This window comes from Solanum stenotomum, chromosome 5 (genome assembly GCF_019186545.1).
Source record: "Solanum stenotomum isolate F172 chromosome 5, ASM1918654v1, whole genome shotgun sequence".
Taxonomy (NCBI): Eukaryota; Viridiplantae; Streptophyta; class Magnoliopsida; order Solanales; family Solanaceae; genus Solanum; species Solanum stenotomum.
Genome location: NC_064286.1, coordinates 44813159 through 44885247, shown reverse-complemented (window position 1 = coordinate 44885247; position 72089 = coordinate 44813159). Strand labels below are relative to the sequence as shown.

Sequence of the window (72089 nt, the reverse complement as noted above, 5' to 3'; positions counted from 1 at the left end):
GAAAAGTCTGTATTATTCATTTATTTTATTAAATATTTTAAAGACTTAAGTTGCCTATTTTATGAAAAGTTGAATATATTATTTTTATTCTAAGTTGTTCATTTGATTTAAAGTTTCAAAAAGTTGAGTTTATTGAATTTTATTCAGTTTTAAGCTTTTGCATGCTTAAGTTAGTCTTCCGCATGTAGTCAGCCAGTATGAGGGTTCGCTTGGGGACCAACAATGGTTCTTGAGTGCAGGCCACGTCTAGGGTATAGACTCGGGTGGTGACAAGCTTGGTATCAGAGCCCAGAGTTTAAGTGTCCTAGGGTGTCTATGATACCGTGTCAGTAGGTTTTCGTTTATGGTTATGAGGGCCCTACTTCTATAAATGAGGGACTATAGACATTTAAGAAAAGTTTCCCTTCTTTCATACTCTTAATCGTGCAATAGAGCTATGTCATAGAGACTTATTCAAATTCGTGTGTTCTTCTATTCCTTCGACTACCCATCATATTAGATGTGGTTGAAAAACAGAGTCAGTTCTTTGTCGATGAGTTGTTCTTAGCAAGAGTCTTGAGAAAGTCAAGAGACTTCATAGGGTCTTGAGAGGAGCCCACGAGTGCGTTAAGTGTTGAGTTTCAGAGTAATGCCCTCATATTTATATGAATCGTGCATTTGAGCTAAAAGCGAGATGTACTCTCTTCCCTAAGCCTTGTTTCAGCTGAGATCCTTTTAAAAGGTATGTTTAGAGCTTGAGTAGTATTTTCACCCGAAAAGGTAGCATGCGTTATGAGATCATGAGCAGTAGTAGTGAAAGAGCTAGAGCTAGAGGAAAGTATGTAGATGTTTAGTAATCTAAGTAAGGGAGATGGTGTTTTGACAAGCTATGTTATTATAGCCAAGTACCTAGTAAGTTAGTTATGAGGAGTTTTCCCTTATGGGTAGACTAAGAAATGATGAGTTGTGAAAATTCCATCATAAGAGGTAGAGTGTGTTGTAGCTAGAAAGGAGTTTGTGATGAAGTGTCATTGTGTAGGTAATGACCAGGTGTAAGTGTTGAATAGAAGAGCAGAAGTATTCATGAGGTGATGGATCTAAGCTAGGCTTATGATTTTGAGGGAGGGCTCATAATATTCAAAGTGTTATCGAACAAATTAGGCATTGATGTATAGTGAATGAGTGAATAGTACTCAAGTTGTGATGGGAAATGTGATAGTAAATTGTAAGAATGAATTCTAAGAGGTGAGGATTAACTACTTGTCATAAGGTCCTAGTGGACGAGTGTTTCTAATATTGGCGTATAGTAGTAGTGAATTTGTGTAGTAGGCGAGCAATCATATTGATTTTCGGGTTTAGTAATGAACATTAAGCTTGAATTTGAGATGAGTGTCATGATCAAAATAATGACAACATGGGGGTGATGATGTTAGTCTTAAGATTTGATTTAGAAGACTTGAAGAAATCGAGGTGATTAGCTGCACTAGATATGAGTGGTACAAGTGAGAGACCCTAACGTTTAGATAAGGGCAGTGAAGTGTGGCTAAGTCACAAGAGTAATAAGAGCGTTAAGAGGTGTATCGAGAGGATATGTAACCAGAAGATGTTAAGGGAAACACCTTAGAAAGATGTCTTAGTACCGCTTATAGAGAGTTTGGTCGACATGAGATAAACTTCTCCCAAGTGTTAGATTAAAAGAAGATGTAGACCATTTAGAGATGATGGAATATGTCCATAGCTTTCAAGTGTTAGCTTTAAGACCTAAGGGGGAGATGACAAGATGGGAAATTGAGTCAAGTGTTTGAGATTAAGATGGTAATGAATTCAAAGAGTTTGGGGGATATCTCTTTAGAGGTCCTTTTTGTAATGGAGTGATGTTAAAAAGAGGAGGTTGATGTTCTTATCGTGTTAGTGATGGTGTGATAATTCCATCTAAGGTTATTAACAATGAGGAGAAGAGGATTAGGTTTTACTAAGAGAAATAGGTAAATGAGAGCCCTTAGTTGGATTTAAAGGAGTTGGTTAGTAGGAGTTCATGGAGTTGTTCGACTACTAAGCTTGAATGTGGTGGTAAAGAGTAACAGTTTTGGGATGATATTCCTTATAGAAAGGTGTAGAACCCGAACCTAAGGATTTGGGTTAAGCTTGAATATAGTAAGAGCAGACCATTAGACTTAGACCTTAGTACGACTAACCCATTCCATACCTAGTCCAGTCGTCATTCGAGGACGAATGATCCCAAGGGGGAGATATTGTAACACCCCAGAAAATTTTTGAACTAAGACTCGAACCATTTTTCGTAGTGAGTGAGATTTTTGTAAGGAATTTAAAATTTCTTGAGTATTAAGGTAACTAGATGTAGCACCTTGAGTTCCAAAAAGAATCGAATTAGAAATAACAAAAATCTGAAATTTTATAAGTTAGGCTAAGTGTGAGTTTTGGGTTAACTTCAAATGACCATAACTCATAGATCAGGATGATTTAGGTGTTCTGTTAGATACCATAGGAAAAATCTTTGAATTATCTTTCTAACGCCACCGAGTTTGCTTAGTTTCGATATCGTATGAGGGAGATATGTCCATTCAAAGTTGAGTTGTCTAGATAAGGAAAGTCAAAACCGGATTTTAGAGGGGTATTTTGGTCTTTTCCTTATCCAATCAGATTTAATTCGTTTTTAGTAATATTTTAGAGGTCTAATATTATTAGGTTCAGTTTTATAATCCTAGTTTACGCCTAGGGTTTTAGTTGAGAGTTCAAGAAGAGAAAAGAGAAAGGATCGAAGCGTTCGTCGAAATTCGTGAGAGTTGTTGCGGGTTGTCACCATGGGTTTGATTCCTAAGAGGTATGTAAGCATCCATAGTGTTGGGTTTGTTCACCCACACGCCAAACATATTATTTTCAGCGAAATTTCATTCTCAGAAAGTTGAAGGATTTAAGTTCTTGATAGGTGTTCTTGAGTTCTTTCTAAATCTTGTTGTGTTGGGTTTTTGATGATTTCTTGAGATCAAAGTGAGTGTTTTAAGGGCTGTATTGAGTAGATTGGAGTGCACTTATGTTAAGTAATTTATTCTAAGTGATTGGGGAAGAAACCATTTATTTCTAGGTGAGTTAGGGTGAGAAAACGAGCAAAGAAATTCGTTGCGTCTTCTGGGTTGCAGTTTGGCGCGTCGCGCAAGCCAGAGCACCCCAAAGTAGGCTTTGAATCTTAGGGGCTGGCTCTCCGCGCCACCCATAGCCCCAGGGTCTCCCTACCCCATCCAATTTGCAATCGGTTGCTCCGTTTGAGTTCTTTCGAAGGGTACCTTCACTGTTTTCCGATTCTAACTACTCTAAGCTACTTCTAAACACCTAAAATCATTCCTAACATGATCATAACCTTGAATTCATAATTCAACTTCAAGGTAGAGTTGAGAGTTAAGTTTTGAGAATTCTTTCAAACATTCTAAGAAAGTCCCTTTAAGTCCTTTTGTGAAGTCTTCTACAACTTCTAGTAACTTGTTTCAAGACTCGAGAAAGTGAGTATAAGAATGAGGAGAATGTATTCATGAGTCTACTTTTTCATCATGAGATCTTTCATATCATGAACTATAACTCTTGAATTCATAATTCACATTCAAGAGAGAGTTAAGAGTTGAGTTCAAGAAAGCCTTTGAGTTCAATTGTGAATCCTTTGATATCCATAATCGATTTGAACTAAGTTTTGAGAGGTAAGTATGAGAATGAGAAGAGTCGTATACCTGAGTTCCTTATTGATATTTTGACCCTTGAGTCAAATCTTTCATGCCCATAACTTCCGCATGAACTCCATTAGTTTAGTATCTTTGAAAGAAATAGCATCTTCAAGTTCTAAGTCTTGAGTATCGAGTTCCTAACCCTTCCATGATAATAATCCTAAGCATGGGACTATTACCTATTACCCATGATGTCCATGAGTTGAGTTGTTCATACCCATAATTCCACATGAACATTATAAGTCGAACAATCTTGAGATGAGAAGTATCTTTGAGTCCTTGAGTTAAGTAGTCCATGCTCATAATTCCGCATGAACCCTCTGAGTTGAGCATTCTTGAAATTAGTAGAATCATTGAAGTTCTTGATTTCCAAGTATTTGAGTCTATCTATGGTTATTGAAAACCTTGCATTGAGTAGTTCAAGTCCATAATTCGGCGTGAACCATATTTTTAGAAGTCTTTTACAAATGCATAAACTTTGTTTTAAGACTTAAGTTTTGAAGTTGATTAAAGAGTAAGAGTAAAGTTCATTTTCTTTAAAATGATTTATGGGAACTAAGTATTCCCAAGAGTAAATGTTTTCACATTTAAGATGAGAGGAAACTAAGATTTCCGAAAGAGTTTTGAGCAAGAAAGGGAACATCGATTCCAAGAGAGCTTTTAAGCTATGTTTTGAGTAATTATCTCAAACCAAAGAAAGAAGTTGTTTTAAAAACATATGAGCTAAGTATATTTTTGGGAGTAGTATTGAGCACCGATATGGGGATGTGAGTTCATATTAACTCAAGTCTCTATAAACCATGTAGCCATCATGGATATTAATGGGTCATACTTTTTAGATGATCACATAAGTTAAGCTAGTGGATCAACTAGGTTATGTAGTTCTATATAACGGCAAAATATAGGACAGTCTGGCAGCGTGATGGTAAGAACGATGTATCACCACTTAGGCACATAGTGGTGGTTGTCTGTTAGAGAATCTCCCACAGAAACTATATTACTTTATTAAATAAGTAAAGTTGAGTTTGTTATTGCATTTTCTTTAACGAACTAAGTTGTTTTTACTGTTTTATAAAGCTTTCCATATATTGCATGTGTATTGTTGCTTTATATTGAGTTGAGTATCTAATCTCTGAGTTGAGTATCTTTTCCTTGAGTACTTCTAAGTTGAGTAAGTTTGAGTAGTTTTGAGTATCATTGAGTATTCCTTGAGTTGAGTAAGTTTGAGAATAGGTAAGTATGTCTCCTTTTTATCAAGTTTCAAGCTTATGTTTATGCTTTAGAATTCCTGTTACATGCTCGTACATTCCACATACTGATCCATTTGGCCTGCATCTTTATATGATGCAAACACAGGTATTCTAGATCATCAACAAGAGCTTTGTTGATACATCTGAGAGTTCGTGTTAGCTTTGGTGAGCCTAATTGATTCCAGAGGATTTCATTTACCTTTAAGTTATATCAGTTGTTAGGATGTCGTGGGTCTTGTCTTGACTTCCATCTTTATCAGTTAGAGGCTTCATAGATAGTCAGTATAGTTGAGAAGTCTGTATTATTCATTTATTTTATTAAATGTTTTAAAGTCTTAAGTTACCTATTTTATGGCAAGTTGAATCTATTATTTTTATTCTAAGTTGTTCATTTGAGTTAAAGTTTCGAAAAGTTGAGTTTATTGAATTTTATTCATTTTTATGTCTTTGCATGTTTACGTTAGTCTTCCGCTTGTAGTCATCTAGTATGAGGGTTCGCTTGGGGACCAACAATGGTTCTTGAGTGCTGGCCACATTCAGGGTGTAGACTCGGTAACAAATATCGAAGGGGTTTTTGTATTCAATTAGCAACTAAAATAGCAAATAACAAGAAAATACGAATATGGAGACGGGGTTCTTGGGATTTGATTAGATTATGGGCTAAGGTAAACAACCGGGTAATTGTAATTAATAGTAAATAGCTGCAAATCGGTGAATAAGCTAGACTTTAGTGGGGGTAAACTTTCTCTCGAACAATTTACACCGAATCGAATTGATTTCTCTCAAATACCAATAAGCAACAATTAAGCACAACCTTCGCTATATTCCATTCACTCTCTTGCGTTGAATGTGTGGAAAAGAGTTTGGGATTCACTCTCTCAAGTTGAACCATGACAACCCAATACCCACAGACCATCGATTCAGTAATTTTGGTTTTAAAACCTCTCTCTCGAGCAAGCCAAAAACACGAAGTTAAGATTGTATTTGCAACTACAACCCATTAAATTCAACCACAAGTACTGAACGAAATTACTTTTAAGCAATAAATAAACTATCAATTAACAATACCCAGCAGTTAAATCAACCCATCATCACATAATCACACCCCAAGAATTGGGGTTTTAGCTAGACATAGTAAAAAGGTAAAAATCATTACCAAGTTATGTTTCCATCAACAAGGTAGGATTGATATAGTCTTTGCAAAGGTTTAAGATGAAGAATCTTCAACACCCACTTCCAATTTATGAGAAATGGAAATCTTCAAATCTAAGAAAATATTGTCTCTCTATACAATTCTAAGCTCTCAAACTTGAAAACTGAACAATATTAAAAACTACCGAATGTTAGATACGAAACTAAGAATTAAAAACGTATTTATAGTTGTCAAAAAGTGTGTTGCGAAGGTCCAGTCGGCGCAGTTAGTCGGGATTGCCGATCCCATCAGCGAGATCGAAGATCCGTCCTTTGGTCATTTTCATCGCCGTTTTGCTTTTGCCTTCAGCATCTTCAGATTCTATAACTTTGGATATGGCACTACATCGTGAAACCGTTCAGCGACTTGTCGACTGCTTCTTTCTCTCGCCGACTAGATTTTCTCCTTTAGGGCTTGGCACTCTGGAACATTAGGTGAGACCCTAGCCGTTTAGCGACTCGCCTAATGGGTTAGGCGATCCTCAGGCCTTTTTTCCTTCGTTCTTTCAGCTGCCTTGTTCTTTTTTGCTCAATAGTATCCATGTTTTGTTTCTCAATCCAAATACCTGAAATTCAAGGATTTACATCAGTTATTGGAACAAAATATGCATTTGAGGACACTAAATATGCATGATGAAATTATTTTCTGCATTTAAACACTTTTCTGCTACTTAAAATCAATTCATTCTGCATGAATGCTTGTTCTGCCACTTGAATTAATTTTTTGCATCTGCCACTTGCTGCCCCGGTTAAAATCTTGCTCGGATTAATTAATTTCTGCATCTAATAAATTGTTTTATACTTAAAATAAAAATTGGCATTAATAATCTGATCAACTATTGCTCTAAAAAATTATGTCATGCATCTGTGATAATTTTTTTCTGCCACTTTTAAAATTAGTTAATAACTGCAATTAATTACTTTCTTATGTGTAATAATTTTTTGCCGTCTAAATTCAATAAATATTGTTATGCTGCTTATTTTGTATGCACACACTTAAGCATGAGACCTTTCACAATTATGTGTGTTTGCAAACATGTTTAATTAAAATCTAGTGGCCAATATGAGATTTACGTGCTAAATGTTCGTCCTATTTGTTTGACTTGGTGTCTAGGAGGCCTATTTAGAAGCATATATTTTATTTTAGTCTAAATTCACCCTAATAGTAGTCCAATGCCTCTTGGACCTTAAGCAGGGACGCTAGGCACCTCTTAGGACGAAATTCATGTGGAAGGTGGGGTAAGGGTAGTTTAGACCCTACGGAGATGATGGTATTGCCTCGAGCCGTAAACTACAAACATTTGTTTTGTTTGTCCCTATACAGAAGCTGAGCGTTGATCCGTAAAGTGTGTCATTTTTCATGGTCTTCCCTTTCTTTTCCCTTTTTATTTGTTATATATAATATTTATTTGGGGTACTTTAATAAATAATTAAAAAGTGTATGCCTATCTAATTGTGCGATTTCTGTCTCCTCGCTCCTCTCTTTATTAATTATTTAATGTTTGTTTGATGCTTATTTATTATTTATTACATCACCTAGTTTTGCATGCTTAATTAATTAAATAACAAATAACTGAAGTAACCTTAATTATTGAATGTCATTTATCACTTAGTGAGCATGTTTAAGTTAAATAACCTAAATAATGGAGTGACATTAATTGCTACTTGTAACCCCCACATAGATTGCATGAGGTACGGCCGGGACCCACATTTGTGGACCTCGAGGGATGCCTAACACCTCCCCATCGAGGTAATTTGAACCCTTACCCAATCTCTAGTTTGTTAACCTTTAGTTAGATTAGTTAGGTTAGATAGGTGCCCTAACACACCTTAATTCGTTAGGTGGTGACTCTTCAAATCACTAACCCAAAACCCAAAAAAGTTGTTAGGTCGCGCACCGAAAACTTGTTTTGAAAAATGGGGCGCGACACCAGCCAAACTAAACAACATGCAAGCACAACCCCACAAAATTTAATTCATTTTAAAGCACAAGAATACGAGATTTCAACACTCAAAATATTACGGGTAAGATTATCAAATTAGAACAGGAAATTAAACATTCTAATCCTATCAGAGAGGCCCAGCACACTTCAACAAGATAATATCATTTGCAAATGAGTACAAATTCTATAAAATAAACTCGGGGTTCGAAAAATCAACCTTTGATTGCCGAATAATAAAGACTGAAATGCTAGGCGGCAAAGTAATCCCCAATCCGAGCACAAATCAATGACTAAAATACTTTAAAAATACAAAAATATAGAAACTAAAGTGCGGGTGTGAGTTTGTGAAGTTCGAAAGTGAGGGAACGTGAAGAGTTTGAAAGTTTAAACCTTTGGCCTTTTAAAAATCGTCCAGTTCTTGCCCATTCGACGATGTTAGTCGTGTTCCCAGACCCACTCACTTATCTCGCCGAGTTTTACAGGACCTCTAGTTAATGTGGGGGTCCAAATGGAGGACTAGATCGCGATCGCCGACCCGGTCGGTGAATCGCCAAGTCGCTCATAGACTCGCCGAGTTTTATAGACTCCAATTTAAAATTGTCTTGAGTCCAACAATGGTCCAAGTCGGGCTCGCCGACCTCTCCGACGATGTGTGACTGGACTATTGGCTCGTCAACCTGCAATTTTCAAACACCTTCCACACTTTTACCTGCACAATCAATACACCCTTATTTACCAAAAACAAAATGAAAGCAATAAAGGGTCTTGGGTTGCCTCCCAAGCAACGCCTTAGTTGACGTCGTGGCACGACGCAAGTCCGCGCTCAAACCTCATTCTTGGGGTTAGTCATAGTATCGCTAGGCAACCCCTCTTGTTATGTAGGGTAGAGATGAGGCAATACATGATCCATGAGGGTTTCAATTAGCTAGATAGATCTGGAGTGAGAGCCTATCATCTGATTTAACACTTTAACATTCTATTTCATCTCTTTTAGCACTCTATCTTGCTCATTGATCTTTTAGAGAATGATTAACAGTGTATCCTCGACACGTCTACTCTCATTGTCCTTAGACTTTCTCCGCTCATGAGGGGGTATGTATATGTCCTCTTTTTTGGACAACACCTCCAATTCCTTGACCTTTTGGGCCAAGGTATCCAGCTAACCCAACAAAGTGACCAAGTGTTGGTCCTTCTCAGTCTCCTTGTTGGTGTTGGCCACACGATCAATGAGTTTGGCTGCGGTCTCATAGGAGTGTCGCATAAGACCACCCGGGATAAGTTGATCAATTAATCCTTTGCTCCCAGAAGTAAGACTCCTATAGAAGCATTCCAGTAGAACTAAATTGGGAATCTCATGAGTTGGGCATTATATCAACAGTACTTTAAACCTCAGCCACGACCCATGAAAAACTCCCCTTCTAATTGATTGAAGGTCAGGATGTTATCCCTGAGCCTCAGCACTTCTATCGGAAGGTGATCCATTTGTTCACAATCACCTGTTACACTCATTCTTCCTGTTGTAACACACAAACAAGCAAAAAAAAACTAAAAATTAAGTAAGTATCACTATAACTAACAAGAACAAAATTCAACTTAACTAAAAATTCTCAAGTAACACCACTCCCCGGTAGCGGCGCCATTTTGATTTCACGTATCAGGACACTTCATCCAATACTAAGTGCCAACGCTCGTAAGTAGTAATATAACCCAACTAAGTGAGTTGGGATCGTTCCTTGAGAATCAAGAGTCAAGCATGAATATGCTCAAGCCAATCATATCTAAAAACATTTACGAATAAAAGCATGGTTCAAGTTTGGGGTGACACAAATGTCAAATATCGAAGGGGTTTTTGTATTCATTTATCAACTAAAACAGCAAATAACAAGAAAATATGAATTTGGAAACGGGATTCTTGGGATGTGATTGGACTATGGGCTAAGGTAAACAACCAGGTAATTGTAATTAATAGTAAACAGATGCAAATCGGTGAATAAGCTAGACTTTAGTGGGGTAAACTTTCTGTCGAACAATTTACCCCGAATCGAATTGGTTTCTCTCGAACACCAATAAGCAGCAATGAAGCACAACCTTTGTTGTAGTCCATTCACTCTCTCTAGCTAAATGTGTGGAAAAAAGTTTAGGATTCACTCTCTCGAGTTGAACCCATGACAACCCAATACCCACAGACCATCGATTCAGTAATTTTGGTTTTAAAACCTCTCTCTCGAGCAAGCCAAAAACACGAAGTTAAGATTGTATTTGCAACTACAACCCATTAAATTCAGCCACAATTACTGAACGAAATCACTTTTAAGCAGTAAATAAACTATCAATTAACAATACCCAGCAGTTAAATCAACCCATCATCACACCCCAAGAATTGGAGTTTTAGCTAGACATAGTAAAAAGGTAAAAATCGTTACCAAGTTGTGTTTCCATCAACTAGGTAGGATTGATATAGTCTTTGCAAAGGTCTAAGATGAAGAATCTTCAACACCCACTTCCAATTTATGAGAAATGGTAATATTCAAATCTAAGAAAATATCTCTCTGTACAGTTCTAAGCTCTCAAACTTGAAAACTAAACAATATTAAAAATTACTAAGTGTTCGATACGAAACTAAGAATTTAAAAACGTATTTATAGTTGTCAAAAAGTGTGTTGCGAAGGTCCAGTCGGCGCAGTTAGTCGGGATCACCGATCCCATCGACGAGATCGGCGATCCGCCCTTTGGTCATTTTCATCGCCGTTTTGCTTTTGCCTTCAGCATCTTCAAGTTCTGTAACTTTGGGCGATATGGCACTGCATCGCGGAACCGTTCGGTGACTCGTCGACTGCTTCTTTCTCTCGTCAACTAGATTTTCTCCTTCAGGGCTTGGCACTCTGGAACATTAGGCGAGATCCTGGCCGTTCGGTGACTCGCCTAATGGGTTAGGCGATCCTCAGGCCTTCTTTCCTTCGTTCTTTTAGCTGCTTTGTTCCTTTTTGCTCAATAGTGTCCATGCTTTGTTCCTCAATCCAAATACCTGGAATTCAAGGATTTACATCAGTTATTGGAACAAAATATGCATTTGAGGACACTAAATCTATTAAAATAAATCCCTAAATGAGTCCAAATCATAGACTCATCAAGGATCAACGACATCTATCTAAATGGAAAGTTGAACTTCGACACTACTATTTCCTTCCCTATCCATGAGGAGCTCCAAAACATCATCCTGAGCTACTCAATTTCTCATAAAAGTCCCAAGTAGGATACACTCATCTCATGGCTAACTACTAATGGCCTTTTCTCAGCGGGAAACGTCTACCACCGCATCGAAAAGAACACCTTTGTCTACCAAGAGATCCAGTTTGCCTTTCGAATGGATCTGGTCTACGAGGATTCCAAAAAAATCAAATCTTTTCTCTGGTTATTCCACCATAGTAAACTTCCCACAAATCACTCTCTCCACCCAAAAGGACTCAACATTACTCCTCATTGCGTCTTCTACAACTCCCCAAAGAAGGACACCAATCATATGTTCTTTGTTTGTCCCAACTCAACCAGATTCTGGGTGAGCACTCTTAGGAACACCTCCACGGTCCAGAACCGCGACCCTAGTACAACCAACACTAAAAATTGGTTGAATCTTTAGATTATCAAGAGACTTAAACCTTTCAATAATAGAATTACTTGGAGAACTCTCCTTTCTTTCTACTTGTGGAACATCGGGATGATTAAAAATAACAACCAATTCAACAACAAAAGAGACCCAATCAATTGCGATTATGTGATTAATCAAGCGATGGAATATCACTTAATGATTGACCAAAATGGCACAATCATAAAAGGAAAAATCATCAACCATGTTAAATGAGAGCTTTCTGAAAGGGGAACCTATATAATAAATATTGACGGTAAAGTTAAGAACAACACAAGCCAACAGAAATTGGGGGAATTTTTAAGATCACACAGATTGATAAATTCTAAGCTTCATTAATCACATTCCCCACACCAACCATGTTATGAAAGAGCTCCAAGCTCTAAAAATAGGTCTGCCATTAGCGGTAGATTACAATCTTACATCTTTAGTGATCAACACTGATTCATCTGACGTCATTCACATGATTGAACATGTCACTAATGCATGTGCTAGGAACTCTGAGGATGTCTCACACATACATGAAGCAAAATAAGATTGCAGATTGGTTGACAGAAAAGAAAGGAGCAAAAAAAAAGATGTTTTTGATGCACCTACCATCTGACCAACTCCCCCAATGTATGCTTACAAATAATGAGAAGAAGACAACCTAGGAACTACCTATGCTAGACTAATATCTTTTGATGATACTATTATCCAGGGCCAGTATGTGGACATTTAACTTCTAATGTGTACCTCCTGACAAGGGAGCGCACTCACTCAATCTTACAATCTTTTTTTCCCTTTAGCTCATTTTAATTCAATTAACATTTAAGCGTTAGTTATTAACTCTAGGGTGACAATTGAGCGGGTTGGGTTAAATTTGGGTGGGTCAAAATGGGTCAAGACACAATCCAATCCAAATTTGTTTGGGCCAAAATGGGTTGGGTCAAAAAGCGGGTTAGGCAACGGGTCATAACCCAATCTGCTCAATTTTTACTAAGTTTTAATAGCTTTATTTGTTATTTTATAAGCTTTTAGTACCTAATAATTTTTTTTCTTTATTATAACTATATATAACACATAAAATCAAAAAATAAAATAAAAATATTTTGACAAAATTTCTTAAAAATCAATGTAATTACTTATCAACCCAATATTTAATAGGTTGAAATGAGTTAAACTAAAAAATGGGCGAGTCAATAATCAATCCAAATCTAAATGAATTGAATCGTATTGGTAGGATAGAGTTTGGTTTTGCCATCCCTAATTAACCATCAATTTTAACATTATCAAATTTAGCTAAACCGTTTATTTGACCGCCTTGATCATAAGGCTGCGTATCGGTCGGTTCAGTTCGATTTTGAAGTTTATCGGTTTGACTTATTGGTTATCGGTTTGTAGAGATGCTAAACCTTTATAGAACCATTAAGATCTTGGCTTATCAGTTATTGGTTTATCGGTTATTAATCGTTATCGGTTCGGTTATCGGTTTAACCATTAAGATTTAACACAAAAAAACACATTGAAAATCACTTAGAAACAAGGTGACAAACCAAATGAACCATGTACATGAGTTCAGAAGTTCCATCTTGCTCAAAAGCGAACACTTTTACATTGTAAAATAACCAAGAGTTTGAGAAAATCACAAATAAAAGTAGGAAATCAAACGCTAAGTGAAGGACTTTATATTCAAAATGATATAAATATAATTATTTAATTTACTATCGGGTTATCGGTTAACCCGTTAAGAAAAAACCTCAAACCATTAAGAACCGATAATCCGATAACAAAAAAATCAAAATAGTTATCAAAATCGCTAAACCGTTAACCCATTACTGACAAACCGACAAACCAATAACTTAAAATTACAGAAATCCTACATTTTAGTTTACTTATTACCATTATCCCCTATAAGTATCCCCTATAAGTTTTACAAATCTCCAAAATCCCTCATTTTCGTGCATCAGATTAATATATCAGCGCTTATATTATTGTATCTCGCGCATCATATTAATGTATCAACACTTATATTATTGTATCTCGCACATCAAATTAATGTATCAGAGCTATATAAGTGCTGATACATGAGCGAGATACAATAATATAAGCGCTGATACATTAATCTGATGCGCGAGATACAATAATATAAGCGGTGATACACTAATCTGATGCGCGAAAATGAGGAATTTCTGTAATTATAAACTTTTAAGGAAAAAATTGTAATTTTTCCTTAAAAGTATGTGATTTTTGTAATTTGCCCATAACTTTTTTTCGATTTGAGTTATCGATTTCGGTTGGGTTTTAAACAATCCTACTTATACCCACTTTTAAACTTATTACTTTTCCATCCAAAATACTAGGCTGAGTTAAATTGTGTCGACTTAGTGAGTCGAACGCCGACCTCAAAATCCTCCGTTAAAACTTATTATTGTTTTCCCCAATTCTTTACTGGAGAAGTGATAACTGCGCGAGGATTGATTGAATTGTTTCAACTCTGGCTACACAGATTCAGTTGTATAAACTAGACTAGATGGATCCTGAGGTTTTTATTCCTTTTTACACTTTTCTTATGCATCTATTTTATCCTTGAGTTTTTTATTTCTGTATTGACATAGATAGTTTTTTATTTATTTGGGATCTTCAATATCTGTTGATTTTTTTCTTCTTCTTTCAATTTGTTATGGAAATATGAATTTGTAATGAATTTGTTTTTGGGATACCCACATGTCTAATTCTACTAGTTTTGGATTGAGGTGTTGATTGGTATTATGAAGAATTTGAGAGTGGATTCTCTAGTGTTGATATAGTAAACAGTGGTGAAATAAAGATTCCTTTAAGATTTGATAATAACTCAGATGACCAAAAGAAGCCTTTTTTTTTTAATGATGACCATGGTGTTAAGATTTGATAATAACTCAGATGACCAAAAGCAGCCTTTTTTTTAATGATGACCATGGTGTCCGGGCCAACTTTCCCTTGCCTCGATTTATTCCACATGATATTTGTCACCTCCTACTAGTAACATGTACAAGGCAACTATGTTCACCAATGGTAGGATAGATGAGAAGGAATGACTTAGTGTTTTGTCTCCGGTGGGATTTGAACTTGAGATCTCATGGCTCTTTAATGACTTCATTGACCACTAGATCACACCCTTTGGGTGCCCAAAAGCAGCCTTAGGAATGGACATGTTTCAAGTGTTGGACCAAAAGCAGACTCCTTTATTCTATTCTTTGTTCATTAGCTTTTTTTATTTGGGATGGTTAAGGAAACACACTTGATACTTATTTTATAACATGTCCGAGGAATTTGTATCGAAGTGTGTTTTCTAAAATCATTGTAACATCATCTTTCTGTCTAAACTGTTGGTGCATATTTTTGTGCTTGTTGCATTCTAATCTTTGGCATCTCTTGGCACTTCATTGATTGAATTGTGAATTAGTTCTCTAAGTTAATGATGGTTTATTTTACTGGAATCTACACTCTATTCTTGTGGTGATTTGGCTTTGACAAGCATATGTGTGCCTTCTTTGTCGCTGACTATTCAAATTGCTGAGTCTTGTCACTTATTACCTATTGCTGCTCTTATTGTTTCAGCAAAAGAAATTGAAGTTTTTTTTTTCGTGCATCTTTTCTCCTGTTATCTTTAGAACGTATCAACCATATGAATGTGAATTCCATTCAATGCAGTTTGGATTGAGACTACTTTTTTCTCCACTGGCTTCTAATATTGTTGTGCGGACAGCATGGTGAGCTGTTATTTAATTTTGTTTACTGGAACTATCGTTTACGATCATATGAAAACTTGTTTATCAATTAAAAGTATGATTCTTAATTGGGGAAGGTAAGAAAAGATTGCTTATGTAATTGTTGATTTGCTGTTATTATGGGACATTTACAGCTGTTCTGTGGGGGTTGTTTTACCTGTTTATTCCACATTTAAGGCAATTGAGGGAAGAGATGAAAACGAGCAGAGAAAGTGGCTACTGTATTGGGCAGGTTTGTACTGTTGTTTATTTTCTTTGCTTTCTTAATGTTTTTCTTCTTTGAGTATACAACAACAACCGTACGCTATTTACTTTTGCTTAAGATGCAGTCTCTTATCTTTTTTTTTCCCTTTAGTATTTCAAGTTTCTGTGTAAAACAACTACAAATATCCCCTGGTTAGTTAATATATACTTCTTGTTTAGAAGTTGTTGAATTTAGTTACAGGGTGAAAAGAACAAACAATTCAACAAAGAACTGTTTTTAACCAAAAATACAACATAGAACTGTTTATATGTTTTCTGGAGGGATTATGGAGAAGATATATTTAGGCATCTAAATATACTAGAACATTAGAATTTTGTATTTCAAGTCATGGATGATTTTTTTTTTTTTTGATAACCGAGAAATCCGTCTGTGACCCGCCCTTTGGACCAATCACAGCCTTCTAAACTCGGTGGATAATGGGCCCGCTCCTCTACCCTTCTCCACTTAAATACCGGGCAATTCATGGATGATTACTATTACTATTTTAAAGCAACTATTGAATTTTACCTACAAAGAACCTAAAAAACGATAATGATTGCAATGATTCTAACAAACAACATATGTTTGAATTTTGCAATAAGTTGAGAGACTAGAATTTTCATACATGTTAGGTATATATGCTTTCTGTGGGCATTTGTTGAGATTCACTTAGCATACCTGCTCAGATTGTATGTTTGCATTATAATGTTCAGTCTAACTCCTTGATAGTTTCTCTTCATGTACCATTGGGTTACCGAAAAATTCGGTTGCATTTTCTTGGACATTCTTCTTAGAACTGAAAGAATTTCTTTTGCTTGCAGCTTATGGGTCTTTCAGTGTTGTTGAGTTATTCACCGATAAGTTTCTCCATTGGTATAGCTTCTTGCTTAACTCATTGTACTTTTAAACCGTTCTAGTGTTACTGCTAGTTTAATCCTGTTGATGTTTTTTTCCCTTCTAATTTTATCAGGTTTCCACTTTATTACCACATGAAGTTTGCATTTCTTGTTTGGCTTCAACTCCCTACCACTGATGTAAGCTAAAGCAAATTCTCTTTTCCTTGCTTTGCCCCTGCTGTTCTCTATTCATCCTTCTTTGTTATAATTTTGTTTTCTTAAATTCTCCCGTGTAAGGGATTGCACATAATCATACTTTGTTCATTGATTGAATTTCTCACTACTTATAATTTTTATTGGCAAATATCAATGTTTAACACATCGGGGAATGACTCTGCATATGGTAGGACGACTAAAATAGGAGCAGCGGGGTGAATGTCACGACCCGAGACTACTCCCTAGTCGTGACATGATGCTTAAAGCCACAAGTGACCCCAAGCTAACCTTATGGTTTGGTATGACTCCAAGATTAACATAAGAGGAATAAGTGAAGATAATTGAAATACTGAGCGGAAGCTAAAACTGAATAGTCCATTAAGTCGATTAGACAAACATCTATTAAAAACATAGCTGAATCTAAACTAAATGTCTGAAAGCCTCCACTAATATGAGTTGCTAGGACAACCCCTAGCTAACTCCAACTGTCTGAAAACTAAAAGAAACATAACTGAAATGAATTAAGGTAAGGGTCATCCTCAAAGGATGAGGACTCACCAAATACTGCTGCTACGTTGACTGGAATCCATACTAACTGCGACCTGAATGCTGAACGTCTGTGCCTATATTATCAAACAATATAGGCAAAACATATGTGGTCTCTTTGAATGTACTAAGTATGTAGGATAACATGCTGAACTGAAGAGACACACTGATGCATTGACCAAGAAGATAACATAAAATCTGATAATATGTTGTACTGAAATAACTGAATGCTTGGTCATGCAATAACTGATAGATTGACTGTGGGAGGTAATACTAACTGAATATAACCATGTGAATTACCACTTGGAGTTTGATGTATAATCCATATCAAAAGGGCTCAATACACTTTGCCAAGGTATAAAGGTTGATCTGAGCTAAGCTAATGTCTATAAAGACTAAGGAGCCCCCTCAACTGATGGGACACTCCTTAAATCCTCCTACGGTGACATGTAATTTTGGGACTTAATGATTTCTACTAAATTATCCAACGGACGCTGATCGTGAGCATTCATCCCTAACTCCGCTTGGTGCTAAGACTCCCAACGACAAACATGCAATTAACTGATACAGTAATAGTTTGGTAATACTGAAATAATACTGGTTTTTGATGACAACTGAGTAGCTCATGAATCATGATTTAATTATTGATAATACTGAAAGACACTTTATCTGAAAGTATCTAAAATCACGAAACCTGATAATATGCATTCTGAAATTACATAATTCTGAGTCATGAAAATACTTGTATATTGAGGGTTCATGAAATAACATTGAAAACATGGATTTATAGGTAAAATCGTGTAATTTAAAGGCTAATCATGAAGAGGAATGGAATTGCATTGAAAAACCATGAAAATTCTAGAAAAAACCAGGTTGTAGAGAAATCATAAACTTGAAAATGTGAGGTTTCTTTGGAACTCAATGGGTGAAATGAACTCCATTGATCAAATTCCACATACCTGGAATGGACACCTTGACTTGAATTCTTGAATGGAGACTTGAAGCTTTGAAACTCTAGTTCTTGCTTGAGAGGAAACTTGAGAGAGGAAATCTGATTTGGAGAGTTGTGCGTGAAAGAGGAGGGTTTAGATCACTAAATTCCCCTTCATCCCATTTAGAATAGGCTAAAACGACATAGCATAGGGATTAATAGAGGTGGAAAAAACCAAAACGACCCTGACTGAAATTGACTTAGCCAGGGTTCTACGAGGCCATCTATGGTCTGTGGCTCCATCTATGGACTGAGAACCCTGTTCGTAGAAATTAGAGAAAATTTGAGTTTCTAAAGTTTGATTTTAGGAGACCAATCTACGGTCCATAAAACGTTCTACAACCCGTAAACCAGGCTCGTCCTGTTCAGGCTGAATTGCCAAGTTTCTGAACTTGATCTACGATCTGTAAAACAGTTTACGAACCGTAAACTTAACTCGTAGATCTCAGACCACTTTTCCCTGTTTCTGAAGTTGATCTACGACTGCCATCGATGGTACGTAGTACCTTTTAAAGCCTGTAGATGGCGCTCCTAAAACACAGAATTTCTGCAGACTTTGGAATGATTCTGAGTTTCTCCTGATCTGATCTGTGCTAGGAACTTTTGGGGTGTTACAAGGAAGTAATGACATTGGTAGCATTGAGAGTAATTTCGAACTATGTTGCCCGGACTCTTCAAATATATCAATTGGTGCGTGGGGCATCCTCCAAAAGTAGTGCATTTTTGGAGAATCCTGACATGGTTGCGGCAATATTTTTGAGAGCCCGATCAACATAGATTTTGGAATCGCTGTTGGTTGCTAGAGTTACGTAGATTGTTTGAATAACAATGGTATTTGGTTGCATTGGGCATCGGCAATAGTTTAGGAAGCAGTTTTGTTTGTCATAGTTTCTTGGATTTTTGGGGGAACAAATTATTTAGGGTGGGGTTAGACATTATTTCTAAACTTAGAGAATGCCAAACATATATTTACCACTTCTCTATTAATATTAATTACTTAATTATAGGCATATACGCTCTCCGGTCCATTTTAATTGTCGTGCTTACTAATAATAAGTGGTCCAAAATAGTTGTCACGTTAGAAAATAAAGATATAATTGCCCCCAAGGCCTAGCTCAAGTGGCAAAAGGTGGAGGATTTGTGGCTTAGGTCGCAGGTTCAAGCCCCACACCATGCAAAGCGAAGCCCGGTATTTAAGTGGAGAAGGGTAGAGGGGCGGGCCCATTATCCACCGAGTTTAGAAGGCTGTGATTGGTCCAAAGGGCGGGTCACAGACGGATTTCTCGGTTATCAAAAAAAATAAAAAATAAAAAATCAAGATATAATTATTTATTAATTTTCACTTCTACCCTTAATAAAGATGGAGAGAGATTAATATGCTGAAACAGAGTAGTATAAACTGTAGACTACAAGTTTATGCACTCACTTGTAGATTCGTTAATTACGTACTTTATTAAGTAGACCATGTGTAAAGATTTTGTTGATGGATTATGGTGAGTTCAACTAATGGAGCAATATAGGTCTTGATACTCGCTCATGTTTTGAGCCAAATTTTCTTAAAAAGTCTGAGAATTTTTTCATTTGGATACATGTTTGCCCTCTTAAAGCACTAATCATATGTTGCGAATGTTCCAAATCAGTTTTATTGGTTGTTTCCTAATTCTTTCACCACTTTAAATATTTTAACGCAAGGTTTTAGGAAACTTGGTGAGCTTTAAGCAGACACAATGAAATCATGTTTCATCATGGTAGGTCTAAGACAAAAAAAAAAAGGATACAAAATATACATTAAGAAATGTTGATTTTACACAAACGTACATTAAGAAACATATTATTGTATGTCAGAACTTAGTGTCTCTTTTCTTGTTTTACCATTTTGATTTTGATTGTCAATGTTGATTTTGCACAATTTTTGGATGTCTTTCATCAATTGCTGCCTAAATGTATTGCTTTATACTTTCTGCCTATAGATGTATACTGGACTAAATGAATAGTGAAAAGATTTCATGACTACCAGATGTGACAGAACAATTTAAATGGTGAAACATTGAGACTATCTGAATGATATATATTTAAATTTGCTGTTGACAGGGGGCAAGGCAAATGTATATGACTCACCTTCGTCCTTTCCTCTTGAAGCATCAAGCCAGGCTGGACCAAGTAGTTGGATTTTTGTATGGTCAAATGGTAATCATTAAACTTGATCTTCCTATTTCCCCCCTTTTTTTCCTTTCTTTCTTACTTTTTGGCTCTTGTTGGTTTCTTTCCTCTTCTTGTGGGGGCAAGGGGTTGGGAGCTTGTGTCTTCGAGTTAGACGTTAGAGGAAGGAATTACGCTCTTAACTGATTCATGTTTGGTTGATCATGAGCTGTGATGGCATCAGATCTGCACCCTGGTCTGGAGAAGTTTGATATAAAACTTTGGTTTTAGATCTTATAATCAGTATCGATTACCTGGTAGAGTCTTTAATTTTCTTAAGCTAATCACCTGTGCAAGCAGCTATTTTTGCAATGTCATTTGACCTGCACTATTCCTGGCCTTGCAGTCCAAGTTTGTTAGCGTTCATCAAGCTGAAATCAAGTTCGTGAGAGCACTTCTGATGAGGACCTTCGTATCAGGTAGCCAAATAAGTACACGTGGGACTTGCTACTATTTCGGGTGTTAGATATGCATCGTTCCTTTCATGTATCACCTGTTGCTTAATTAATTACTATATACTTCAATCACTAATGTCCTTTAGGTTAAGTATACAAAAAAATAAGTTTGTGGTGTTCATTTACATATTTATGTGCTTACCAGTTTTCTTTTTCTTCTTATCAGCAAACCAGTTTGCTTCAGGTTTTATTCACCCTGAGCGAAGGCACGTGAGTGGTGCAATTGAAGGACGAAGACAGCAATTTGACACTTCTGATTCTGACGATGAAGAGTGATCCTTAACACAAGAACCACTTGATCATTGCAATGGTTTCCTTAGATAATAGATCTATTCTGCATAGCGAGTCTCACAGTATGAATTTTTAGGGTTCTTGCGATTTCCCAAATTAATTTTCCGGTGATTTTGTACATAGTTGTTTCCCCTTTGTTCAAGATCCATTAGATTAGTTGTTCATTTGCTGCTAGGATTTTTTCACCCTTCATTCTCTAGGTTGAAATAATTACTACCAAGTAGTATACTAGCAAGTAGCAAACGGTTTTATTTGTACATGTTACTGTGTAGATATTTGCTTCTAATTCTTCTTTTTTTATTGTCACTAAATACTATAAGAAATATGACACAATGATCATAAACTTTATGTTGATAAAAGGTTTAGAACTGCTACAGCTACTTATGTCATCAAAATTGATTTGGACGTTTTATTTGACAATTTTTCTCATACCGAATACTTTTGCTTTTTATTGTCTTATCATAGAGGGGTAATACCTAAATGTCTTTTAATTTGTCTTTAGTTCAAATATATGATCTTTAACTTTGAGTGTGTAAAGTAAACATTTACACTCGTATAAAGTTGAACAAATAGACAAATGTGTTCTACGTGTCATTCTACATGACAATTAGAGTCCTTCATGGTGTTTTATATGTATTATGTCACGTAAGATTCATGTGTTTACTTATTCAACTTTATACAAGTTCAAGTGTTTATTTGTTTACATCCAAAGTTGAAGCGACATAAATGTAAACTGAGGCCAAGTTAAACACATATTTATGTATTATACTTATCATAGAAGGTTTTTTTTTTTTTTTTTGAGAAATAAGAACAAAAATATCTTTATTCACCATTTAGGTCCTTTATTGTTCGATTATATCAAAGCTTTGAGAGGGGGCCATTCGAAAATACTCTGCGTTTTTATGGTGGTATGTCCACTTGCATTTTTAATATGTTCACGTGAACCCAAAAGTCAGATATTATTGAGAAGATTTTTAAAAAAATAAATAAATTGCAAGATTGCATTTTAAAATATTTTGATTTAATAAATGATCATCAAAACTTATATGCCTATTTAAATAGCGGAAAAGGGCCTAAAATACCCTTAAACTATTGGAAATGGTACAAAACTACCCTCCATCCACCTATTGGCTCCCAAATACCCCTAACATCCACATATTGACTCCCAAATACCCCTACATCCACCTATTGGCTCCCAAATATCCTTTCATCAACCTTTGGGTCTAATATTGACCACTTTTGTAGCGGATTATCATTTAAATAATTTTTTTAAATACATGGCGACTATTTATTGACTACAATTTAATTACTTAAATTAATTTACAAACTCATCCATTATACTCGATCCAAATTGAGTACACTTGACTCAAGTTAATTATACCTGACTCAAATTACATTTACTCCACCGATTAAAACAAATACACCCTTTATTCCCAACATTTCACTTCCTCTTTCAACCTTACTTCCCCAATATATTCGCTTGCAATCTCAAAAAACACTACCTAAATACACTCATGTATCACCATAAAAAAATATGAGTGTTTTGGTAATTTCTTATGGTGATACATGTGTGTATTTAAGTATTATTTTTCGAGATTGTAGACGAATATATTGGGGAAGAAGGTTGATAGATGAAGTGAAATGTTGAAAATGAAGGGTGTATTTATTTTAATCGGTGAATAAATATAATTTGGGACGCATGTAATTAATTAATTTGGGCCAGGTGTGATTAATTTGGGTCATGTTTAATTAATAATGAGTGATTTTGTAAATTAATTTAAGTAATTAAATTGTACATCTCCAATATTTGGTCGCCACGTATTTCAAAAAAATATTTAAATGATAATCCATATAAAAGTGGTCAATATTGGACCCAAAGATAGATGACAGGGGTATTTGGGAGCCAATAGGTGTATGACAGGGGTATTTGGAAGTCAATAGGTGGATGGAGGGTAATTTTGTACCATTTCTAATAGTTTAAGGGTATTTTAGGCCCTTTTCCGTTTAAATTGTGATAATATTTTTCTTTGTCTAAGATCGAGAGGTATCAGTTTTCTTATATGCTCGCAAAAGAAGCCACTAGCACCATTATTCCTTTATTTTGATGGAGTATTTATAAAACTTATCAAATTTGGTTGTATGATAATATGTGTCTAATAACTTTTCATACAATTTCGATGATAAAAATTAGCTTCACATTTTGAAAGACTATTTGAAGAATGAATAACGTTATACAATTTTACCACAATAATAGTAATTATTAGTATTAATATACTATTTTTTTCTTTCCATACTCTTATTTATACATTTAACCACTTCTATCTTTTCCGACATACAGTAAAACCTCTCTAAATTAATATAGGCAGGACCATAAAATATTATTATTTTGTAGAGGTATTATTTAGTCGAATTTAAAGAGTGTTTCAACACCGGAAAAATTGTTTAGAGATGAAATCTCAAAGAATTTGAAAGAACCCACTTGTGAAAGCGTCATTCATGAACTTGAGGTCATGATTCCTGATCTCGGTTACCGCAATAAAATGGACGTTAATAACCTATTAGATGAGTGAAAATGATACATGTTTAGAGTTCCAAAGCTTAGAACAAATTGTAGATATTATTGGAAAAATAATGTTGATGATAAAGTTGAAGATGATACAATACCTTTGAAAACAATTACGCGTAAGGAAACACTTATCACATCTAGAACTCTTCACAATTTTATGGTGCAATTAGAAAAGACAACATCGAAACTTTTGAATGCAATAAGAAAAGTTAGAGATTAGCTTCAACTAGATTTAAATTTTAACAAAAAATAAAACATAATAAAATCATGATTCACTAAATTGTTTAGATATATCTATACTTTTAAAGAATTATTAATTTATAATATTAATGGAACCATATATTTATAGAGGGGTCTTCTGAAAATATATTATCTTATTATCTTATCGAAATGAGTGATTTTTTCCATTGGCCCAAGTCAGAACATGAGAAAATTATTACCTAGAGAGATTATTAATTAATTGAGTATTAATTTAATGAGGTTTTACTGTAGTATGCGCTATTACAGAATAGGGTAGATTTCATGACTTTTCATCCAAAATCTGTTATTTTACCTTAGTCATAATTTCTACTATATTAGAAGTGCCAGTTTAAGCAGTAGGATCGACATGTCTGCTTCCCGTAATTTAATTTATTTTTAGGGCAATTATGTCAATTTAGCTACTTGTAATTTAATGACAGATTTAGGTGTCATTAAAAGCAACCCTTTCTATTCTTACTTTGGGACACGTGTTAAAATGGCTTCAATTTCCATTCTAGACTAGATTCATTACTCAATGCTCTGTTATTTCTTCCCTATCCTCTCACACTAGCATATTCCAGTATTCTCTATAGCAATTTTTAAGTACTTTTTCTATTACCCTTTTATGTTTCTCTCCAATTTTTTTATTTTCTCTTCATTGTTTTTTCTTACGTTTGATTGTGTGGTTTTGATAGAAGGTGGATTCAGATGCGTGATGTTTAAACTAGATGAGATATGGGTACATCTAATCCTTTCATAGCCATTCTCTCTAATATTCCTCAAATTTTGAAGTCTAAATTTATTTTGAAAGTTTATATTCTATTCCATTCTTTGCATGTAATTCGTAGGAAGATAAATTATGTACTATTTGCTGCATAAGGCTCTAAATCCTTTGTTTACGGCTTCCCAACAAGATAGCACTTGTACGATCTCCCTTCTATAAAATAGGAGGTTCTCACCGACAAAGCACAATTAAACCATAACTGGAAGAGAAGGACTTCTAATGGTATATTAGGTACAGGTCTTTCTGCCTTTATTATGGTTAGTTTATTTTTTTGATTAAAATTTATATGATTGTCTAAGCCAATTTGCTAATTCTCAGTGCTCTGTTTCAGGTTTCAGTTTGGATTGTTACGACTACATATTCTTCTTGCTTACAGACTTTCTATAAGTGTTTTTGTTCTACTTGCTTGGATTATTGTGTCTTAGCTTCTTGGATTTGTTTCTTTCTTTATTGACTGATTTTTCTAATAAAAATTCGTTAATTTTTCCTTGATGGTTTATGATAATAATTTGTGTTAAGATAAAGTTTATTCAAGGACAATTAGTGTAATTAGTGTGATGAACTAAGTCGGTTAAGTTTGTTATTCATTTTATTCCTTGCTAATGAGTTAGTTATTTTTGTTGTTAGTTAGTTAGATTCTAGAACTTTCTTATTGTTGAGTCTGTATAAATACACTACATCTTCATGAAATGAAGTTCAGTTTTCATTTTCCCAAATCACAGTATTCTTCATTTCTCTTCAAAGCTTCAGATCAACATCAATGGAGAATCAATATTCTCCATCAGTTTTCGTTTAACTCAATATGATATCAGAGCTGTGACAGTTCTCTTTCACTCTCCGCAGTTCAAATTCCTTTTTAGTTTAATCTCCTTTCGTTCAATAATTCAACTTCACATAAAATGGAACAGAGCAGTCATCAGGAAGGAATTTCAAATGGCAATCAACCACCAGTCCTTGTTTCTCTGGATCTAACCAGTGTATTCTATGTTCATCCTTCCGAGAATGCTGGATCTACACTCGTCCCTGTCCTGTTCGATGGATCTGGATATCACTCATGGAGACGAGCTATTCTTCGAGGCTTATCAATAAAGAATAAAACAGGTTTCATCAATGGGAAAGTGCAAAGACCATCTACAGATTCAGTCGAATTTTCTCAGTGGGAGAGATGTAATGATATGGTCACATCCTGGATTTTGAATTCTCTGTCCAAAGATCTTAGAGATAGCTTGCAATACGTAGACAATGCAAGAGAACTTTGGATCGAATTAGAGGACATGTATGATCAAACTAATCGAGCTAAATTGTATCAACTTCAGCGAGAAATCAATGACCTCAGTCAGGGGAACTTGGACATTACTGGGTACTACACTAGAATTAAGAAGCTATGGGAGGAGCTTAACACATTAGACACAAATTCACAGTGCACATGTACTGGTAAATCCAAAATACATAGAGCTGAATTGGATAGGAGACTTATTCAATTACTGTGAAGTTTACACCATTGTGAGAGGCAACATCTTGACGATAAATTCATTACCTACTATGGCTCAAACTTTTTCTATTCTTGTCCAGGAGGAGAAACAAAGAGAGGTGAAGCCTCAGAACAGGTTCAATTTGGACTCCACTTCTTTTCATATGATTGCTGCTAGTACTAGCACAAATTTCAGGACTAACTATGCTCCTAATAGAAACAATGGGGGCAACAACATGGCTCTTAACATGTCTAATCTCTTTTGTGATCATTGTAAAAAGACTGGTCATATCAAAGAAAAATGTTACAATTGGCTTTCCTCCTAATTTCAAATTTACTAAGGGAAAGAATGCAGAAACAACAACTACTGCAAATGGTTTTTCTGAGGATTTTCTAGAAGATACTTGTGACAGGAATCATGAAGTGGGCAAAGGAAAAGGGAAAATGCATGAACAAAGTCTGACTCAACAACAAATCCACCAGTTGGTAAATTTACTAGAGCACATCCAGATTCCAGGAGGAAGTAATACTGCAAAGGAATCTGGGAACAACTTGAATGGTGGAGCTGTTAACTTTGAAGGTATCTTAGCATGCTACTCTTCAATTAATGATATTGGAAATTTGTCATGTAAATGTCTAAAACTCTCTGTTAACTCTTGGATTATAGACTCAGGGGCCACACACCACATGACCTTCACAAAATCATTACTCACAAACCTCAGACCTTTACCCAGTCCTTTCCTAAATACCCTTCCAAATGGCTGTAAAGTAAAGGTGACAGAAATTGGTGATATACATCTGAATCCTTCACTCACTTTGTATAAAGTATTGTTTGTGCCTAGTTTTAAATTCAACTTGATATCAATTCATTGTTTAGTTTTTCACCTGAAGGGAAATATCAGTTTCAATAATTTTTCTTGTTTCATGCAGGGCCTTTCAATGAAGAGCCCTCTGGAGATTGGTAGAGCACAAAATGGGCTATACTATCTGTGCTCAAGGTGTCACATTGCATGTTTTACTCCCATTTCTGCATCAATTTCTACTTCTTCTACTACACCTATTTCTAGTTCTTTATCTTATTTTTCTAATGTTACTACTGTTTGTTCCAATAGTAATTCTTGTAATGCTTTGCATAACACTTCTGGTATAACCATTTGTAAGACTACAGATGTAAGATCCACTTGTTTAGGCAATAATAATGTGCTTTCTACCTGTGTTTCTGATACTGTTTTTTCTAGATTGAATGGTCCTGCCATAACATGTTTGTCTAATGGAAACAATGTTGATCACTTGTGGCATAATAGGCAAGGACACATTCCTTTTGTAAAACTGAAAGGTATTCCTACTATTCCCATAACCTTCTCACCAAAACAACCCTTCATGTGCACTGTGTGCCTTATGGCCAGACAAACCAGACTCCTTTTTCCAACCAAGACCACTGTCTCTAGCACCAATACCTTTGATCTTCTTCACATGGATTTATGGGGACTATACCATGCCTCAACCCATAACAATTACAAGTATTTTTTTAACCATAGTTGATGACTTTACTAGATCAACATGGACTCATCTCCTCAATTGCAAAACCAACACCCTTCAAACCATAAAATCCTTTATATTACTTGTTGAAAATCAGTTCAAAACCACTGTCAAGTCAATAAGAACTGACAATGGTACAGAGTCCACCAATAATGAAACTTCATGTATTTCCAAGCAAAGGGAATAATACACCAAAAGACTTGTCCCTATACACCACAACAAAATGGTGTAGTGGAAAGGAAACACAAACACCTTCTGGAGGTTGCTAGAGCACTTCTGTACCAATCCAAACTTCCCATCACATATTGGGAAGAATGCATTTTAACAGCTACTTACTTAATCAATAGGCTTCCCAACACAGTTCTCCACAACAAACACCCTTTGAAATATTGTATCACCAACCTCTCACCTACTCTCACCTTAGGTCCTTTGGGTGTTTATGTTTCCCTACCATAAAGACTCATAAGGACAAATTTGATCCAAGATCCACACCTCACATTTTCATTGGATATCCTTTCAATACAAAAGGCAATAAAGTCCTAGATCTAAGTATCAAGAGAATACATGTTTCTAGGGATGTAATTTTTCATGAGAATGTCTTTCCTTTTGCCTTGTTTAAGTTTGAAAATGATCCTAGTTTTTCCACAATATTAAGAACTTTGAATTCTAATTCAAACATATTAAACTCTACTTATGATACTTTTAACAAAGCAGCTGTTTTGGATGATGATGACACTAATTTTAATGTCACTAATACTGACTTGCCTGCACCTATACTTTCACAAACATCTCCACCATCAGCTTTTGAACAATCATTAGACTTTACTTCACCTTCAACAAATAGACAACCCAGCTCAACTGGACATGCCTTACATGACACCATTGAACAACAACACACCCAAACACTAAATCATAGAAGGTCCAGTAGGCCTCATACCATCCCCACTTACTTGAAAGAATACAATTATTCCTTACCCTCTTTGCACACTCAACTTTCCTCAACCCCATCCTCTAACTTTGCACCTACCGCTCATTATTGATCTCTTACAAGTCTTAACCAAGATAGTCAACATAGTGTTAAAAATCCTTCTCATGACACTGAACCATGCTCATATGAAGAGGCAACACTTGATCCTGCTTGGCAGACAGCTATGACATCAGAATTTGAGGCACTGTATGCTAATGAGGCATGTGATCTTGTTAAACTACCCATGGGAAAGACGACAATTGGATGCAGGTGAGTTTACAAAGTTAAACACAAGGCTGATGGCACAATAGAGAAATTGAAAGCTAGATTAGTTGTGAAGGGATACACTCAACAAGCTGGCATTGATTACAATGAGACTTTTTCCCCAGTAGTTAAAATGACTATAATCAAGATTTTAATCAGTCTGGCTGTCAAGAAATGCTGGGACATGTACCAACTAGATGTGAATAATGCCTTCCTTCATGGAGATCTCCATGAGGAAGTGTATATGGATATACCTCCTGGACTCATGGTGACTAATACAAGAATGGTTTGTAAGCTCAAGAAGTCCTTATATGGGCTGAAGCAAGAAAGTAGACAATGGTATGACAAGTTGACACAATTTTTATACTCAAGAGGCTACTCTCATTCTGCTAGTGATTACTCCTTGTTCTATAGAAAAATTAGAAGTTCTTCAGTCTTTGTTGCTGTCTATATGGATGATGTCATTATAACTGGTACTGATATTATAGATATTAGTTCTTTGAAGAGTTCTCTCCATAATGAGTTCAAGATTAAGGATTTGGGGAGACTGCAATACTTCCTAGGTTTGGAGATTTTGTACAAAGATTCAGGGTTATAATCTCTCAAAGAAAGTTTACTATTGACCTACTGCATGAGTTTGATTGTTCAAATTGCATACCTGTGTCATCACCTCTTGAGTCCATAGTCAAACTTAAAACAGGTGAAGGTATATTGCTTACAAATCCCACATACTACTGGAAATTAGTAGGTAAGTTGAATTTTTTGACCAACACAAGGATGGACATAACTTTCAGTGTCCAGCATCTCAGTCAATTCCTCCAAAATCCCAGAGTCTCACATCTTAAGGCTGCTTATCATGTGCTAAGATACCTCAAGAATGACCCTTGTTTGGGGATACACTTGTCAAATAATGCAAATTGCTCATCACTGCATATTGTGACTCAAACTGAGCAGCCTGTCCTGATACAAGAAAGTCAGTGAGTGGTTATGTTGTGCTCATGGGGGACAGTCCTGTGAGCTGAAAGTCTAAGAAGCAAACGACTATATCTTTATCCTCAGCAGAAGTAGAGTATAGAGTTGTTAGGAAGGTTGTTGGAGAATTGGTGTGGCTAGAAAGATTACTGATTGAGCTGAAGTTACTATGTAAGCTGCCCATATCTGTATTTTGTGACAGTCAAGCAGCTATTCACATATCAAAGAACCATGTGTTTCATGAGAGAACGAAGCATATAGAGGTGGATTGCCATTTTGTTAGAGAAAAAAATTACAAGAAGGACTCATCACACTCCATCACATCTCAACAAATGATCAACTAGCTGATGTACTGACTAAGGCACTGCCGAGTGCTAAACACTCCAACATTCTACACAAGTTGGCTGTGAACTACTCACTTCCAACTTGGGGGGGGGGGGGGTGTTAAGATAAAGTTTATTCAAGGACAATCAATGTAATTAGTGTGATGAACTAAGTTGGTTAAGTTTGTTATTCATTTTATTCCTTGCGAATGAGTTAGTTATTTTTGTTGTTAGTTAGTTAGATTCTAGAACTTTCCTATTGTTGAGTCTGTATAAATACACTACATCTTCATGAAATGAAGTTCAGTTTTCATTTCCCCAAATCACAGTATTCTTCATTTCTCCTCAAAGCTTCAGATCAACATCCACGGAGAATCAATATTCTCCATCAGTTTTCGTTTAACTCAATAGTTTGATCTTTTAAGGGTAAAATATGAAGTGCATCTCTTAAAATTCATTTGGATAGTTGAGCTTTTGATAAATTGATATCTAGCTATTGAAAATCTTATAATACCATAAGAGAATGACCTCCTATGACCTTTGATATCTTGATCAATAAAATTTTGATAAACCAATTTGTATTCAAACTGAACTTAAATGAGAGTTTTCTAAGCTTTGATTCTATTATTTTTGGTTCAGCAAACATAGTTGCACTATTATACGTAATTGCATTTTAAATTCTTAAGTTATTCAATATATTCTACGCCTCGCAAATATTTATCATCCTACTGTTGACTGTAGTTCATGTCAACTAATAAATAAAGCATAATTTTTTTTTTTTGTTAATGTTTTCTCTGGAGTTCTTTTGGTTTCCATTGATTTAGATTCATCTCCTACTATCACATCGTTAATTGTATTTCTCTCAATTGAAGCCTAGCTTATTAGCTCCCTTTCAGGGGGTTATTGAAGCACACGAGACCTCAAAAAAAAAATAAAAAATTCTGCGATGTGATGTTGCCTTGAATAGATACAAATAAGTCAATTCTACATGAGTTGCTACACGTACTCTCTACCTCCATCATTTAAACGTTTCTCCTATTTTAACCAGGAACTCATCATTAATATGCGTACAGTTTTTTTTTTTTTAATCAAGCACGACGTCAGTCGTCACACAACAATTAATGGTAACTTTGAAGAACCAAAGGACTGCAGTCAACAAGCCGGCTGAGTTGCTATTTTGTTGGTACTAGCTTACATAGATATATACGCACAGTCGGTTCCAACATCTAAATAATGTATGTTACTATCCATTAAATAAGTTTTCGGGTAAATTCATTTTCAAAATAATTTTCACACCATCTAGTATAATAAATTTGTTGACTTGAAATTTAAATATAATATCTTACACATGTTTAAACCATAATTTGATGGGATTTATATTAAAGATTTTGTTATTATATTGTATTAATAATTCGATAGGACTTGAATTCACTGACTTATTCCCAAATTATTATGATGACTTTTAGTGAATATTAGACGACGTGAACACTTTTAAGAGCCAAAATTATTAATTTACAAAGAAAAAACATAGAAAAAAAATCAATTAACGAAAAAATGGAATGAAAGCAATACTATCTGATGACTCTCTTTGAATCCAAATATTTAATAAAAAAAGAAAAAAGAATGAAAGCAACAAAATAAGCACTAATAATTAATATTTGTTTCTGTGCCATACGTATACTAATTACCTTCGCCACTGACATTTAATATTATTTTTTTAATACTTCAGAAAATATTCAGAAGAATTTTTGATGCAATGATGATAAAATACAAACCTTTTCTTCTCACTTGACAAAGCCACAATATATAGCAAATGTTACTCCTGTGAAAGGCTTAAATTATTTGAGTTTCGTATCGATAACATGTTATAAAATCAAGAATAAAATTATATATAAAAAATAATATAAGATAAAAAGATTTATATAGAGCAAAATAGCATTAAAGCAAAATATTAGCAACATATCGAATTAATATCTCATATGGTCATCCAATTTTCAATAGTTCACTTAGAAAGTCACTCAATTTTGAGTTGTTTACTTCAAAAGTCACTCAACTTTATTTTATAACTCAAAAGTCACTTAACTATTAATAGTTTACTTAAATAGTCACGTAACTATTGATATTTTACTTAAAAAGTCACCCAACCAATTTAAATTAATTTTTTTATTGAATTTTGTAAAATACAATTTTTTTAAAAACTATTTTTAAAAAAATTAATAAGATGCCTATTTTAATTATTTTATTGAAGTATAATTTTTCTTTTTACCTACTTTTTTTTAATAAAAAAAGTGGTACTGTGCTGCGTATTTTTTATTACTTCTTATCAATTCCAACTTCTTCTTATTTTTTGGATCATTTTTTAACATATTTAATTCCAGTTATATAATTGCTAAAACGAAAAATATTTTTCTGGGGTCAATGGCTATGGTACGATTTTCAAAAAAATTATAAGTAAATAATTTGGATTAACAAAATAATTAAAATAAATATCTTATTATTTCTTTAAAAAATAGTTTAACATAAAAATTAAATTTCACTAAATTTTTATAAAAAAAATATTTAAATTAATTGAGTGATGTTCTAAGCGAAATATTAATAGTTGTGTGATTTTTTAAGTAAAATATCATTAGTTGAGTGAATTTTGAATTATGAAACAAAGTTGAGTGAATTGTAAGTGAACAACTCGAAATTAAGTAATTTTCTAAGCAATAATTCAAAATTGAGTGAATATCTAAATCTGAGATATTAACTAGCCACATATCTTGTGGTACAATGATGACACTATGGTCTTCGGTTTGAGTCGTGGTTGGGGCTCGAATGTGGTAGTTAAAATTGTCATTCATTTTTGTGGAGTTAGTGAAAAAAAAAATAGAAGTTAGGAGATTTTGACATCAAGGGGAAGGACTAGGGGAGACTCTGAATCCACCAACCGACACTACAGAGTCCCTTTTGTGTTTTTTTGTTAGCTGTTCATCTTTTCTTTCTCAGCTCACCTTTTTCTCTTTCAGATCACTCAAGATTTTCATCCATAATTTCAGGTGGGTTCTCAATCTTTTTTTATTTTTTCATATTTTTGTTATGGGATCTGTATTGGAAACAAATGGGTTTTAATTGATGTGGATGATTTCTACTAGATTGGAGAGTAGTTATTATTATGTGATCTGTAGTTGGATCTGTTTGGGTTCTTTGTCTCTTTTCAATTTTGACTTGATTACTAGCTGTATTATGTATAAAGTTTCAATCTTTATGCTTCTGTTGGGTTATATTTTGTCCTAATAACACTTGTGAAGAAGAAAAAAAATGTTTTTTTTTGGGGAAATGAACAAAGCAAGTATATGGTTGGAATTTGGTCTTTAATTAGCTTGATTTTTGTGTCTTTAATCTGAAGTTTACTAGAATTTGTTCTCATTGATTCAGACAATCCATGATGTTTCTGTTAATATGTGTCTTTCCAAAAAGAGAATATGTTGTGTTTATTGAGGGAGTTGACTATCTCTTGGTTTGCGAACATGATTAGTTTTAGTGCTATTGTTTCCTTCTTGTATTGAAATGAATTGGCTCGAATGGACTTTCCCTGGATCCTGTTAATGCAGTAAGAGTGATTCTTTGTGTACCCTTTGGGGTGAGGACCTTCCCTGGATCCTGTTAATGCAGGATGCTTTGAGCACTGGTTGCCCTTTTATAATAGCACTACGAGGGAGCTAGGAAGTTGCAAAAAAGAATAAAAAAATCTTCTCTTCAACTATGCAGAAAGTTTATAAGCTCCATCTTGATGTCGAAATCATGAACAGCTTTCGTGTTGCACAAAAAAAAGTACTGTCTTAGCAGTTGAACTTTACAAAAGATGAGGAAGAACATCTACCTTCTAAACATCTGTGTGGATTTGTATTTGTTGAACCTAACTAGTTTGGAATTGAGGGATAGTTGGCTGATTGATTGAGTTTTTCGGCATTTTGATGAGCTAGAACTAAGAATCAGATACATGACTTCCCATCGGAGAAGAAAAATAATCAGACACATATATCCATAATGGCTGTATGAGTTCACAGTAGTTAGTTACCCTAGATGATCGTCAAGAGTTTATCCATTTTCTTGTATAGGCCAATCACTTAGTGAGAGAAAAGTGAAATCTCCTTCTCCATGAAGTCTGGAAAGCTCTTCCGCTTAGATGTGGAAAGGAAAATCCTTAGGTTACTTTTTACTTTTGAAATGAGTTCATATAAATCTTGTTCTCGCTATTTACGAGCAGTGTAAGTTTTTGCAAAGGACATGAGTTTTGATTCTTAAGACAAATTAAACAAACTGTTGGTAGTGTTGCTTTGGCTTGCAACAATTAATTCTGTGGACTCTGCTTGGAACCGTCGAGAATAATGGGCAGATTATCAGAGAAGCTGGGCAAGAGAGTTTTACCTTTCAGAATGATCAAAGCATGCTTAGAGATTTTCGAGCTGATAATGTTGCACTTTCTATTAAAAGACTTACAAAATTTATTTCTAATTCAGTCTTTACTAATCTCTGCACTACTAATTCCTATTATTACTAATCTGTGCCCTACTAAACCTTGCATTGTAGTCCCCGAGTGTCATAGGACTCGATAAGATTTTAAGTGTTTCACTCTTTTGATTCTTGAACAGTCAAAAGATCACAAATAACCAATTCACTATTTCAAATTTTCCAAATAAACATGCATATGCATTTTCTCTATGACCAAAGATGGCAATTTTGAAGAGAATCTTAGAAGTAATATAACCAAAAAGCTATAGATACCAAAGAAAGAACTACAGTAATTTATACCAAAAATAAACAAACAACTAACATCAACTCCATGACTTCATTATATGCAGAACAAAAAGAACTCTGATACTCAGGAACCCTCTAGGCAAAAAAAAATTCTGGTCTATGTGGATTGTTGACTGCATCACATCTTTTGAAGATTCATACCTATCAGTTCCTTTTCTAGTTTCACATTACAATCCGAGTGAAACACGAAATTGGTGGAGAAGATAGTAGACGAGGAGGTTATGGTTTTTGTACATTATTAGGGGTTCGGGACTTATCCATGATAACTATCTACCTATAATTTGAAGTTCTTAGTAAAGGAGGATTACGTGCTATTGTCAATGTATAGATTTTTATTCACTTTTTCTGAAGGCTGATTACTGTTTCTATTTCCTGATGCGACAGGTTACGATATTTATACACTGTTTTGTTCACAACTTTGTATTTCATCTCCTTTACCCCTCCTCTTAACCACTCTTTCTCAATTTTTAATTGCATCTTGGGTAGCTGGACGATTAAATTCGGGCATCCTGTTCCTCATAATGCAACTGCGCTCTGATTTGCTGACAGGTTTCTTTATTCAAGGATTGTGCATATGGATCACGAGACAGGCGAATCGTTGGATTCTTTGCCTTCAGATAATATGAGTTGTGAGCATGGTGATTTTGAATGCAATATCTGCTTTGAAATAGCTCAAGATCCTATTGTGACTCTTTGCGGCCACCTTTATTGTTGGCCTTGTCTTTGTGAATGGTTGCAAGTTCATTCACATTCCCACGAATGTCCAGTTTGTAAGGCTCTCATTGAAGACCAGAAGTTAGTTCCTATATATGGTCGAGGCAAGACAATCTCTGACCCAAGGTCTCACATACGTCCAAGGATGAACATTCCTAACCGTCCAGTATTTGGGCCAAGACCACAAACAGCTCCAACACTAGATATGAACTATTTCCGACCTGATGAGTTGGATCAAATGGGGGGATTTATGCCTATGGCCAGTGCAAGGTTTGGAAACTTGACATTATCTACTCTATTTGGAGCTATTCCATCTTTTTTTAATCTTCATGTGCAAGGATTTCATGACGCTACTGTATATGGTGCAACGACGGGAGTTCCATACCTCTTCTCTAGTTCACTTCATGGGGGTTATGCTCATGGATTTCATCATTCAATCCATGTAGATGGTACAAAGTTTTTTATTAAGATGTTTCTCTTGATTGTCGGTTTCCTCTTAGTTGTTTCCTTAATTTTGTAGAGAATTCCATAAATTAAGATGTAGAATTGTTAATCATGTGTGTATATATCTTTAGAGAAGTTGACTTATATTTATGTCTAGCAAAGCAGGGGCCTCAGTTATTAGCCTTAGGTATTTCCTTATTGTGCCATATTTTTGTCCTATAAAATCTGATGTTTTGAGTTAACTTGTCAAACATGGTAAAATGATTTGTTATAGCAGGTAAAATTGAATCTCCAACATATACATATCGAAAATGGCAACTAAATAAAAATTTGTTCAAATAAAAAAAATGTCTAGCTAGCTAAGACTAACAACTTAATAAAAAGAAAAGTCAAGTTTCTGTGTGTTGCTGTAATGGCAAAACAGAAGATCTACAAATTGGACAATTCTTCTTGCCCCTCAGCAGCCATTTCTCTATGCAAGGTGCATGATATTCGTGTCCACAATGGAGTGTACCAATTGTGTCATCATTTACATATTCAGATAGGCATATGGAACATATCTCTTCTGCTTTATTACCACAATGACTTGTTTTTTTCATCATCACAATTTCCTCCTCCTCCTGGTGGTGGCCTACTCCAGGTAGATCAAGCAAAGCTGTATAATCAAATGGCTGTCCGCTGAGACGACTACCAAAGTTGCGATCAAGGTTTTGCATTGCGACTATTAACTGATTGACATCATCAGTTATGACATAGGCTTGATCAATGAATTGATGATAAGTATATGGATCATCCCAGAAAGCAGAGTAGTTATTAAGTGGAGCCAAGTGATTACCAATTGTATTTCTTGAACGGTGAGAGGAATGATTGTGGGGTTGTGAAAGATGAGGATTTGTGCGAAACAGAGAAGCAGCATCATCAGTGACAAAGACACCATCAATGTATTGGCCGTCTGTGAGAAACAGAGCACGATCCGAATGACCAGAATTCATATTCATCATAACAACAAACAGAGAGAAACAAGATTAAGTTGGGGTTTTGCAGAATGAAGAAAAGAGAGCTGCAAATATGAATTCACACACACACACACATATATATATATAGACGAGATAAAGGCTGGTTGAGGGTTAAGCGCATTCTATAACGGTAATATAAATTGACATGGTTACCATAATATTTCCTTAAGTAATAAATTGACACGGTTAACAGAATGTTTCCTTAAAAAATAAATTGACACGGTTGCCATAATGTTTCCTAAACTAATAAATCCACACGGTTACCATATGATATTTAGTAGGAAAAAAAACTAAAATATACAAATTAATTACCTTAAATACCCTAATATACTCCACATTAAAGGGCACGTAATACAAGGATATCAGAAAAAAAATCTCTTAAATACAAAAAATAATTATTTTGTTATGTATGTAATTTAAAAACTATGTTTGTAATCATATCATATTCATATTATACTAAAAGTGGGAAGCCACAAAAGTAAAAGTTGAAATACTATTTTACCCCTATCTTAATTCAAAATGTTATAAAATATTTAAGCAATTAAATATTAAATAATAATTATATCATATTATATTAAATACTAAAAATGAAAATGTGTTTTAAAACACATTTTAAGAATGTCTCTCCATTCTTCAACATAACTTTTGAGCTTTCTATAGAATTCTAGGCAAATTTTTGGCTTATAAATATCATGTGTATGAGGTAAAATTATTATTGGCAAATACATAAGCTAATTTGCCTTTCATAGCTCAGAAGAAAAAAGAAATTAATTTCATCAATTACAGAAAATGCTTAAGCATGGAGATCGCAGATTAAGGTAGAAGGTTGTAGTGGAGTGTTCTCTTTCTTTCCGAAGGGTTTAGACTTAGTGGTGTCTGTCGTAGTAGTACTTTTATTCTTGTACTGTCTTTCTTTTGCCTTCTACACCAATTGTTTTTATGGTGTTTCGATTATTGCACCTTTTTTGTTGTTATTGTTTTCGTAATAGTTGTTATATTATATTATATTCTCTTCACTGTCATTTTTCTTTTTCATATTTTCTCTGATTTGCTATACTCGACTCAAGTTGTGGGTTTTTTGAATTGAGGTAAGATCTGTGCACACTCTACACTCCCTAGATGGATTTCACGAGATATGTTATTATTATAAAAGAAGTAGCTATAAAATCAGACAACACATTTAAACGTTTGGGCTAAATTGATAAATGTACATCTATTTTGCTTTGTTAGCAAGTTTTGTCGAGAAATATGTTTATTCATCCTGTTTGATAAGTTATTGATAATTTTTAAGATTTCTTTTCGTTAATTTCAATTCTCTTAGTTAATTCAGTATTTAGAGTTAGAGGTATTTACATATGCATTTGCAATAATCTAGAGCATGAAATTCAGACGACATATTTCTATATACCATTATGGGGCTATATGATATTGACTTTCTTCACATATTTATTGCTAGATGGTAACTATGTTTGTCCGTCTTTTCAAGTTTATTTCTATTTAGCAAATTAATAACTAAAGTAATGAATTACAATAAACACAATACAAGTTCAAATTTTAAATTCACAAATTTTAAATGGTGTCTCCGAATCATAACGACAAATATTTTCTCAAGTGACATAGCTTTTAAAATAGATTTTTGATTTATTGTTTTGTTACACAAATTTTATAATAAAAGCTGAAAATATATATGCAACGCATGTTCCATATATATATATATATATATATATATATATATATATATATATATATATATTATGGTGTGTGAAGCAATGAATATGATGTCAAGCACCGCTGGTAAATTTTGTCTCTACTTTTGTCTGGAAAAAAATATGATGTATACTTCGTTATACATAATTTGCAAATTATAAGATTTGTCAGTGCAATTACTTCCCTCTCATGGTCTGTGCCTTTTGTTTTTCCTCTTTAAACTTGTAGCTTCCGAATTCCGAATATGGATAACTTATTGATTCTATATTTATTTTCTATCTATAATCTATATGAATAAAGTCTTGCGAATATGTGTATGCTTTATTTTTCTTCTATTTTTTGTGTGTTTTTTCTTTTATGAACTTTTTTTTATCATTATCATAAGTATGTATTGTTATTTGGCTCAAATTAGTCATGTGACTTTATTGAAAGTGTGTTAACTACTAAACAAAGTTTAAAAATTACCGATAATAGCTTCAACATAATTGATTTACCGATGATAGCTTCAAAGGAATTGATTTTAAACATTACAATGTGCCCCTCATTTGGTGTTTCTAGACGCACATTAAAAAATATTACTCACTTCACACAATTGCATAAAATTTTAATTGTTCTAACGAATCTATAAAAATTCACATGGAACACACGTGCAATGCACGTGTCCAAAGACTAGTTAAATATAAATGTATTGATAATTTGTTAATTAAAGTCTTAAGTAGTATACTTTTGTAATTTTTCCTATTTAGTACTAGCTTTAGTAAAATATTTGTATTTTTCAAATATATTGTTGATTTTTTTTATCATGAAAATTTATATTCCCATGTTTTAATTTATTTGTTTTAGTTACTATTTGGACTATCAAAATGGTATTTTCTTTGACCATAATATTTTCAAATACATTGTAACCACATACCATAGATGAAATTTCTAGTCCTACAACATTTTGATGTCTATAAATGTCCCCTGCGTCAAGGGCTGTCGGAGTGTAGGCTTGATGATACTCAAAAACAAGGCTTGAAGTATCCATAGAAATAAAGCTATCATCTTTGCAGTTTTGTGGCTTCATATTTGCCTATTTGATTTGTGAGAGAAGAGATGAAGATTGCACAAAGTAGGCTTCAGTTGCGCGACCGCGCACCAATTCCGAAGTTATTTAAGTCTTCTCTTCTCTTCACGTTTTAGGAGGGGTGTTTTTGTCTTTTCCTCATCTCATAACCCTAATCCATGACTATTAACTTTCCCCAAAAGTCATATTCTAGGAGATTTGATAAGTTATGACAAACTCTTCTTCTCTTCTTCCCCAACCCTTCATGAAGCAAGAACTAAGGCTAATTCTCAAAGTCTCTTTCCTAAGTTATTCGTCAAAAGGTATGTTGGAACACTCCCTACTTCAAACTATTCATACAAGATTCATATTTACTAAATAACGAATTGAGGTAAGGGTTGAGAGACGATTTTATGAAAATTGATTACAAATGTTCCTCTCTTGTTAATTGTGTTCAAATTACTTTATTATAATTTCAGAATTCGGATTGTTGGTTTTTGTTGCTCCCCAATATACATGCAAGTGTACGTGATCGCGCATGTAATATAGATTCTTTAAGAAACGAGTTATTGTTCCCAAGGGACTTATGATCAATTTATATTCACTTAATCCTACAACTAAAGGTAAAAAGTAACCTTTTCAAGAGTTGATGATTTATTGTTTATCTACTAATAATTATGCACTAATTGAAAGTAACTAATTGTGAACGACTTTGATATAATGTTTCAAGCAAGTTAAAAGCAATTCTAGGGCTGCATCATATAATGAATATCATGTATCATATTATTGGCTTAGAATTAATTTTAGTTGTCAAGTTACTGGTTTATAGGGTTGATGATATGATCCGGGTTATATACCTCTCGTCGCCTACCCCAGTTAGCTATCTAACTACATCGTTGAGCGGAGATAAATAGACTAACTGGCGAACATTTATATGTCATCCTATTTCGTAACCAAGCAAGGTGTTCGTCTGGGCGTCACTCCTGAACACTAATCACCTCAATTTAATGGGTGGACCGAGCTCTCTATATTCTCTGGTCTATCTAATCTCTCATCTCCCGATTTTAAGATTAGACAATAGATTTATCTTATGGTGTGCAAGCATAAAATACTAAAATAAGAATATAAAAGTAACTTGTATTGACAATCGAAAATTAATTCAACAACCTTAAATAATCAACAATCAATTCGTAGCTACAGCCCCAGAACTAGGGCGTTTAGCTACTCATGCTATTAGAAAACAAGAAAATATAATAGTTCATGCAATTTCTGGAAAATAGAAGAGTTAAATGATTAAAACCTATTACAAACTTGAATTCTTGCTCTTGCACACTAAATCAAATGTCCAACCCCCATAATGGAGCTCTAAGGATCTATTTATAATCGTTGGAAAAGTTGGGAACAAATCCTACTAAAATTAGGAATCCTATTTAATGTTTAAAACTTGGAAAAGTCACAAAAAGGGTGGTGTGTCGCGCCTCCATTGTGCCTAGCAATGCACGCAGAACTTTCACTTGTGGCGCGGCGCGCCTATGAATCCTCGCAGATCTTTAAGGGCTGGCGTGTCGCGCCTAGAAGCGCGCCACAGATAAGCCCTCAGTACTTCTGGGGCTGGCGCGTCGCGCCAAGCAGTACGCCTCACAAGTCTTGCAGAACTTTGTGGGTTGGCGCGATGCGCCTCTCAGTGCACCAAGCCTTGTGGTCTTCAGACTTCGTCAATTTCTTGTGCGTCTTTTCTCCGTCTTTCTTCTTTCCAGCTCCAATTCCTTCAAGAGTTCCTAAAATAACAAATCATGTGTGTAAGTGCACAATCATCACAAGTATGAAAAAATCAAGCTAATAGACTCAAGATCATTCTTTAAATTAAGCAATTCATGGGCAAATATTGACAACTTAGGCATATAAATATGCCTAAGATCAGTTTTGAATGGGTGAATTGCCTCATATGATTTACAAAAAGATTTTTCCTATAAATAACGGATTTGAAAATCTATAAGTCTTTTAAGAAATTTAGTTTAAAATAATAAACAAAGGGTAATTTTTCATCCCGATTAAATGCTAATGATTTTGCATTTGTTGTCTTATAACTTCGAAAGACATGGATGTTGTGTCACGCCCCGAGCCTACACCCTGGGCGGGACCGGCACCCGGAGACCATTTATGGCCCCAAGCGAACCCTTGGCCTGGCTTTCTTAACTCAACAGAAATCTAACCCAACAGAATAACTCAATGCAATGCAATATTACAAAACAACTTAACTTATAAAATATGGCCATAAAGGCAACTCGAATCTCAAAATAGAATATTTACATATATATATAGATGAGAGACTCAAAACTAACTGACTGATTGTCTGTCTATGAAGCCTCTAAAATACTGAGATGGATGTTGGGACAGATCCCGCAACATCCTAATAAAACAAAAACTAAGAACACAAAATAATTGAGTCCTCCGGAATGCAAGGAGGCTCACCACTGACTCTGGAGTGCTCAGCTAGATCAACGCGTGCAGGATGCTGATCCGGGGTACCTGTATCTGCATCATAAGACGATGCAGGCCAACTTGCATCAGTACATGGAATGTACGAGTATGCGAGCTGGAAAACTAAGCAACATAGGCTAGAAGGAAATTTTGAAGAAACTGAAAAGTTTACCTTGCTCAACTCAACTCAACCTGACTGACTTCTTTCAATATATGGCAATTCAAAACAAGTGCGATATAAAGAAAGACTGTTTAAAACATACTATAAACTCTGTGTGTATACAAGGATACAATAAGCCTGAAATGTATATAGAAATACAATGAACTGATGTATATAAAAATACGATAATCTCTGTGTATAAAAATACAATAACTGTTGTGGGAGTTTCTCTAACCGACAACCATCACATAAGAGCTATAGTGATGATACAGCGATCGACCTCACGCTGCCAGAGCATCTTATACCCGGCCAAAGGTATAAGACCTGAACTGCCTAATGGATCCACTAGCCTAATCTGAAAAGGATTCATCTAAAAAGTATGATCCTTTTCTACCCATGGTGGCTAACATGGTTCTATGGGGGCTGTGGGTTCTTTGAACGCTCCCCCAATTCGGTGCTCTTTACTACTCCCAAAAATGTACTAGCTCTTATGTTTTTTAAAACATATTTATTCCTGCTGATATGAGATAATTACTCAAAAACTAGCCCGAAGGCTCTTTTGGAAATCTCAGTTTCCAACCTTGTTTAAATGTAAAAACATTTCTTTAAAACTTCTTTGGGAATACATAGTTCCCTAATAACTTTGAGAAATGAACCCAACTTTAAACTCTTTAATTTACTTGAACTCTTGGCTTGATGTGAAACTCTTAACTTAACATGAAACTCTTAACTTTTGACGTGACTTGAAACTCAATACTTTTGACTTGACTTGAAACTCGAGTCTTAAAAATGAAGCTAAAACATTCACTAAAGACTCTTGAACAACTTTAAAAACTTGCTTTGACTTACTTCACTTCTAAGCTTAACTCTTAACATCACTTGACTTCTAACTTTACTTGACTTGGAACTAACTCTCCTTGAATTGGATTATGAACTCAAGGGTAATGATTTGTGTTTGGAAGGACCCCATGATGATAGGAATAATTTAGGACAGCTAGACTTAAGAAACATTTCGAAATTTAATTCTGAAAACAGAACAGATTCTGTTCACAGAGGGAACATAGCTGCAACGCAGACTTGTTTCCTGAAAGCAGCTTGACTTTTCTCCTTCATGTTGCCAATTCTAAACCCTCTTAACTTCAAAGGTTCTTTTCCCAAACACTTGGGGTCATAAACCCCTCAACATACAGTGGATTCCACTCAAAAACACAACCAAATCCTGTCCCAAATCAGCAAGAACTTCAACAACACAACCAACAACTTCAATAACCAAAATAGATCTTTTCTTGGAATTAAAAACGAGTTGGTGTGTGGGGGAAAGGATCAACCCACACTAAAGAACTCACATACCTTGATAGGGATCACCCCCAACGAAATTCCACGACGGAAACTTGTTGATCTCCTCTTTCTCCTCTTCTTCTCCTCTTCTTCTCTTCTTCTTCTTCTCTTCTTCACTCTCAAGAACCCTAACTTTCTCTCTTTTAAAATGGAAAAAAAATGATCCACAAACAGCCTAACACAACAATATAACCTCAAAAGAAATGATTTGTGAAAAGACCAAAATGCCCTTAAATTTCCGGACGGACTCCCTGCCAACTGCCCCAACTTTCAAAGGGCATAACTCGCTCATACGAACTCGGAATCGAGCAAACTCGGTGGCGTTGGAAAGATCGTTCCACAAGCTTCACAACCATAACTGGAAATACTCCTAACTCATCCTGAGCTAGGATTTACGACTACTCAAAGTTGGCCAAAAACTCACTGATTTCCACACAGCCAAATTTTCCAGATTCTGAATTTTTCCAAAAAAATGACTACTTCCAATTTCAAGCTTCTTCATATTCATTTTAAATTGTCGGATGTTACATGTTGGCATTGAACAAAATGTTTTAACATAAATTAGTCTTTTATTTTCAAAGGACTGGTTAAGAGTTTTAAATGGTTGATTATGAATTTTGGTATGGTTGCAATGACTTGCAAGACTTGTTATGACGATACCAATGGGAATATGCCTTATTTGAATAACTCTTAATAAATGAAAACTTGTAAATGTTTTAATTGGAACTTAAAGAGAGTTTGGTAGTATCACCGAGAAGGTGTAAAGTCCTTGTGACTCATCACCCAAAACTGTGTTTATCAACATGGGAGGTTCCTTTCCTGAAATATGGATGACCACGGTAGGTTGTTAATCGGAGCAGCCTTTGCAGTCTTTTCTTTGGGAGAGTTTGGTTCATCGGGTTCTTATATTTCTCAAATTCATGCGGCATACATGGATTAGGCCCCTTGGTCGGACAGAGACCGGACCCATATAGCCTATGGGTCACATTATATCGGTGAACACTTCCTTACTCAAGATTAATGATTTTTTTCAAAGGTCTATATTTAAATGCTTTGAGTCTGCACTTATGATTTTTTATATATGTGTCTAAATCCCTTGGTTGCATGTTAGTACTCATTGTACTTACTGTCCTCAAGTGCTACATCGTTTTATGATGTAGGATGAGAAACACAAGTTCGTAGTTCCAGGCAATAGTAGATCATTGAGGTATAACAATGAGCATTGTGGCGAGCTTTCCATCTTCTGGAAAGTGAATTTTTCTTTATCTGTCTTTCCTTTGATTTCATGGTATGTCGGGGGCCATGTCTCAATGTAGACATTGTTATTCTGTTAGTAGAGGTTTGGTAAGTCCTCATGGTTCGAGGGCTAGGACATTAACACTTTATTGCATCCTAAGTCTTTCAGTTTCAAATTATGTTCGTGACTTAGAGGTTTGTCATAGTCACATCTATGAATAGATAATGTTTTACATATTCTATTATGTACTCTGTTGGTATCTTTTATGTCATCTTATGAGTTGAGACTTATATTTCTTAAAATCTCATTTACTGTATTTTCCTTATTTCATGTTTATGTCAAATGGCTTGTTTAGTATCACGATCTGGGCCTACACCCTGGACGTGACCAACACTCGAGAACCATTTCTAGTCCCCAAGCGAACCCTCATCCTGGCTGACTACAAGCGGAAGACTAACTCAAGCATCAAATTGAAAGATGCTAAATCAACAGTTTCTTTAAATCTCAAAACTCTCTAAATATACTAATTATGAACATATGTTTTAAATAAAACGTATGAAACTAAAAGACTCTCCAAAACTGTCTATCTATGAAGCCTTTACTAAATATAGACGAGTGTCGAGACAAGACCCACGACTACTCAAAATGCTACTAATACTAACAACTCATAAAACGGGAGTCCTTCGGAAGCAAGGAAATCCCACTCGAAAGCTGACGAGCGGATGAAGTGATCTCAACGGATTCTTGTTGAGGATCCTAAGTACCTGTATCTGCTTCATTAAAAGATGCAGGTCAAATGATGTCAGTACATTAGATTTATGAGTATGTAATATAACTGAATGGATAAATAACTGAACTGATAGGGCTGGAGAATACTTACCTCAACTCAACTTAATACAAAACAATAACAAGAGATAAAAACACTTAAAGCTTCATAAATAAAAGATGTTAACTTAACGATGTATATAAAAATACAATAAAATATTTTTTAATCTTATTTGGGAGATTCTCTAACTAACAACCATCACTATGAGCTACGTGATGACACAACGTCTCACCCACGCTGCTAGAACTGTCATATACCTTACTGGGGTATAGAACACCTCAACTAAGTGGATCCACTAAAGCTCTGCTTGAAAGCAATAAGGAATCATCTAAAAAGTATGATCCTTTACCCATGTTGGCTACATGGTTTATGAGGAATGTGAGTTGTCTGAACTCATCCCCATATCAGTGCTCAATACTACTCCTAATAAATATATACTCATGCGCAAATGCATAAAACATACTTTTTTTTTTCAAATTGAGTTGTTTTCTCAAATATCCTCCTAAAAGAGGTAACTGCTCTGAATAACTCTAAACTCATTACTCGTTTAGAAATCAAAATTTCTCTTTTCTTAACATAAAAATGATAAATTTGGGGATTGATAGCTCCCTTAAACTTTACTTAAAATGTCTCTTTAAACTTTCCTCAAAATTCCTCTTTACTTTCTCAGAAAATCAATTTAAGATAATTGTTCGATTAAAAGATTCTCAACAATAGCTCAATGAATACTCAAATAATCGGGTTATGCTGAAATATAGACATGAACAAATCAACTCAATAAAAGACCTTGAACTTTTCTCTTAAACTCACTTTAGTTTTGAACGTGCATTAAGACATGTGATTAAGATATGCCGGAATTTTCAAAGGTAAATGGAGCCCATAAAAGCTAATACAGAGAAGGGAAATGTGGCCACAACATAAAGGAACACACATCGAATGAAACAAGGAGAGGCTGGCCTACTAACCCCATGGCATACTGCTGGCGTAGGGCGCCAGGCCTTGAACTTCAGAAGTCAGGCCTGGGCGCACTACTGGAGCACCGCCCTAGTCCCTAAAGTACTGAAGTTTAGCCTTGTCGCTTTCGTGGCGCGACGCCCCAGGCTCCTCCCCAGTACCCCGACGAATTTTCAAGCTTAAATTAGGATCCCAAATTAGTTTAGAATTGAGAATTTGTTCCTAAACTCTTCTTGTTTCTCAAATCCAAAACTAATACATGAGAACTTTCATACAATTCCTTTAGAAAACATAATTTTACTAAACCAATAGGGTTCATGTGATACTAAGCATGAACAACACTATAAGATTCACAAAACAAAAGAATAAAAACCTCAATTGTTTAAGAACTAAATTCAATATCATTAAGAACTACAAATGGATCCTTAGATGTAACAATTTCTTGACTAAATTGAGATGTAGGGCATGAGAACGAACAAGTCCAACACTATGAGAAGCCTTACATACTTGGAAAGAACAAAGGTTCTTGGCGAAAATCAATGGAATCTTGAAGAACGCTTGAAACTTAGCTTTTTTCTCTTCTAGGAACCTTGCTCTAATTTCTTTAAGTGTTAAAGAACGTGAAAAGATGGTTTAACACTGATTATACCCTTAATTGGGTGAAGAAAAACGTGGCTAGGCTTAGAAGGGATGGGAAAAGACCCAACTACCCCTCTAAAACGATTGAGGCTCCTTAAAAGATAGGCTTCACCAAAATGGGAATAACATTTTACTCCTTGCTCGAAATGAAGCAAACTTGACGGCGTTGGAAAGAGGACTCAAAGACCTTTAAAATTTGTTGTCATGGGCCACCTAGTTCTTTATGTGCTAAGAGATATGATCGTTTGAAGTTGACCAAAGTAAAATCTCATATTGAAACTCAATCGGTAAAAAAACTTTCAACTCAACTTTGTGCTAGAGGATTCTAGTGACCTTAATTCATATCCAAAATCATTCTCACACTAAACAAATGACCTTAACACCTAATAACAATTAAGAATCACTCGGTACAATCTTATTCATAAATGAAGAATGGTTCGAGTCTTAACTTAGAAATTTTCCGGATGTTACATTTAGGGCCTCACAGGGTCCTATTCGACATGTCACATCTAGGATTTACTTTGGGTCGTGATGATAATCGTTCGTAAAAGTCACAACCTTATGGAAAAGTCGCTACTCTTCAGAAAATTCACAACTCTTCAAAAAAGTCATAACTCTTCCTAAAAGTCGCAACTCTTCACAAAAGTCACAGCTCTTCATTTTCTATTCACACCCTTTAAAACCAACAAGGACCGATGGAGAAAGAAAATGACTTGAAACAGAAGTTGTTGTCCGTTTGCTTCTTGAAACATTCTGCATGACTTTATTTTTGGTACCACCACTTTGTTGTTGGTTATATGTCAATGATGAATGAAAGACAATTGTACACATCCAGTCTACTGGAATTTTGTACACTTTTGTTGGTTGATCTGTTCACGAGACACACTTAAGGCATGTTTGGATGAGCTTATGATTATGATTTTATAAAAACCACATTTTTGCGCTAGTTGTAACAAATCACTCTCAATTCTTACCTTATTCACGGTCTATAATATTATCCAAGGGTCATTCAATCAATAATTAGTTCTACGATGCTCACATTATCTCCATCAATGAAGTTTCTACTTCAATTACCGCATTTTTAGCAGCTTTTATGCTCATCTTAATTGAACTCAAGGTTTTCAACCGCCACAACTCATGTTTTAGAACAACAACATCATGCTAGAACGAAAGTGTTAATTTACAATCTAAAAGCAATTCAAGGTGATATGACTTAAATATCTTTAATTAATTCAATAGGTCGTGGAACACGTAACTCTTTATATTATTATAGGAGAGTGCTCACTGATATAACCATTGCACATAAAGTTACAGTGCGAGACTGAGACCTCACAATGTCAGTTAAAGTACAAGAAAGAAATTAAAGGACCATGGAGAGGGGGAAAGAAAATGACTTATCATATATACAGATCTTGAAAACATAATGAATGGCTTTATTTTTGGTACTTCCACTTTGTTGTTGGTTATATGCCAATGATGAATAAAAGACAATTGGTCACGAGACACACTCAAGGTATTTTTGGATGGATACTTAGGATTATGATATTATAAAAACCCCATTTTCGCGCTACTAGTAACAAATCACTCTCAATTCTCTTCACTATTACTAAGTAATTTTCTCTCTTATCAAAGCTTTTCCATTCAATGGCTGGAAAAAGTAAGATTTTGTTCATTGGAGGTACTGGTTACATCGGAAAGTTCATCGTCGAAGCTAGTGCTAAAGCTGGTCACGACACATTTGTCTTGGTCACAGAATCAACTCTTTCCAATCCTACCAAAGCCAAACTCATTGATACTTTCAAGAGTTTTGGTGTCACCTTCCTCTATGTATTGTGTATATATATATTATGTACATTATTTGTTTTTGTTTTGAAATGCAAGAAGATTTAGATGATCTATTTGTGGTTATAAAATGCAGGGAGATTTATATGATCATGTGAGTTTAGTGAAGGCAATAAAACAAGTGGATGTTGTGCTTTCTACTGTTGGTCATTCTCTTTTAGCTGATCAGCTCAATATCATTGCTGCTATCAACGAAGCTGGCAATGTCAAGGTTAATTTATATAATAAGATATTATCGAAGCGGAGCATGCCATATTCAAGTCTAAGAATGAAAATAATTTTGAATATTTGTTCTTTACTTTTACATTGGTTTAGACCGTTAGAATACATAACCTTTGAATTTGTTATTTTATATTAAGAACACACTATCATATGTTATTTTATAACTTTAAAAACAAACTAAACATATAGAAAGTTAGCTCAAATCAAAGCAGATTTACCTAAAATTTCGGTCATAATCTAGGAGTACTTGTGCCTTATCCCAAAAAAAATCATCTTTTTTTTATTGATATTTAGTATTCCTAAGAAGGAATTCTAAACATATTTTGACTTAATTTGAGGAAAATAGTAAATTATAATTTTGTTTGTTACATAGTTTTTTAACATGAATATTTCTAAATTTTCACATGACTGGCCCGTGACTAATTATGAGTTTTTTATACTTTGAGTTTCAGAGATTCTTTCCCTCTGAATTTGGGAATGATGTAGATCGTCTCCATACCGTTGAGCCTGCTAAAACAACATTTAATACTAAAGTTCAAATTCGCCGCGCTGTTGAAGCTGAAGGAATACCATTCACTTATGTTGTCAACTTTTATTGTGCTGATTTTTTTCTTCCAAATTTGGCACAACCTGGACATGTAGTTGGACCTTCAGCTGGTCCTCACAGAGACAAAGTTATCATCTTAGGAGATGGTAATGCTAAAGGTAAATTAAACTCCGATTTGGTTCAAAATTGTCATATGAACATGCATGTTGCTATAAATTTGTTTTGTATCTACGTACAGCTGTTTTTTAATAAAGGACAAGACTTTGCTACGTATACCATAAAGGCTGTCGATGATCCAAAAACACTTAACAAAATCCTCTATATCAAGCCTCCACAAAATATAATTACGTTAAACGAGTTGGTATCCTTGTGGGAGAAGAAAACTGGAAAGAATATATGTACCAGGGGAACAACTTCTCAACAACATACAAGGTATGTAAAACAACATTCATTCTATCCTTAGTGTCAATTCTTGTCCATAAGACGTAACTTGTTGTTTGTATTTCTTGCAGAAGCCATGTTTCCGTTGAATATGGCATTATCGATCTCTTACCCTGCTTTTGTGAAGGGTGAACAGACTAATTTTGAAATTGATCCATCATTTGGAGTAGAGGCATCACAAGTTTATCCTGATGTTAAATATACCCCCGTGGATGAGATACTCAACCAATATGTGTGAAATTTTAGAGTTCCTTCCTATTGAGGAGCTTCCTAGCTTTAATTTCTATGATGAATAATTGTTGTTTTCAGATGCATGTAAAACATTTGACATGTTTCTATATTCTATTTTCGAAAAGTTTCTTTATTCTCAACTTATTTTGTCTAATTCCAGTGGTACCTACGGTGTCAAGATAACTTGCTTGCACCTCGACTATTTCATTGATTATATGTTGCCTTCAACCAATATAGATATTGATAGTCTTTAAAATTACAGTATCTAATCCCGAAGATGCTCCAAAATCTTTTTGATTGCTCGTTCGAGAGCTATGGAACATCTAAACATATGATACATATACAGTATTCCTAATAATACTGTCTGTTCAAAATTTGATTTTTTGCGTGTGTTCTCAAATACTCATTATGTAGATAAGTTAATTAACCACTTAAAATATGTCACATTCTTTAATTATAAAAAATAGTCTCAATAAACTATTAATAAGGATGTGCATAAATTAAAAACACCGATAAACCGAACCAAAAAAATGTTATTGGGTTAACAGAATTTTAGTAATTTTATTTTAAAAAAATATCGGTGATTGGTTCGATTTTTGTTTCTCAATATTGAGTTATTGGGTAAACCGATAACTATTAAGACTATAGTAATTTACTACTTTGCCTCTACATAAATATTAAATATTGATCTCCGTACTTTACTTGTTACTGCCTTTGTTCGATTTTTGTTTCTTAATATTGAGCTATTGGGTAAATCGATAACTATTCAGACTATAGTAATTTACTACTCTGCCTCTACATAAATATAAAATATTGATCTCCGTACTTTACTTGTTATTGTGATACTATATTTGCCCTTTAGCCTTCAATTCACACTTCACAGTGACTTTGAGTTCATAACTCCACATAATACAAAATATCGAAACCTAAAGTAAGAACCCTGTTGCTCCCCAATATATACGCAAGTGTACGTGGTCGCGCAAGTAATATAGATTCTTAAAGAAACGAGTTATCGTTCCCAAGGGACTTATGATCAACTTATATTCACTTAATTCTACAACTAAAAGTAAAAAGTAACCTTTTCAAGAGTTGATGATTTATTGTTTATCTACTAATAATTATGCACTAATTGAAAGTAACTAATTGTGAACGACTTTGATATAATGTTTCAAGCAAGTTAAAAGCAATTCCAAGGCTGCAACATATAAATAATATCATGTATCATATTATTGGCTTAGAACTAATTTCAGTTGTCAAGTTACTGGTTTTTAGGGTTGATGATATGATCCGGGTTATACGCCTCTCGTCGCCTACCCCAGTTAGCTATCTAACTACATCGTTGAGCGGGGATAAATAGACTAACTGGAGAGCATTTATATTTCATCCTATTTCGTAACCAAGCAAGGTGTTCGTCTGGGAGTCACTCCTGAACACCAATCACCTCAATTTAATGGGTGGACCGAACTCTCTATATTATCTCGTCTATTTAACCTCTATCTTATGGCGCACAAGCATAACATACTAAAACAAGAATATAGAAGTAACTTGTATTAACAACCGAAAATTAATTCAACAACCTCAAATAATCAACAATCAATTCGTAGCTACAGCCCCAGAACTAGGGTGTTTAGCTACTCATGCTATTAGAAAACAAGAAGATACAATAGTTCATGCAATTTTTGAAAAATAGAAGAGTTAAAGGATTAAAACCTATTACAACCTTGAATTCTTGCTCTTGCACACTAAATCAAAATGTTCCCCTACAATATAACCCAAGGGGCCTATTTATAAGTTTAGGAAAATTTGAGACAAAACCTACTTCAACTAGGAATCCTTTTTAACACAGCTTAAGCTTGAAAAATTGGGATTCCATTGGCGTGTCGCACCTCCTATCGCCCTACAAACATGCTCCAGCTGTATCAGTGTTGGACCGCCGCGCCTCTCAGGGCGCCTGAAAAAGGCCCCAGAATGTTAGGCCTTGGCGCATCGCGCCTCTCAGCGCGCCTGAGAAAAGTCTCTGAACGTTGGCCCTTGGCGCCTCGCGCCTAGCAGTGCGCCTGGCCCTGGGGCCTTCACCCTTAGCCGCTTTTCATGCTCTTTTGCATCTCTTTTCTTTAAGTTGACTCCAATTCCCTTGAGAGTTCCTGAAACAACTAATCATATGTGTAAGTGCACAATCATCACAAGTTACATCAAGAATTAAGCTAATGACTAGAGATCATTCTTCAATCTAATCGATTCATGGGCAAATATTGACAACTTAGGCATATAAATATGCCTAAGATCACCAACCCACACTTAGAATTTTGTTTGTCCTCAAGCAATCTCTAGACTATCAACTTTTTTTCACAACCCTTGGAATTATCAACCCACCTTAAAATCAACCAAACATTTTTAATCATGGTCTTGTAGTTCACAATAGATGAAACAATTCACAACATTTACACCAAGTACAACACATGCTCAAAGAATGACCCTTATATTATTTTTTCGGGCTAATGCAAACTCATACAAACACACTAATTAGATAATCCTACACATGCCATGAATGCCCTCACTTGTCTATGTTTAGTAAAGCCTTTCACTCAAACAATTTCAAACTCAACAAGGCCTATTTTTTTAAACAATCAACTCACTCTCACAAAAGAAATTCTTACTTTCCTCAACATACCATAAGCTTGCCCATAGTGTGTTCTTACTTTCGCATTATACTTCTCAAGGAATCAAGAGGACTTTCATTTGGTTGTAATGGCGGCTTAAGGTAAGGGATGGAATATTTGGGAATCATTTTAGTGACTAAACCTCCCTAATGCACATGTTATTATTTTGCCAACAATCTCCTTCATAGCTTTTCCTTCCTCCTAGTGTACACTTATGACTATATACCCCCTTTGTTGCTCCATATTTGCCCTTTATTTCTTTTTCATCATATTTTTTTTCATGCCTTTGCACTAGCCATCCAAACTCTAGATTTTAACATCCGAGTAAGGTACACATTATCCTTTGGTAGGATCAGGGCCAATGTTTCGAGAATAGTTCTAAATTAGCCACCCTCAATTTTAGTCGAGGTGCATATTGTCACTAAGGACCAGGGCCAAAACATAATTTTCTTTTCCACACAATGTAGCATTTCACCCTTACTATGTCAACCAATAATTTTCAATCCTTCTTCTTAACATAGTGCATTAAGGATTTTCATAGGATCAAAAGGCTTGGTATCAACAAACGGGTTTCGGCTTATCATGTGATTTATCAATAAACAAGGCTAAAGGCTGAATGGAGCTTTACTAGGGATAATTTCAATGGTAGGCATACAAGTAGAGTGAAGAATTGGTTAATTCAAAGAAATGCCTCAATCACATTCCCTAAGTCATACAAGCTACTAATTCCCCACATACAAGGCAAGTTCTAGATATCAAGTTAAGCAAGAACCAATCAATTTTCACCACACATGGCATCATGACACATATAAGGATATATCAACTAACATGCTCATATAATTTGCATTACGGTATTACTACACAATTAACCCCATTTTCATATTATTTACAGTCAAAACTTAGGAACACATGCTAGTTACAAGGTCAACAATCTATTGCATTTTTCCAAATGTGACTACCCATGACGTTTGGCTAACTTATTCGGACATATCTTTAAAAGACCAAGGTTGGGTTCTCAATCCTACTCTTCTATGTGACTAATTTTCCCTTAAGACGGTCGTCATCCATCCATCATTGGGAACTGTCACTCCTAAGACGACTCTAAGACTGAATAAAGCAATAAACTAATCCTATTCGGTTAAGAGGGACAATCCTCAGTAATAGTACCAAAAACAAACGCTGAGGAACCCAAAATTAAAAATTTAACTAAAATTAACACTAGACTCGATAAAGCAGTAAAGAACTATATACAATAGAGAATATTACCCCACCCCACACTTTAAAAATAAGCATTGTCTTCAGTGCATAAATAAAACAAAAGTATAAGGTTAACAATACTCCCTGGGGCCTCTAGGCCTCGTTCACCGCCATCGAACACCATCAAGGCATTCGTCTCCTCATCCACAGCATCATCCTCCTCATTATTCATAGCCTCATCAGCAGTAGCCTCATCATCATCCAAAGGCTCCAAAAAGGCAGAACTAGTCTTGCACAAAAACGCTGCACTCTCAGAAAAATAATAGCGTTTTGCCATTGTTTCCATCTCAGCATCGGTAACCGGACGCTCACCGATCTGCAATTGCAACTCAGCCATCCCAAATATCCTAGCCATGACACTATCGTCACGGGTTTGCCTCTCTTGGGTAGACAAAACCGGTCCATGGGATGTGTCAAGTGCCTTAGTCCTCGTCACATCAACTAGCTTACCCGTCAGATCCGGGTGAAAAACAATGGTTAGGTCCACAGCCTCTTCCTCAATACCCCGGGCCCTCAGAAATCGGGTGATCAAACGTCCATAGCAAAACTGCCACCTCATATTATTCCTAAATTTCATCATGTTTTGTCTAAGAATCGCCCCTACATTAATGGGCATCCCCTTTATCAGCATATAAACCAACACCACCATATCCCTTGTTACCTCTGTCAGATGTTTCGCAGGTAGTAGCACACTACACACTATCTTTAACCACACCCTAGCAACTTGATTGAAATTAGCAAAATAGAGGGTATTATGCCTCCCAGTATCCTTGCTACGCTCCCACCTAGCCGTGGACTCTACCCTACATAAAGTATGTCGGATATCCCTATAAGGAGGTTTATCCTTCAATGTATTAAAGTTATCAGAATCATAATTCGGGGTTCCCAAGAATTCATTTAGTATCGTAGCATTGAACTTCACATCTTTACCTCTAATAGGAACAGTTTTATATTTAGTTTCAGTGCGCCAATTTGCATAAAACTCACGAACTAAAGACAAATTACAATCTCCTGGATGATAAAAAATAAATCTCAGCCCCAACTTAAGCACAATCTGATAAATAACAAGAAATTGAGACTGCAACCTTACCTCATGGACGTATTTTTCGCCCATATACTTTGGTTTGCGCTGACACTCAAACCATTCCCAACCATACTGCTCCACCGCCTTTTTCCCAAATTTTCAGACTGGTTCCCGATTGCCGAACCCGGATGCTTCACCCTTCCTACTCCGCTTAGAACCCACCACACTCTTTGCTTTCGGTGCCATTATAACCTGTGAAGAAGAACAAAATAGAGAAAAAGAAAAAAAAACAAAATTAGAGGGGGGCTGTTCGGATTAGGTAATGGGTGAGGGGGAAGATGGAAAAAAATTGGGAGGAAGAGAGAAGTGTGGAAAAGTAGTGTTGGAGTTGTGGGTGTTGAGGTTTTATAGTGGGTAGTGGGGAAGTAGAAAGGTTGGTGGTGTTAATGGATGTTTTTGAAGATGAAAGGTGAGAAGAAGAAGAAGAAGAAGAAGAAGAAGAAGAAGAAGAAGAAGAAGAAGTTGGAGAGAATTTAAGGGGGTTGGGCGGTTTTGTTAGGAAAATGGGGAAAGAATTGGGAGTTTTAGGGATTTAAGAGGAGTGGGTCGGGTTTTATCAGTGTAGAAACCCAGATTTTAAAAAAAAACTGGAGTGTGGCACGATGGAAGGGCGACGCGTCGCTCAGCGCGTCCCAACTTGCTCTTTGAATCGCGGAGCCTAGCGCAGTACGGCGTTCAGAGCGCCCCAACATACTCTCTGAATCTTCATGCTAGTGCGCTTGGCATCAGTGATTTCAATTTTTTTTTATTTTTTACTATTACAAGCTAAGTTACAAATAATGAAAAATCATATTTAACTAAAACTAAGAACTAAAAGAACTTCCTAGATTCAACGAATTTAAACTATGCTAAAACAATAAAAAGCCAAATTTCAAATATGAACTACCTATCTATTACATATTGTTCATGGGTTGCCTCCCATGAAGTCCTTGATTTAACGTCGCGGCACGACTCAGCTTGGATCATTCATCACTTAGCTCATGAGCTTCCCGATCACGATCCGAACCCTCACCGAAATAGTGTTTCACCCTTTGCCCATAGACCAAGAACTTAAGGCCAGTCATACCTTTAAGTTCAACAACCCCATGTTGTGTCATTCTGACCACTTCAAAAGGACCACTGCACTTCGACCTTAGTTTTCCGGGGAATAACCTTAGTCTAGAGTTAAAGAGTAGTACCTTATCTCCCGGATTGAAGGTACGAGCTACTATATGCTTGTCATGCCACCTCTTTGTCTTTTCTTTGTATAGCTTGACATTCTCATACACGTGGAGCCTAAACTCATCAAGTTCATGCAGCTGATTCATTCTCTTTTTACCGGCTAGCTCGGGGTCTAAGTTCAGTTTCTTGATTGCCCAATATGCTTGATGTTCTAATTCTGCCGGAAGGTGACATGCTTTCCCAAATACTATGTGATAGGGAGAAGTCCCTATTGGTGTCTTATATGCAGTCCTATATGCTCATAACGCATCATCTAATTTCTCAGACCAATCTTTCCTTTGCGCATTTACCGTTTTCTGCAAAAATTTCTTCACCTCTCTATTTGAAACCTCCACTTGGCCATTTGTTTGAGGATGGTAAACTGTAGCAACCTTATGAAGAATATCATACTTAGCAAGAAGATTCTTAACAAGATGGTTAATGAAATGTTTACCTTCATCACTTATAATTGCCCTTGGAGTGCCAAAGCGAGTGAAGATGTGCTTCGTTATGAACTTTATCACCTCCCTTGAATCATTAGAAGGAAGTGCGACCGCCTCAACCCATTTACTAACATAATCCACAGCCACAAGAATATATTGGTTTCCACTAGATGGTGGGAATGGACCCATGAAGTCAATATCCCACACATTAAAGTTTTCCACCTCCAAAATGTTACTTAGCGGTATCTTATGTCTTCTTGAAATAGTACCCAATCTTTGGAATTTATCACAACCCTTCACAAAAGCAATAGAATCTTTAAATAACGGGGGCCAAAAGAAACCAGATGGTAGTACCTTATGAGCAGTGCGCTCTCCTCCATGGTGACCTCCATATGGGCTAGCATGACAACTTTCGAGCACTTTGTGAACCTCAGATTTCGGAATGCACCTTCTCACTACCCGGTCTACACCTTGCTTGAACAAGAATGGTTCATACCAAATATAGAACTTGGCATCATGATTGAGATTTTTCTTTTGTTGGGTGGTTGCACTCGAAGGATAATCGCCACTTACTATCAAATTCACAATGTCTGCATACCATGGCACTTGAGAGATATCTAATGCCATCAATTATTCATCCGAAAACTCTTCCCGAATTTTCTCACCTTCATTCACATGTGAAAAATCCTCCAACCTAGATAAGTGATCTGCTATTTAATTCTCAGTACCTTTCCTATCTTTGATCTCAAAGTCAAATTCTTGGAGAAGCAATATCCATCGAATCAGCCTTGGTTTAGCATCCTTCTTGTTGAATTGGTACCTAATAGTTGCATGGTTAGTAAAAAACAATCACTTTAGTACCTACCAAATACGATATGAACTTATCGAAGGCGAACACTAGAGCCAACATCTCCTTTTCAGTCACTGTGTAATTAACTTGTGTAGAGTCCAGGGTCTTGCTTGCATAATAGATCGAGTGGAACACTTTATTCTTTCATTGTCCCAACACTGCACCCACTGCTACGTCGCTTGCATCACATATGAGTTCAAATAGTATTCCCCAATCAGGAGCAATTAAGATGGGAGCCTCAATTAAGTTCCTCTTCAACATCTCAAAAGCTTTCAAATACATCTCATCAAAGTCAAACTTCACCTCCTTCTCCAAAAAGACTGCACATAGGTGTGGTAATTTTGGGAAAATCCTTGATGAATCGCCTGTAAAAACCTGCATGACCAAGAAAACTACGCACACCTTTTATAGAAATGGGAGGGGGAAATTTCTCAATAACTTCTACCTTAGACTTATCATTCTCCAAACCAGATTTAGACATTTTGTGCCCCAACACTATTCCCTCTCTTACCAAAAAATGACACTTTTCCCAATTTAGAACTAAGTTAGTGTCTTCACATCTATCAAGTACTTTATCAAAAATTTTGGAGACATACCTCCAAAGACTTCCCAAAGACGGAAAAATCATCCTTGAACACCTCAACAAAGTCTTCCACCATATCATGAAAAATGGCCATCATACACCTTTGAAAAGTCGTCGGTGCATTGCAAAGTCCGAATGGCATGCGCTTGAAAGCATATGTGCCATAAGGACAAGTGAACATGGTCTTTTCCTGATCCTCGGGTGCAATCAAGATCTGGTTGTAACCGGAATATCCATCTAAGAAACAATAATACTCCTGCCCTGCTAGTCGGTCAAGCATTTGATCAATGAATGGAACAGGGTAGTGATCTTTTCGGGTAGCATAATTTAGTTTCCGATAATCCATGTAAACTCTCCCCCCCGGTCACTGTTCTAGTAGGAATCACCTCATTCTTTCCGTTCCTTACTACTATCATACCTCCCTTCTTGGAACACATTGTACCGGACTTACCCACTTACTATCAGAGATTGGGTACATAATTCCAACATCTAGCCACTTGATGACTTCCTTTCTTACCACTTCTTTCATCACATGATTCAGTTTACGTTGATGTTGTGCTTTGGGTTTGTGATCCTCTTCCATGTAAATTATGTGCATGCATAACGTCAGACTAATCCCATGAATATCAGCCATCTGCTATCCAATTGCTTTCCGCCTCCACTTTAAGATCCTCAATGCCGCATCAACCTGTAAGTCAGACAATTCTGCAGAAAGTATAACAAGCAAAGTTTCATTAGTATCCAAATAAGCATACCTTAGGTGAGCCGACAAAGTTTTTAGTTCTAACGTAAGGGCTTCTTCTTTAGATGGCTTTGGTGGGGGTCCCAACTTGCGATCTAGTGACTCCACTTGATTCCTACGAGTGTCTACTAGTGCTAGAATTAAGCATGATTCAATCTCTTGAGCTTTAGTGTCTCCCTCTATCTTATGACCCACTAACACTCTTTTTAAATGATCTTCAGGCACAATTACTTGTGATTCTACTATGCGATCAACCACAGTAATAGCAGACAACTCTTCATAAATAGAAGGTAATTTTAAAGCGCGATAAACATCAAATACCTCAACCTTATCATGTGCTCTCATAGTTAGTTGACCAGCTGCTACATCAATCAATGCCCTACCCGTGGCCAAGAAAGGTTGTCCCAAAATGAATGGAACTTCAGAATCGGGATCAAAGTCTAAGACCACAAAATCTATCAGAAAAATCAATGAACCTACTTGCACTAGCACATCTTCTACCACCCCCTCTGGCCTAGCAAGGGATCTATCAACAAGTTGGAGAATAATAGTGGTTCGTTTTGGACTACCTAACCCAAGCTTTTGATACAAAGATAAGGGCATCAAATTTATACTTGCCCCCAAATCACACAACCCTCTGGCATGAACACTTTGCCCAATTGTAATCTACACAGTAAAACTACCCGGATCTTTTAACTTTTTGGGCAGTCTATTTTGAATCCTTGAGTTGCACTTCTCAGTAAGTGCTACAGTTTCATGTTCCATGAGCCTCCTCTTGCTAGCCAGAATGTCCTTCACATATTTAGCATACTTTGGGATACCCTACAAAATGTCAACCAAAGGTAGATTAATGTGAACCTGTTTAAGGAGAGAGAGAAACTTACCAAAGCATTCATCTTCATTTTGCTTTTTCAGCCTTTGTAGAATTGGAGGTGGTAATTTCTTTTGAGGAATGGGTACCTCAACATTGGAGCTTTTTACTACCTCTTCCCCCTTCTTTTCTTTGTTGCTTACCTCAGTGTCTCTCTTTTTTGGAGCTAGTTCCTATAATTGCAGCCCACTTCTAGTACTTACCGCATGCAATTGCTTTGGGTTTGGCTCAGTATCACCGAGCAGCCCACCTTGGGGACGCAAGTTCAAAGAATTAGCCACTTGCGCAAGTTGTTTCTCTAAACTCATTTGGGACATTTGGATGTTTCTAATGTTCTCATCCTGCTTATCTATCCTAGCATTTAATTTGGTCCCTATTTCAGTCATGAGCTTTTGGAGTAACTCTTCATTGGTCATCCCCCCTTTTGGTGCACTAGGATTTGGGCCTTGGTTAGGATTGAAGTATTGTTGCCCAGCCCCTTGAGAACGGTATTGATTAACCCCTTGCGCCTGATTTTGGTTTTGGTTACCACCCCAGGAGAAGGTATGATGGTTCTTCCAACTAAGGTTGTAAGTGTTACCATAATTTTGTTGCACTCCACCCGTTTGCGCATTACCCACATAGTTTACAGAATCCGGGTTTGCCTCACATTGCTCGATTTCATGAGTTCCACTACCACATACCTCACACCAATTTGATGCCTGTTGTACCATGTTTATCGGTGCCTAATTTAGAGCCATTTGTTTAAAATGTAAGGTCATGTTATGTTGCATTGCATCTAATTTGGCATTTATGATAGTAGCTTGGTCTACATCTAAGATCCTTGCAGCCTTTTGGGTAGGGGTTCTAGACATTTCCCCCTCATACCCTTGGTTTCCTTCAGAAAGTTTATCGAGTAAGTCGAAGAACTCTTCACTTGTTCTAGATAGGGCCTGTCCACCTGCTGCACTATTAAGAAGAGCACGAGCATTATATTCTAAACCCTCAAAGAAAGTGTGAGCAAGTACCTCATTAGTTTGCATGTGGTGTGGGCAAGCATTCAACATTTGTTTGAAACATGCCCATGCTTGGTACATGTCCTCCCCTTGCTTTTGAACAAAGTTTATTATCTCACCCCTCAGCTTAGCGATTTTCTTGGATGGGAAAAATCGATTCAGGAACTTTTTTGCTAGACCATCCCAAGTAGTTTGGTGGCTCAGATTCTAACCAACGCCTTGCAGTTTCTAATAATGAGTATAGGAACAAAGTCAACCTTACATAGTCTGATGAGACTCCAATTGGGATGTATGTATTAGTAATGTCTATGAAAGTCCTAAGATGGATTTGAGGATCCTCATGGGGGAGACCAGTGAATTACCCATTAGAATGGAGGATCTGTACCATGCTCTGCTTTAGTTCAAATCTACCCCCCGGTGGAGGTTTCCTAATGCTAGATGCCAAATTGGCTGTGAGTGGGACTGTCACATCACGAACTGGTCTTGCGGGTACGACAGGCGGTACTCCTTGGTTATTCGGGTTCCTTTGGTTATTCACATTTTTCGGGTTATTCAAGTTGCCTTGAGTATCATCATCAATGTTTCCCGGAAGACCTAACCCAAATTCTCTTTGTCGTCCCTGATTCATTTTTCTGCGCTGGCGTAAAACTCTTTCGGGTTCGTTGTAAGGTTCGACAAGTTCTCCCTTCCGAGCTAGGCTTGAAAATCAAGTGTCTGCAATAAAAAAGCTAAGATCAAGTAATTAATACCTGAATATTCTAATTGTAAACTTAAGAAGATCGAATATAAATCAATTTCTAAGTCCCCGACAGCGGTGCCAAAAACTTGTTGCTCCCCAATATACACACAAGTGTACGTGGTCGCGCAAGTAATATAAATTCTTAAAGAAACGAGTTATCGTTCCCAAGGGACTTATGATCAACTTATATTCACTTAATTCTACAACTAAAAGTAAAAATTAACCTTTTCAAGAGTAGATGATTTATTGTTTATCTACTAATAATTATGCACTAATTGAAAGTAACTAATTGTGAATGGCGACTTTGATATAATGTTTCAAGCAAGTTAAAAGCAATTACAGGGCTGTAACATATAAAGAATATCATGTATCATATTATTGGCTTAGAACTAATTTTAGTTGTCAAGTTACTGGTTTATAGGGTTGATGATATGATTCGGGTTATACGTGTCTCGTCGCCTACCCCAGTTAGCTAACTAACTACATCGTTGAGCGGGGATAAATAGACTAACTGGCGAGCATTTATATTTCATCCTATTTAGTAACCAAGCAAGGTGTTCGTCTGGGCGTCACTCTTGAACACTAATCACTTCAATTTAATGGGTGGACCGAGCTCTCTATATTCTCTGGTCTATCTAACCTCTCTTCTTCCGATTTTAAGATTAGACAATAGATTTATCTTATGGTGCGCAATCACAAAATACTAAAATAAGAATATAGAAGTAACTTGTATTAACAACCGAAAATTAATTCAACAACCTCAAATAATCAACAATCAATTCGTAGCTACAGCCCCATAACTAGGGCGTTTAGCTACTCATGCTATTAGAAAATAAGAAGATACAATAGTTCATGTAGTTTCCAGAAAATAGAAGAGTTAAAGGATTAAAACCTATTACAACCTTGAATTCTTGCTCTTGCACACTAAATCAAAATATTCCCCTACAATAGAACCCAATGGGTCTATTTATAAGTTTAGGAAAATTTGAGACAAAATCTACTTCAACTAGGAATCCTTTTTAACACAGCTTAAGCTTGAAAAATTAGGATTCCTTTGGCGTGTCGCGCCTCCTATCGCCCCACAAACATGCTCCAGCTGTATCAGTGTTGGACCGCCGCGCCTCTTAGGGCGCCTGAAAAAGGCCCCAGAATGTTAGGCCTTGGCGCGTCGCGCCTCTCAGCGCGCCTGAGAAAGGTCTCTGAATGTTGGCCCTTGGCGCCTCGCGCCTAGCAATGCGCCTGGCCTGGGGCCTTCATCCTTAGTCGCTTTTCATGCTCTTTTTCATATCTTTTCTTCAAGTTGACTCCAATTCCCTTGAGAGTTCCTGAAACAACTAATCATGTGTGTAAGTGCACAATCATCACAAGTTACACCAAGAATTAAACTAATGACTAGAGATCATTCTTCAATCTAATCGATTCATGGGCAAATATTGACAACTTAGGCATATAAATATGCCTAAGATCAAACCCTATTCTTCTTAATTTCTCTTTGTGTTACACTTGTATAGTTCTCTTGATGTTAGTTATTATTGTTTCTACTTTATGAGCGTTTTGGTAAAGTTACATTATTGTCTTGTTGCGTCAAATTATTGGAGAAGTCATTTATTTATTTTATAAATATTTTCTTATTGGATAAATCGAAATTGGACCATTAAGGATCAAAACCGATAAATCGATTAAAAACATCTTATTGATTTGATCATTAGTTTAATGTATTTCAAAATCAAAAATCGATAAATTGAATCGATAATACATAAAATCAAACTGAACCAATCGATCTACACCCCATAAACTATAAAACCTTAGGTATGTTCCGATTGAGGATGATGTTTACAATTAAGCAAAAACTTATTGAGTAATGATCATTTGAAATCACACGCAATTTTTGCTTCTTTTTAGCCATATCCAATAAACAGGATTGTACCACTTACACACAAAAGAGAATAGAGGGTTCTGCAGAAATTTTCTAAATATTTTGAATTGTTAACTGTTGTGTCTTAGTTTATGGTACTTTTGTAATTTCTAAACATATAAATTTTATTTGAAAAAAGAAAAAGGAGCAAATATATCCCCAATTATGAGATTTTGAGCGAATATACCACTCGTTAAAATATAGTGCAGATTAACCCTTTTGATTTTTAGACTTATACTTGGTGAATTTTTTCTAAAAGAACCTAAAATTTGTTTTTTAATTTACAAAAATGTCACGTGGCTTTAAAGAATTACTTCACCAACCCCCCACCCCCTCTATACTCGACCCAGAAGAAAAAATGCAATCCCTCTCTTACTCAATTATAAATTGGAACTGGTGAGGTCTAAATAAAAGAGAGATTGAGTTTATTTTAGTTAGGTCAGGTCTATTTCGAGTCTGGAGGGGTAAAAAAATGTATAATTTAATTTTTCAAAATCATCTGTCATTTTTTGAAATTAAAAAGCCACAAATGGTTGTTTTTAACTTCTGTCTTGATAACGAAAAGAACAAATATGCACCATTTGTTATACGACGAGGGTATGTATGTACCTTTTGTTAGACAACGATGGCATACATGCACAACTCTTTTAGCGAGAGACATATCTACTGGGATTGTTCAAAATCAATAATCCAAACAATTTTTTTTTATTGATTTGCCAGTAATATAGGTTATTTGTTTAGCGGTTTTGATAACGATTTTTGTATATTTTTATATCGGGTTATCTGTTCTTAATGATTTGAGAGTTTTTCCTAACAGATTAATCGATAGTAAATTAATAAACTATATTTATATCATTCGGTATATGAAGTCCTTGACTTAGAATTTAGTTTCATACTTTCATTTCTAATCGTCTCAAACTCTTGGTTATCCTACAAGGTGTCGGTGTTTACTTTTGAGCAAGATGTAATTGGTCAACTCATTAGCATGGTTCATTTGGTATTGTCACTTTGATTCTAAGTGATTTTCAATGATTTTTGTGGGTGAATCTTAATGGTTAAGCCTATAACGATCAATACCCAATGAATCTATAATCGATTATCCGATATTTTAATGGTTCTATAAGGATTTAATATGTCTACAAATCGATAATCGATAAACTTCAAAATCAAACTGAATCAACCAATATGCAACCCTAATATCTACTCTAATTCACAAAATTTCAGGGTAAATTTTCCCTTTAAAAAGAAATTGAGGATTCTATATCCAAATATATACTGAACATTAATTAGTTTAACCCTCGTATTTCGAATCAAGTTAACCAAACTAAAACATAGAGTAGTTTTTGTCGTATTTTTATTTCGAAATAGTTAAAAAAAATTAAGTCCAAGTTATGCACGAAAAGACATAGGAAATTACACCAATGATTTGGAAAACAGATACTCTGTCTAACAATAGTTGTCCACTATTGACTTGACACGCCCCTTAAGAAACAATAAATAATAGGGGTAATATTACTATATTATACTTTGACTTTATTAAATTTAATGCTTTGAAAAATGTGTTAGATGATAAATAATATTTAATAGCAAGGGTAAAAACTATTTTCGAAATCCATTTTTCTACTCACAGATTTCTCAAGAAGAAGGCTCTAAATACCAATTGTTAGTTTTTTAATAAAGAAACTAAGAAAATAACAGAGAAAAACTTTGAGAGTAAAAATATATTGTTAAAGGAAATTTTTTAGGAAAAATTACAAAAATCCCTCCTTTTGGTTTACTTATTACCATTATTCCCTATAAGTTTTACAAATCTCCGAAATCTCTCATTTTCGCGCATCAGATTAGTGTATCTCGCGCATCAGATTAGTGTATCTCGCGCATCAAATTAGTGTATCATGTATAAAATGCACATCAGATTTAGTGTATCATGTATAAAATGTAATGTATCTTACTTAACGATTAATGTATCTTATGCATCAGTATATCAGCGCTTATATTATTGTATCTATTTGAGGGATGTCTGTAATTATAAACTTTTAAGGGATAAATTGTAATTTTGCCTTAAAAGTATGTGATTTCTGTAATTTTCCCTTTTTTATTATTTATTAATAATCCAGAGACTTACATTTATAGATATAATTCCTAACTAAAATTAATAAAATACGTACTAACTTATCAGTAAAATTTAAATAACAAATTAAAGAACTAACTCCTAAATTCAAGTCACATAGGATATACGACTCTAATAATTTAAAAACCCTAAAAGTAGCTAACTGCTTTATTTTTACAATATCCTAAGACATATTCTCAACAAAATCAATAATTTGTTATTTGAATTTTAATAATCAAACAAACAATTTAATACTCAAATCTAAACACAAATCAAAAGTTTCATATATTAGCGGTATAAAGAAGAATCAATCTCAATTATCACTTTGCCTAAACAACAAATCTATCTAATTAAAAACAAGTTAAGATTGTGTGTGCGGCAAAACAGAAGATCTACAAATTGGACAATTCTTCTTGCCCCTTTGCAGCCATTCCTCTATGCAAGTTGCGTGATATTCGTGTCGACAATGGAGCGTACCAATTGTGTCGCCATTTACATATTCAGATAAACATATGGAACATATCTCTTCAATCTTATTACCACAATGACTTCTTTTCTTCAACGCTCTATAATCAAATGGTTGTCCCCTGACACGACTACCAAAGTTGCGTTCACGGTTTCGCATTGTGACCATTATGTCATTCATTTCATCACTTCTCCTTGAGTAGTTATTATGATTTCCAAAAGTAATTCTTGAACCCTGAGAAGAATTTCTCGGATTTGTGGGAAACGGAGCAGCATCATCAATCACAAATACACCATCAATGTATTCACCATGTCTTACTAACAGAGCAGGATCCATACGAGCAATAAATCTTGAATCATCCATAAGTTTGCTTTTAATTGATGAATTCAATTGCAATATGAGAAAAACAGAGAGACCATATATAAAGAGATAAATGCTTGAGGGTTACGAGAATGTTTCCTTTAAGTTACTACGATTAGGGTTAGTAAACTATTACTACTATTTTTCCAAATCTATTTTTGATTTCTTTTATCATATTTTTGATTTTTTTAAAATTTTTTAAAAATATATCACTATAGACACATAAATTTTATTGATTAAATTCATGCTCATTTGGGCTTTACAAATAAATAAAGCTATTTTATTCCATTAAAGAAAAAAAATCACCCCACATATATATTTAAGGGGCAATATTACAAGTTTTAAATCTAATTTTAAAATATTATTGCTTATAACATTTTAATTGCGGGTTATAATATATCACTTTTTATTTATAAATCAATTTAATCGCACTTTATTAAATAATTAGTCTTTTATAATTATATTTTTATTATTAAGTGATATAAATAAATAATCAATCATAATTATCTCTTACACATTTTTAGGGATTTTATTCAATGTTCATACCAAAATATAACATTATACATCTAAAAAAAACGTCATAATTAAAATTATTATACACAAAAAAAATATAAAATCAGTACACAAATTTCATACATTTTTTATGCACACTTTTCATACATATTTCATGCTAACATTATAACTATTTCATCCCATAAGTCATCGCCTTTTCACAACAGAATTATGCCGAAATAATACTAATTCTAACTATTAATTTTCATTTATTAGATAAACAATATATGAAATTCATCTCAATATAATGCCAAAATTGTACCAACGTGGTATAACTAATATACCAATTTCAAATGAATTTCATGTAATTTTTTTAACCAGAAACATACAAAAAAAATGAATGTTCATACCAAAATATATACCAATTTCAAACATTTTTTATGTAATTTCAAAAAATAAATGTGCATACCAAAAACGTCATAATTAAAAATATTATACGTATCATTGTTCTTAATTTTTATTTTTTTTACATTTGGTTAGTAAATCAATACAAATAAAAAATTGCAAAGAACATTAACATGAAGGATCCCATCGATCACCATGCTTTAGTAATACTGATAAGAAGTCGTCCATTACAAGAAAATAAAGATTATTGAATAAAAACGAATAGGAACTAGATGAGAGTCACGACTAACTAGAGCAAAAATTGAGAAGAGAGAGAAATATTCTAACAAAAGAAAATAAATCTGTTTTGAACGAATTTTAACTGCTTTAAGTTAAACATTTTTTTTATGAATCTCCTATATGGCACATATTAATTATCATTAATGAATTCAAATTATTTACTACTAATATATCCGTTTTACTTTATTTGTTTTTCACAATAATTATATTTTACTGTTATTATAAATCTTTTTTATTTTATTTTTACTAAAATGTTAAAACCTGTAATTTTTTTATTGTTATAACTTAAAAATAAAGAATAATGTCATAACTTATAATTATTAGTCCTATATGTGTCAATTATAAAATTTTCACGGAGTTTGGGATTCTAAATTTCCTTCCCCTTCCTTAAACATTGAGTTGTTCATCAATTTTATTAGGAGTTCACAAGTTATTACTTAATTTTCTTGTAAAAATATAGAGTCTACAAAAAAGTTACTGGGTTCGTCCGAACCCATGAACCCCACTTAGCGCTGCCCCTGCCTGCAGGGGATCAATTTGGTCCGTGTACCATATCGACATGGTATCCGACCTTCCGAACTCCTCAATTACATCGTACTAGCAAGGTATCCGTCCCTCCAAATATATGTAATCGCTCTTTCAGAACCTCACATTTGATTCGAGTCACTCATCAACCGAAAGGTTATAATTATCCTTTATATACTTATTTTCTTAGTTTTCCTTTTCAGGTATTTGGGAACTTAGTAGCAAACTAATAGCACTTGTTATTTTTTCTATCCATTCCATTTGCTCCTGCACTCTTTTCCTGAATAAACAAAAATATGTATTTTTACTAATTAGACATCCATGTTTAAAGCCAGTTCTCTCACCACAGCCCTTGCCACGGAAAAGAATTATAAGATTTTACCTGCAACGTATATTACTTTGTTTGTGAAAATTGAGATTATTCTAAAGCAAAATCTCAGATCAGATTAATATGTATATACTTTTTGAAAATGTAAGAACTGCAGTAGGATATTTATTAAAACCGTTTAAACGTTATGAATATTGAATGCAGGACCAATCAAGGAATTGTAACACTACAAGATGCGAGGGAGATGGGATCATTTATACAGAGGCGAAGCCAAGATAAAGAATTTGAGGGTTCTATATTTTGGGACTGAAAAGATAAATATTGCAAAACCTGCTTCCTTTAAAAAGGAAATGGGAAAATTTTATTGATAGAGGGGTTCAATAACCCACAACACCACCCTTTATCACCACTGAGCTGTCGGGGGTTCACAAGTTAATATACATATATACTTATTTAATTTTCTAATAGAAATATAAGGTCTACGGAAAAGCGAATGGGTTCGTCCGAATCCATGAACCCCCACCTAACTCCGCCTATGGGGATCAATCAAACATAGAAACTCCAAATATTCTTCTTTTAATACAGATGAAGATTTTGCTTATGATCATCAATAAGTTTGTCCTTGTGTCTAACAGTTTGATCTTGACTTGCCAGCACACAGTTGAGACGAATATTGCAAATAGTTAGCAGTGAATAGTTTGCTTACTAAACGTCGCACACGGAAGAGAAAGCTGTAGAACATGATATAGAAACTAAAATGGCCCCCAATATGTAGACTGACGAGAGCAGGGGTAGCTGGTGTGTGAGAGGAGAGTAGTCATACAATAGTGAGGCTATTAAAGAAACCATACTGCTCTGTGCAAGGAGAAGTAATATCAAGCTTAGCCTTTATTTTCAACTCAAATCAGCTAACCTCATCAAGATTGCCTCATCAGAACTATATTTGCTACTTCCATCATCAACATCTCGAACTTGTATTGGTTCGGGTAAAATTGGAAGTGTTGGAGGAGGTACTGGTCATGTTGGTTGCCCCGTCAAGCGCAAAAAGAACCATTATAGTTGTGCATATCATCCTCATTAAAGTTACCCCATGATCATTTGGTAGGTCAATGGTTATTTTTGATGTGAGAGAGATTTTTTCCATGGATGGATAGTTAGGCTTTTGGCTACGTGTTAATCTGAACAGATCAATCAAAGAGACATTTGTAAATTCGAAAGATGTAAAATCACCTTAAACCGTATAGCTCCACAAGCAATCAAAGAGACATTTGGAAGATACATATATGAACTAAGTACAAAATTAGGTAGATACTGACCTTATCAGTGTCAATGTCATAATGGAATTGACGACGTGTTCACTGTTGCCACTATGATTTCTGGTCAAAAATTTAAAATGATTTGTGCTGGTGCTCATCATTTGATATCTTTCTAAGATGAACAGATACAGCCAGAGACAAACTCTCCGTTATTTAAATTTTCATCTTATGTAAGAGTGGAGCAGAAGATTAAGAAGGGGGCAATTATAGTTATATCTCTCTGTTTAATGAATCATTTCGAGAAACTACATAGCAAAATAAATACTCCCCAACGTAACCTTGAAAATGAAGTGGGGAAAGAAAGTTGATACGTCAACAAATTTAAATAGTGTCACAGAGTTAAGTTCAGAAGCAATATTAATCTGATATTCACATTTTAAAATCGAGTAGCTATAGCTCCGAAAGATTTGTAAATGACAGTCACTAAACATTACTTCATACTAAAAAATCATTACATCAACTGAACAAAAATTGTTCAAATTTAGATGGTTAACCAATGACCAATAAAATAAATGTCTAGCTAGCTAAGACTAACAACTTAATAAAAAGTAAAGTTATGTTGCTGTGATGTCAAAACAGAAGATCTACAAATTGGACAATTCTTCTTGCCCCTCAGCAGCCATTTCTCTATGCAAGTAGCGTGATATTCGTGTCCACAATGGAGTGTACCAATTGTCTCGTCATTTACATATTCAGATAGACATATGGAACATATCTCTTCTGAATCAACTTCAATCTTATTACCACAATGACTTCTTTTTTTCATCATCACAATTTCCTCCTGGTGTTGGCCTACTTCAGGTAGATCAAGCAAAGCTCTATAATCAAATGGCTGTCTGCTGAGACGACTACCAAAGTTGCGATCAAGGTTTTGCATAGCAACTATTGATTGATTGGCATACATCATGAGTTGTGACATAGGAATCATCAATGAATTGATGATAAGTATATGGATCCCAGAAAGCAGAGTAGTTATTAAGTGGAGCCAAGTGATTACGAAAAGTATTTCTTGAACGGTGAGAGGAATTTCTTGAGCGATGATTGTGGGGTTGTGAAAGATGAGGATTTGTGGGAAACAGAGAAGCAGTATCATCAGTTGACAAAGACACCATCAATGTATTGAGCATGTATGAGAAACAGAGCATTATCCGAATGAGCAATAAAACCAGAATTCATACTCATCATAACAACAAATAGAGAAACAAAAGTAAAATTTAGCGACAGACAAGAAACAAGATTAAGTTGGGGTTCTGCAGAATGAAGAAAAGAGAGCTGCAAATATGAATTCAGTACCAAAACACTTGGCTCCATAGAGAGATAAATGGTTAAGCGCATCCTATAACGGTAATATAAATATTGACACGCTTAACAGAATGTTTCCTTAACTAATAAATTGACACGGTTACCATAATTTTTCCTTAACTAATAAATTGAC

At 35.1% G+C, this 72089-nt stretch overlaps 5 protein-coding genes and 2 pseudogenes across 6 annotated transcripts; 4 read left to right on the top strand and 3 right to left on the bottom strand.

Annotated features, from left to right (window-relative positions):
- The first annotated feature begins 14053 nt into the window (after nucleotides 1-14053).
- LOC125865030 (HVA22-like protein k) lies at nucleotides 14054-21495 on the top strand. Its single transcript, XM_049545182.1, has 8 exons — nucleotides 14054-14261; nucleotides 15410-15468; nucleotides 15621-15718; nucleotides 16552-16603; nucleotides 16701-16764; nucleotides 20411-20506; nucleotides 20865-20937; nucleotides 21140-21495. Exons 1-8 carry the CDS (start codon nucleotides 14250-14252, stop codon nucleotides 21247-21249), a joined length of 564 nt encoding a protein of 187 aa, XP_049401139.1. The 5' UTR covers nucleotides 14054-14249; the 3' UTR covers nucleotides 21250-21495.
- Nucleotides 21496-25753: 4258 nt separating this feature from the next.
- LOC125864039 (uncharacterized) lies at nucleotides 25754-26344 on the top strand. The gene has a single exon (XM_049543987.1). The coding sequence runs from the start codon at nucleotides 25754-25756 to the stop codon at nucleotides 26342-26344; it is 591 nt and encodes a 196-aa protein (XP_049399944.1).
- A 6911-nt stretch (nucleotides 26345-33255) lies between these two features.
- On the top strand, nucleotides 33256-36501 carry LOC125865700 (uncharacterized). Of its 2 annotated transcripts, none has more exons than XM_049545913.1 (2): nucleotides 33256-33428; nucleotides 35755-36501. In XM_049545913.1, exon 2 carries the CDS (start codon nucleotides 35765-35767, stop codon nucleotides 36422-36424), a length of 660 nt encoding a protein of 219 aa, XP_049401870.1. In that variant the 5' UTR covers nucleotides 33256-33428; nucleotides 35755-35764; the 3' UTR covers nucleotides 36425-36501. The 2 variants fall into 2 exon arrangements, with proteins under 2 accessions (XP_049401870.1, XP_049401869.1); XM_049545912.1 differs by having other exon boundaries at nucleotides 35740-36501.
- A 123-nt stretch (nucleotides 36502-36624) lies between these two features.
- LOC125864038 (uncharacterized) lies at nucleotides 36625-40137 on the bottom strand (annotated as a pseudogene).
- A 9237-nt stretch (nucleotides 40138-49374) lies between these two features.
- On the top strand, nucleotides 49375-50935 carry LOC125864037 (isoflavone reductase homolog). Its single transcript, XM_049543986.1, has 5 exons — nucleotides 49375-49578; nucleotides 49670-49804; nucleotides 50268-50540; nucleotides 50601-50794; nucleotides 50875-50935. The coding sequence occupies exons 1-5, from the start codon at nucleotides 49396-49398 to the stop codon at nucleotides 50933-50935; spliced, it is 846 nt and encodes a 281-aa protein (XP_049399943.1). The 5' UTR covers nucleotides 49375-49395.
- A 15909-nt stretch (nucleotides 50936-66844) lies between these two features.
- On the bottom strand, nucleotides 66845-67312 carry LOC125864036 (uncharacterized). Its single transcript, XM_049543984.1, has one exon. The coding sequence runs from the start codon at nucleotides 67310-67312 to the stop codon at nucleotides 66845-66847; it is 468 nt and encodes a 155-aa protein (XP_049399941.1).
- A 3880-nt stretch (nucleotides 67313-71192) lies between these two features.
- Nucleotides 71193-71989, bottom strand: LOC125864034 (E3 ubiquitin-protein ligase MBR2-like; annotated as a pseudogene).
- Nucleotides 71990-72089: the final 100 nt, after the last annotated feature.

What these genes read in the sequence shown, in the direction of transcription:
- LOC125865030 (XM_049545182.1), top strand. An exon ending in GTGGCTACTGTATTGGGCAG is followed by an intron (nt 15,719 to 16,551) that starts GTTTGTACTGTT and finishes TTTTGCTTGCAG; the next exon opens with CTTATGGGTCTTTCAGTGTT. An exon ending in TTCAACTCCCTACCACTGAT is followed by an intron (nt 16,765 to 20,410) that starts GTAAGCTAAAGC and finishes TGCTGTTGACAG; the next exon opens with GGGGCAAGGCAAATGTATAT.
- LOC125864039 (XM_049543987.1), top strand. Translation starts at nt 25,754, where the DNA reads ATGGAACAGAGCAGTCATCAGGAAGGAATTTCAAATGGCAATCAACCA.
- LOC125865700 (XM_049545913.1), top strand. Translation starts at nt 35,765, where the DNA reads ATGGATCACGAGACAGGCGAATCGTTGGATTCTTTGCCTTCAGATAAT.
- LOC125864037 (XM_049543986.1), top strand. Translation starts at nt 49,396, where the DNA reads ATGGCTGGAAAAAGTAAGATTTTGTTCATTGGAGGTACTGGTTACATC. An exon ending in TTGGTGTCACCTTCCTCTAT is followed by an intron (nt 49,579 to 49,669) that starts GTATTGTGTATA and finishes TATAAAATGCAG; the next exon opens with GGAGATTTATATGATCATGT. An exon ending in GTAAATTAAACTCCGATTTG is followed by an intron (nt 50,541 to 50,600) that starts GTTCAAAATTGT and finishes ATCTACGTACAG; the next exon opens with CTGTTTTTTAATAAAGGACA.
- LOC125864036 (XM_049543984.1), bottom strand. Translation starts at nt 67,312, where the DNA reads ATGGATGATTCAAGATTTATTGCTCGTATGGATCCTGCTCTGTTAGTA.